This window comes from Thunnus albacares, chromosome 21, assembly GCF_914725855.1.
Source record: "Thunnus albacares chromosome 21, fThuAlb1.1, whole genome shotgun sequence".
NCBI lineage: Eukaryota > Metazoa > Chordata > Actinopteri > Scombriformes > Scombridae > Thunnus > Thunnus albacares.
In genome coordinates, this window is record NC_058126.1 from 7,141,101 (window position 1) to 7,212,795 (window position 71,695).

The following is a 71,695-nucleotide window of genomic DNA, read 5'->3' on the forward strand; positions in this document are numbered from 1 at the left end:
GTTTTGTTTGTCTGAGAGAGAGAGAGAGAGAGCTCCAAGCTGCAAACAGCTGTTTTTACGCACCTCCCTCTGCTGATTTTGACAGAATATCATTCATAAATTAAAAAAAATGTGTAGCGCTCTGCTAGTGCTACGTTCTTATGTGAGTGCTCTGATTAATAAATGTCTTTGATTTTGAAACCTTATGTTGTTCTTATTTAGTCTTTCTGAAGCTATTGCATTGTTAAAAACAAGGTTTTGGCTGAGCTGAAGGCTCAGCTCTAAGTCACAGTTATGAGGGGGTCAATCCCTTCTTAATGAACTAAAGGAGGAAATGTATTTATGTTTGTCTGTTTGTTTTTTCCTTGCCTGAGATGGGTCTTAAATTCTCCATTTGGAAATGAAATGTTATTCGATTCTGCTGCATATGTTTGTTTGTTTTTTCCTATTATTAGTGAGGTTGTAAAAACATGTGAAACCCTCTTGCAGCACTTAGCTGCACTAAAAGTTTAACTTAAAATCTAATTACAACTCTGACAAGAAAAAGAGATCCCTCCTTGACTGATGTGTGATTAGTTAGTAAAATCTGCAAGTGACCCAGACAAATACACATTTATTCTGCATCCACACTCATGTCAAGAGGTGGCTGCTGTGATACTGAACCCAACAGGAGCACAGGAAATTGAAGGATTATGCAAGTCAGTTTCTTCAGGTAGTTATCTGCATGTATTTGTTTTAGCGATATTATTGTTTACTATGAGGTGGCAGTAACCAAAAATTTAGGGAAACAGGCTTGTAACTGGGATGCTTTGCTGATTTAAATTCCTCTCCCTCTTCAATGACTATTATTTCACTAAGCGAAAACCAAACATCAAATTGCTGAACAAAAGCTGCTCAGTGCCCTGACGACCATTGTTGTGCTGAACAAATCCCACATGTGAATCTTTTAAACTGTGGGAATTATGAGTAGAATAATGCTTATAAAGGCAAAAGTGCCCAGAATTCTTTCCTTATATGAGCCTGTAAATGGATTTTAAAATATGGACTTACACTGACATCTGGTGGAGGATGCTCAGGCTTGCAGAGTTCAGTCAAATTATCCATCTATCACTGATGTCATCATTCATACACAAGACAAGTTATATTAGATGCCTTAACACCACAAATTCAACCCTTGTGTTGTGTTGATATTGGCTTAACTTCCTCATTTTGAGGGGGTTCCACAGATCCCACTGCTGTATGTGTAATTGCAAAATTAGCCCTTTTTTTTTTTTCCATGAAACGTTTCTTTTCATCTTCCTTTCTCTGTTCTTCTGACCTTATTAAAACCCAATATGCGGTAAAGTATTGCAGTAGCAACGCTTCCCTTTGCCATAAACTTGGCTTGCACATTTGATGAATGTGACTAAATATGGAAATGTCCATTAAGCACTGTTATCACACAAAATAAAGCAATAATCCATGTTTTATATGTTGTTTTGCATATGCATGAAAAATATATTCCTTTTTCAGCCAAAAACTCATTCACAGATTAAAAAAAAAAAAAAACCACAGTATGATATCCTACATATGATGTTACCAATAAAAATTCCAATAACAGAAATCTGAGAGGGGTAGTGCAGCTTAAAAAAGAAGTGGCAACACAAATCCCAGATATACTGTATGAAAATCCTTATTTTCTGCAACATCATCACTTCAAATCAAGTTTATAAGCAATTCTCAGACAATTATGAAAGGTCATGAAGTATCAAGGTGATAAAATAAAGTGTTGTTTTTTTCTCCAGGATCCCAAACAAAACATCAGGGTTATCAATAAAGGTCACACTGATTATTTATTGACATGGAATTCTAGTGGTTGCAGAAATTTCTCTGGCATTGGATTCAGAAATAACATTAATTCATGCGATTCACGCTCATCAGTGTAACATCTGTGTCTCTCTCTTTCCATTATTCACACAGTGTGCTCTCTTATTTAGTTCATGTTAGAGGTCACACTGTTCTGGGATTTGAACTCATGTAAAACTTTTAATAGCTAACTGCTGTCAGCCTCTGGGGCCGACCTTCACAGGCTGTGATTGAATCGGTGCTGGTGAAGGTTACACAACACTGTGATGAGAGGAGGGTGCGCTGGGATGGTAATTGGTGGGTTTCCGTTGAATAGGTTTGATTAAAGATGTAAAGATGTCATGCAGATGTGAAGCTGTGACTTCAAAAAGACCAACTGGACAGGTAATGGGTTGAAGTTTTATTATCCTCTCTTTCATGGCATGTTCTTGCACAAGGACATTAGCCATATCTGTCCGTATTAAAAAAGGACAGGAAATAAATCCTCACATCAGTATGCTGCGTGACCATACTTTGTGTCTTTTACCCTTAAAAAATATCTAATGTATACGCATAATGTAACAACTCTGAGCCTAATATCAACACTGAACTTTAGTGAAATATAACTGTATCCACATTAAAGGAGGAATGCCACCTGAAATACTCTAATAAAGATATATATGATCAATTTGTTTTCAACAAATTCCTTCATTTTGCGGTGAATACAGTTTCCTTCAATCCACCTTGTCTCTATTATACATTGGGAATCCCTTCCCAAAGTGCCTTCTCATATCCCCTGGATGAGGGTTGTAAAGTTGGGAATCGGACTCTTTATTAAAATATAAAGGTAACAGTCAGTGGAGCATTGTAAACACATTGAGAATATCTTCATGTTTTCCACTGATGTTAGTGAATAAGAAAAATATACCAAAAGACAGCAAAATAGCCTCACAATAGTCTATACAGTGTAGACAGCTGTCTGTTCTAGGCTACTAATTAAATGCAATTTTGCATCTTCAACATGCCACAACCTTCTTCACAGACTGAAGATAATGTAAACATCATATTTAATGTTTAGACTAGCAGTTTGCAGAGCTTGGAAATAAGCTACACAGTCTGCAAACATTACGGTATAACAGTGAAATAATTGCATTTTTCAGTCAAAAACACACCTACTGTACACTTACAGTACAACTCTTATCACTGTGTACATACATTCTACTGTCAATGTAGAGAAAATATCAATTGTTGCATTCAAGCAATAATTGATCACACTGTTCTCATCCTCGCTAAAGGTACTTCATTTTCACCTCTTCAGTCTTTTGTCCTTCATAACACCTTTTATGCCTCCTCCATCCTGTCTAACAACAAGGATTTCCTGGAACCCCATTAACATCTACTCTTGTTATTAGTTTTTTGTTTTCCTCAAGCTGCAAGACATCACCCATCTCTGACCGTCCTCTCAGCTCACTCAGAGTAGATAATTACAGTAATCACAAACGAATGCTTGACACAGCTGTCAGGCCTCGCCTTGCGGTGACTGATTTCGCCTGTGAAGCTCATTGAGGACAACGTCGCTGTTCGAGCCGTCGGATATCCCACTGTCCATAAACACAGAGCCTGTGGGGAGAAAAATAAAATGTGGTATAAATTATATACAAATTGTATGTATGTATTTTGACATCAACATGTCAGAAATTGCAGATTGCAACTTAAGAATGTACCGCTGCTATTGGTGCCGTCGCTGATGACGGAGGAGCTTCGAGAGGTGAGAGGGAGAGCTGAGGTGGTTGCTGTGGTGACGGACATATTCCTGTTGTTCTGGGTGGCCGTCCGACTCCATTCTGCAGAACAGTGTAAATGACCGAGCTTGTGTGAGTTTCTTAATGTGCTGAATACTGCTGTTTTTATTTGGTCTAATCTGTCAAATCAAATTTTAACAACTACATGGAGACCTTTAGGTGCCCACCTGAGTTTTCAGCCAGTCGCAGTTTCCCACAGCAGAGATAAGTCCTCCACTGCCTGCGGACGTTCTCCTTAACGGCACAGTGGAAAACAAAGATGAAGAAACCTATGGAGGACAAAATAAATAAGACATAAATAAACTTTAAGGACACAGTCATGCATTATGGTTCGGATAATATGGGTAAACTCATGTCAATTTTCTCAAAATAAATATTGTTTTCTAAAATGTTGGTGTACAAACTCACCTTGCAAAGAGTTGAATATGGAGAAAAGATAAACAAAGGGTAAGTAGAGGGGTCCCCAGGCGAACAGAGCGAACCCCCAGGTGAGGCCAAGCAGGAGGATGAGGCCAGCGATGCTGCGCAGGTCAGTCATCACTCCCCTGTTGGGAGACTGGTTTTGGGGGTTCTGCTTCTTGATCCGGGCCAGCTGGACCATAACGATGATGAAGACAAGCAGGCACAGCACAAAGATCAGGATGAAGTAGGCCACCACGCCCACATAGAAGGCTATGTCATTTCGCAGCCAACAGCTACAGGAAGACACAAACTCATTTAGAACAAGATGGAGACTGAGTTTCAGCACCATGGAGAGAGACACAAACAGACATTTCAGTTTTGCTGATTCAGCACCAAAGACAGAGCCCTCACAGTGAAGATGATTATTTCATCATCCAGTGGTCAAATGTCTTAATGACAGGAAAAAAAGGATAATTTCTTGTCTGTCAGTCCCATTATTCCAGCAAAATACTTTCCATGTTAAATAGTCAACATAGGAAGAGATGTATAAAATATGAATGTCATTTTGATATGGTTCTTGTAATTTAGGTTTCTTCTTAATGAAAAAAAGTTTTGAATTTACTTATTTTTTTCAGTTAAGTACAGTATGAAATTTTTGCTTGGCCCCAGTTGTATCACTGCTCTACCCTTTGAACTACATGAATATGATCTGTAAACAGAGCTGGTATATTTGCAGATATGCTCAAAACATGCAAAAAGAGTCATTTTAAAGAGGGCCATAAAGATTTAACTGTTACTTACAAGTCATCTGTAGTGCCATCTCTGTATTTTCCATACGATACCAGACCATAGTTATCTTTGTCCACTGATATTACAATGATCACCACAATAAGAGGAATACCTGCAAACACCAGGATATTTATCAGCAGGACAACTAAATAACAAAAGTAAATGTGAAGAAGGAATTGTTTCTTCAAACCAGTTTAAAAGTATATTGATTCATACATTTGTCTATCTATAACCTCATCACACATTAAAAGTAAAGTGTTGTTTATAAATGGTAAGATAATGTTCTTATGTTCTGATATTTGTAACCTTCTCAGTTAAACATTTAGTGGCATTTTGGAGGTCAGTGTTCAGATACCCACCCCAGCCCATCAGTGAGAACTTGAGCATGTATCTGCTGAGGTAGGGAGTGAACACCTGGACGATGCTCAGGTACATATGCAGGGCCTCAAGCCCTGCCCAGGTGAACGATGTCAGCATAAAGTAGTGCAAGAAAAAGGCAGTGCTAATACACAGCCCAGTGGCTGGGTAGAGTGCCAGCCAGCCGTCCAGCAAGAAGACCAGGTTAAGGAGGAAGAGGGACATGCAGAGCTGAACCAGGATCTTGGCAGGAATATCCCTGAGCAGTTTTCTGCATGGAAAGAGTTTGTTAAAAAACTACAAGGAATAGAAACTGGGGTAAATATTAATTTTTTGCACTGCATCTTGTGATTTGTATATCTGGAAGATTATTTTTCAGTTTATTTTAGTTTTGAAAATGCTAGAAAGCTATCATGGTTATAAAGTTTGTTGAATGAAGCTAGTTTTGGCTTAGTAAAGAGATCTTGAGTCTTACTGAAATGAGAGATATGTCAATATGGTGACAGCGAGAAAAATAGCCGAGACTCCACAGCCGATGTAGGTGATGAAAGTGAGAACCTGTGCCTGCTGACGGTTAGTCATTCCTTCTCTGGACATATCCTGTTTTATGACAGAGCACACAAATACACAAATATAATGAACATATATTATACAGCTGTGGGCTGCTGTAGGGATTCTCCTTTAAATTCCTCAAAAAATAAGCTGTGCGTTTCATTTGTTTATGTAAATCATCGTAGAACAGTCTGAAATTTTCATTTGAAAAGCAGTATATAGATAATAATGAGTTATAGTTGTGATCACAGCTTCACACCAACATAAACAGACACTGACCAGCAGTATTGCAAAAGAGGTGAGATGGTTGCAGCTGCAGGTTGTATCCTCCGGAGTAGCATTGACAAGAGAGCAGCCGGCAGAGCTCCAGCCTCCTCCACCACCTAAACAACAGAACCCCAACAAACAGGAATATTCATACATGTGGAAATCTGGCTCTTAACCAACTCAATCAGGCACACGTGTACTCACCATTCAGAGTGAAGTCCCAAAATACACAGGAGGCCATGAACTTTGCCTGTGATGCAAGAACAAATCAGAAGTCGTGGTAAAGGCAAGAAGCATCAAACAGGAAGTTTGATTGATTTTAAAGCATGTATTTGTATTTATTCACATGTGATTTTCAGGTAACTGTTTTTTTTTTAATCACTTTAAAAATGACAGATTTTCCCTTGTGTTTTACAGTTTTATTGTGACTTTTCAGCATTATGAATTCAGTAAGTGGAGGACATAAAGACTAGATAATCTAAATGTTGGCAATTTAATCATTTAATAGATTACTTGTGGCATTCAAGCAATGTGTTATTCTTTTCTGGACAAATGGGCTCATGAAAGTAAGAACAATTTTGTGTGCACACTCACATGTATGGGGTTGGTGTTTCGGATGGTAAACTGAATGTTTTCTTTCAGGTTGCTTATTGACATGTTGGCTATACTGGCGCCCAGAACCGGACTGACAAGAGTTTCATTTTTTAATGCTGCATCCTGCAAGAAGGAGATAGATGAAATCATTTTCAAGAAAGTTGCTATATTGTTTTCACGTTTTATTACAATGCAGTAATTGATCTAATATAAATCATATTTTTGTACATTATATAATGTCTATGGAACTATATCAGGGTATAAATGAAGCAAGAGTGTGGGGATAAATGAGGAAATAATGCATATCAGTATACACATGAACGTGAGTAAATAGTCTGTGTAAAAATCTGAAGGTGATGACTCATTACAAAATTACTACAAATGTGACATTGAGGAAGCACCTTGAAGAATGCAGATTTGGTGAAGAAGGTGAACTGGACCCTGTTGGCCTGCTGCTGCTCCTCAGGACTCAGGCCCTCTGTGATGGAGGAGGGTAAGAATACAGACCCCATAGCAGGCTCTGAGCTCCTGGACTGGGACCTGCTTAAGCCACGGAGCTGGACACACAAAATGTTAATAAATGGTTAATGAATTAAATGTTTCTTGTTTTTTGTCATCTCCTTATTTAAAGTTGGGCAATGCAGTTTTCTAACTTTCTGAGTGAATTTTAAAATATTTTAAAGTGCCCTCAACATTTAAAGACACTATGTTCATGATGTATCTGTTTTTGTATTGTTTTTTGGAAACTTCTATCTATGTAATGCATTTGCACCTGAACTAAACTAAGCTTGGGATACCTGAACATTATTGGTGTTGAAAATGTTGACAGAGATTGTTGGAAAGTTGGTCCCATCCACTCTTTGGACTGCCAGAACCACAGAATCTGAAGAAAGGATCACTCTGTCACCAGTGAGAGCCAGCTTAAGACCCAGGTTATCCACCACTCGAATGAGCCTGTTGGTAGGAAAGAAGACAAAGCGATTTGGAAAAATCTGAAACATGTGGAATTACATGGTTATATGTAGGTGGGGTTTGTGTGATTTGTACCTGTTTGCAGATGCTGAGAGGACCTCTGAGTCAACCTGCATCAGGTTGCTGACTATGTTAATGGTTTTCTTTCCCACTTTCTGAGATACTGCGGGGCCTTCCACAAGCTTCTCCAAATCCCACACCACTTGCACTACCTGTAACATCGGTTTGATTAGAGTTTACCTCCAAAATGACAGATCTGCCATTCAAAAGGAGTGGTAACTACAATAACACAGTATTCAACACACATTTCAGAGGAAACAAATTAATTCACTAGTGAAGTTTAAGTACTTGACAGATGTTCTAGTTTGGCAAAATTATACTTTTACAATCTTATTCATATTTCTATTATTTAAACTACAGACTTATCTATTGATAATTGATGGTTTAAGGGTTTTTTTTCTTACATTGGAGCTTGCTGAATGACTGAGTAGAATAGAGACATATCCAAATACTGTAATAGTTACTTGAAATCCAGAACTCTGTGAGTAATTCATGTCAGTTTGATTTGTTTCTAAATACTAACTAGTCTTACACTCATACCTTTAATAAGTATTCAAAATTGGAGATGGTTTTATATCATCTAATAGTTCATAATGCGATAGATCAGTAGCTTCACCTGTGAGGAGTTGAGCTGAGATGCATCCTGTGTTTCATTCAGCAGCACGTCCACTTGTTCTTCCTTTGCCAATTGACTGGTTGTTGTCTCCTTTGTGGTTCTGGAAGTAATTCCAGTGCCTTGACAAGGAGCACAGCAAATAGTCATATGTCTTACTTTTTGGTGTAGGATTGTGTTATTGGTTTAACAAATCAAAACTAAGGTCAACGCTGCATTGGTCTAACCTTGTAATAAAACATTCACTTGTATTATTAGCATAAATATCCAGGAGCTGCTGAACAGAAAAGTGTCCCATCCATGATGATAAAAACTAAAGAGTAACATACACAACATCTTCATAAACAACAAGAAGAAAATGTTATTAAAAGAATGGCTTTTACACTCTCCACTCTCCATCCCTACAAAGTCATTAACAGACAGGATTACATTTAAGTCCATAGAATGCTGTCAGAAGTCTTTTGAAGGACCTGTGTGTAAGATTTAGTGGCATCTAGTGGTGAAGTTGTAGATTGCAACAAAATGAATGTCCCTCCCCTCATCTACAGTGGCCGTAAAACTTGTGAAAAATGTGAAAGACCCTCTTTAGAGCCAATGTTTGGTTTGTCCGTTCCACTAGATGCTACTAAATTCTACACACTGGACCTTTAAACCTTAAAAATAATTACACTGAGTTGCTTTTCCAGCCATTTCATTTGGATCCACCAAATCTTCCTTGGCAACTTCAGTCAAATTAATAATAAAAATAGAGAATTTTTTTACATTACATACCAGCTATTGTGTTGGTTGTGCTGGTGAGGGTGGTGGTTTGGAGAGTTGTTGTAGTTGTTGTAGAAGGCAAGGAAACCATAGCAGTTGTGGTGTTATCCTGACCTGGAAGTGGACCATGTGCAGTAGTAACTGTGGTGGTCGTGGTTGAAGTTGAAGTTGTAGATGTTTGTTCAAGCAAGGTATTTGCTGCTGTAGTTAAATTGACTCCCGGTGCTTTTGCTGTTACGGTGAAATTAATTGTTAAACTGCTTGCAGTTGAGCTCAGATTGAAGCTGGTTCCTGCAGTTGTGTTGAGATTGGACATGGGACTGAAGCCTCTGGCAGCCGTAGTGGAGTTGGTGTCTTTTCTGTTGGTTGTCATACTGTTGTGAGGGACACTCACTGTGGTGTAATGTGTTGTCTGGTTGTTCAGTGGAGTTACTGTGGTTTTAGTAGTGTTGTTGACAGTAGAAGTTATATTGTCCACAGTTGAGGTTTTTGTAGATGTTGTTGCATTGTAAAGAGTTTCATTAACTTGTCTAGCTGTGGTAGACACAGTGATGTTTTTATAAGGAACAGTTGTGTTCTGTTGTGTTCCCCTAATGGGTACGGTGGTTACATGGTCTGAGGTGGTATTGTTTTGTGATATAGAAGTAGTGGTTATATTCTCTGCTGTTGTGTAATTGTTAGAGGCTGTGGTTTCATCGCTCATCATTGTGTAATTGGTGGATGTTGTTACTGTGCTATTCGTCGTGTTACTTGTAATCGTAACGTTGTGTAAATTCATGTTGTCGCCAGCTGTAGTTACATTGGACACTGTTGTGTAATTGGGAGATGTTGTGAAAGTGCTAATTGTTGTGGTACTTGTACTGTTGTGTAGTTTACCGATGGCTGCAGTTTTGTTTTCCACTGTTGTGTAATTGTTGGAGGCTGTGGTCATATTGTACTCTGTTGTGTAATTGTTGGAGGCTGTGGTCATATTGTACTCTGTTGTGTAATTGTTGGGGGCTGTGGTCATATTGTACTCTGTTGTGTAATTGTTGGAGGCTGTGGTCATATTGTACTCTGTTGTGTAATTGTTGGAGGCTGTGGTCATATTGTACTCTGTTGTGTAATTGTTGGAGGCTGTGGTCACATTATACTCTGTTGTGTAATTGTTGGGGGCTGTGGTCATATTGAACTCTGTTGTGTAATTGTTGGAGGCTGTGGTCATATTGTACTCTGTTGTGTAATTGTTGGAGGCTGTGGTCATATTGTACTCTGTTGTGTAATTGTTGGAAGCTGTGGTCACATTATACTCTTTTGTGTAATTGTTAGAGGCTGTGGTTACATTATACTCTGTTGTGTGATTGTTGGAGGCTGTGGTCATATTGTACTCTGTTGTGTAATTGTTGGGGGCTGTGGTTAGATTGTACTCTGTTGTGTAATTGTTGGAGGCTGTGGTCACATTATACTCTGTTGTGTAATTGTTGGGGGCTGTGGTTAGATTGTACTCTGTTGTGTTATTGTTGGAGGCTGTGGTCACATCGTACCCTGTTGTGTAATTGTTGGGGGCTGTGCTCATATTGTACTCTGTTGTGTAATTGTTGGAAGCTGTGGTCACATTGTACTCTGTTTTGTAATTGTTGGAGGCTGTGGTCACATTATACTCTGTTGTGTAATTGTTGGGGGCTGTAGTCACATTGTACCCTGTTGTGTAATTGTTGGAGGCTGTGGTCACATTGTACTCTGTTGTGTAATTGTTGGGGGCTGTGGTTAGATTGTACTCTGTTGTGTAATTGTTGGAGGCTGTGGTCACATTGTATCCTGTTGTGTAATTGTTGGAGGCTGTGGTCACATTGTACTCTGTTGTATAATTGTTGGAAGCTGTGGTCACATTGTACCCTGCTGTGTAATTGTTGGAGGCTGTGGTCACATTGTTCTCTGTTGTGTAATTGTTGGGGGCTGTGGTTAGATTGTACTCTGTTGTGTAATTGTTGGAGGCTGTGGTCACATTGTATCCTGTTGTGTAATTGTTGGAGGCTGTGGTCACATTGTACCCTGTTGTATAATTGTTGGAAGCTGTGGTCACATTGTACCCTGCTGTGTAATTGTTGGAGGCTGTGGTCACATTGTTCTCTGTTGTGTAATTGTTGGGGGCTGTGGTCACATTGTACTCTTGTGTGTAATTGTTGGAGGCTGTGGTCACATTGTACTCTGTTGTGTAATTGTTGGGGGCTGTGGTCATATTGTGCTCTGTTGTGTAATTGTTGGAGGCTGTGGCTGTGGTCATATTGTACTCTGTTGTGTAATTGTTGGAAGCTGTGGTCATATTGTACTCTGTTGTGTAATTGTTGGAAGCTGTGGTCATATTGTACTCTGTTGTGTAATTGTTGGAGGCTGTGGTCATATTGTACTCTGTTGTGTAATTGTTGGAGGCTGTGGTCATATTGTACTCTGTTGTGTAATTGTTGGAAGCTGTGGTAATATTGTACTCTGTTGTGTAATTGTTGGAAGCTGTGGTCATATTGTACTCTGTTGTGTAATTGTTAGGGGCTGTGGTCATATTGTACTCTGTTGTGTAATTGTTGGAAGCTGTGGTCACATTGTACTCTGTTTTGTAATTGTTGGAGGCTGTGGTCACATTATACCCTGTTGTGTAATTGTTGGGGGCTGTGGTCATATTGTACTCTGTTGTGTAATTGTTGGAGGCTGTGGTCATATTGTACTCTGTTGTGTAATTGTTGGAAGCTGTGGTCATATTGTACTCTGTTGTGTAATTGTTGGAGGCTGTGGTCATATTGTACTCTGTTGTGTAATTGTTGGAGGCTGTGGACACATTGTACTCTGTTGTGTAATTGTTGGAGACTGTGGACACATTGTACTCTGTTGTGTAATTGTTGGAGGTTGTGGTCACATTGTACTCTGTTGTGTAATTGTTGGAAGCTGTGGTCATATTGTACTCTGTTGTGTAATTGTTGGAGGCTGTGGTCATATTGTACTCTGTTGTGTAATTGTTGGAGGTTGTGGTCACATTGTACTCTGTTGTGTTATTGTTGGGGGCTGAGGTTAGATTGTACTCTGTTGTGTAATTGTTGGAGGCTGTGGTTACATTATACTCTGTTGTGTAATTGGGGGATGTTGTAAATGCACTAACCATTGGATTTCCAGTTGAATTTGTACTGTTGTGCAGTTTTCCATTGTTGATGGCTGTAGTTTCATTATACATTGTTGTGTGATTTGCGGAAGGTGTAAACGTATCAGTTGTTGTCATGTTGTACACAGTTTTGTTATTGGGAGCCGGAGTAAATGTGTTGGCTGTAGTTAGGTTGTACTCTGTTGTGTGATTGTAGGATGGTGTATATGCTTTGGCTGTACTTACATTGTACACCCTTGTGACATTGGGAGTGGGTGTAAATGAATCAGCTGTAGTCGAATTGTACACTGTTGTATCATTTGGAGAAGGTGTAAAAGTGTCAGCTGTAGTGGTGTGATTTGGAGAAGGTGTAAATATGCCGGCTGTAGTTACATTGTACTCTGTTGTGGCACTGGGAGAAGGTGTAAATGTGTCGGCTGTGGTTGCATTGTGCAGTGTTGTACCATTTGGAGAAGGTGTAAATGTGTCAGTTGTAGTTATATTGTACACTGTTGTATCATTGGGAGTAGGTGTAAAAGAATTAGCTGTAGTTGCATTGTACTCTGTTGTGTCATTGGGAGTAGGTGTAAAAGAATTAGCTGTAGTTACATTGTACACTGTTGTGTCATTTGGAGAGGGTGTAAGTGTGTTGGCTGTAGTTGCATTGTACTCTGTAGTGTGATTGGTAGTACGTGTAAATTTGTCAGCTGTAGTTATATTGTACAGTGTTGTGTCATTTGGAGAAAGTGTAAATGCATTGATTGCAGTTACATTGTACTTTGTTGTGGTATTGGGAGTAAGTGTTGTTGTGTCAGCTGTAGTTACATTGTACACCATTGTGTCATTGGGAGAGGGTGTAAATGAATCAGCTGTCGTTATAGTGTACTCTGTTGTGGCATTGGGAGTAAGTGTTGATATGTCGGCTGTAGTTACATTGTACACCACTGTATCATTGGGAGAGGGTGTAAATGAATCAGCTGTAGTTATAGTGTACTCTGTTGTAGCATTGAGAGTAAGTGTTGATGTGTCGGCTGTAGTTACATTGTACACCATTGTGTCATTGGGAGAGGGTGTAAATGAATCAGCTGTAGTTGCATTGTACAGTGTTGTGTCATTTGGAGAAGTTGCAAAAGTGTCAGCTGTGGTAACATTGTACTCTATAGTGTGATTGGGAGACAGTGTAGTTGTGTTTAGTGTTGACGTAATGCGAATAGTTGTAGCGTTTTGTAATGTTAGGTTGCTGGCTGAAGTTGTGGTGGTTGGTAGTTTAGAGTTCATGGAGGATAACGTGATAGACTCTGATGTGTTTTGTTGTGCTGTGGTTGTTTTTTGAAGTTTTGTGTTTTCAGTGGGTGTCAGCAATGTTGTGTCATCAGATGAAGTTGTCTTTTGTGGTGTTGTGTTATCAGAGACAGTCACAGTTGTGTTCTGAGAGCTGGTTTGGGGGACAGGTTGTGCTGTCGAGGACTGTGTACTACTAAACACTGTAAATGGAGTTGTCTTGTTAAGCTGAGTTGTTCCTTTTGATGCATTTTCCCGTTGAGTTGCAGGAGTATTTTCAGATGTTGCGTTAGTTCGTTGGGTGGTATTAGTCACAGTTGGTGGTGTGGCTTTAGTAGCTGTAGTGATGTCGCTTTTGGTCTGAGTGGAAGGATGCATTGTGCTTGGCCTGGTTGTGAGAGGCTTCAGAGGGCAGCTGTCACTCAGAAGCACAGCAAGAGTTTCACTGGCCTCACTATGAAAGAACAGAAAAATATTATAAAAGTCATATTAAGTTATGATGAATTAACTCCCACTAGGAAACTTGTCTCCATTTGACCCATGTATTCATGATTTTTGGGAGGAAAAAACACAAAAAAATAACTGACAAAACATTTTTATAGGTTATGGGTATTTCTCAAACATTGTTTGGCTGATACGATGATACCTTACTGGATATAATTTATAGATAATGAATGAACAAACTATGTTTCTCAAGTCAGTTTAGTCAGTTTAGGATAATTAATTTATTAGAAAACAATAAAAATGATCTTTTCTACTGTCTATGTACAGTCAGTCAATGTTTCTGTGCTTCATAAGTGGAGTAGGTGTAGCTTGTAGTTGTATTCATCTTGTTTGTTGTGAGCCCAGTATGCAGTTTCCATTCTGCAGACTGTCTCACAAAGAGAAATCCACCTTCAAATATCCTTCTTAGAGCCTTAGGTGACATCCATCTGTTGTTCCATGCATTCCAGCTGGTCCTTTTTTGTAATTCACATCCTCCCTTAGCCTGCTTTATCTATAAATTTAGTTCAGTATGTGAGTTCCTAAATTTTCCAGAATGATCATAAATATCTTCAGAGGCACCCTTTGTTTTTCACGTGCCCTTCTTCAATAAAAGAACTGCAGACTGTTCTCTAAATACAGCTTTGGACAAACAACGTGCATGGTTCAGAACCCAAGAAAAATATTACAATATCAGTTTTCTAAAGCCATCATTATAGAAATATTTCCTTACCATTTAAGCAGAGTACGGTCAGGTTGGCAGATATCAGAAGTCAGCAGGTCACTGGCAACCCAGGTCAGGTTGGACGCCAACAAAGTATGAACAGACAAACCAGGAGGACCACATACCACTGAGGACAGACATATGATACATGATACAGGTTTCATAACAGGAAGAAATATGCAGTAATATTGGTAAAAAAAAAAAAAACTCAAACATGCAGACTGACCCATGCGAGTAAGTGGCCCTTCATTTTCGAAGTCATTCGTTCTGTCAATGAGTTGTTGCAGAAGTTTACTAAGGGAGCAACCATTGACAGGTCCAGACATCTCCAGTATCACCATACAGCTGTGCAACCTACAACCAGCAGCAGAGGGGTTAAAAAATCTTACATCGATATTCATTATCAAATACATTACATTACTGTTTGTAGTGCATTCCAAGATTAATGATTTTCTTCAATAGTGTGCCGAATATCTGTCATCTGAGCCCTTGTACTTCCTTAATGTCTTCCCTAATCCCTGTTGCATCTGACAATCATCAGTTATAAAATAATGATACATAAAACATCACCACCAAAAAGTGGGCCCTGGAACTTTACTTTAAATCAGTAGTGTTTTCATTTTCAGTTCAGTTTTCTACAGAATTCCTTTAAATGCAAAGAACAGTGGATAATGTTCTACCGGTCTTGTGTCCCATGGCATTCCAGATGAGCAACCTGCATAAAGAAAATGATTTATGAAACATGATTGACAGTTCTACTTCTGAGCAGAGGATAAAATAAAATGGTGTCATTATCATGGTGCAGCATGATTTACCTTGTAGCGCTTTGAAATCTCTGAATATTCTTGGCACTCTGACCTAGAAACAAAGAATTGTCCAATTATTACCACCAAAACGCTCTTATATTCAGTATTGAGGTATCATTCGATGTTTAGATCATTTAGAGTGAACAAGTCTACTAATGAGTACAGTTTGGCTAATTTAGTTAGCTTTGTACTGCTCATTGGCTCAATTTGTAAATGGTAAAGAGCCAATTACAGCACAGTACAATAATACTGGCAAAAATACTGAATTTCAACATGGTCTACATGTATGGTGTAAGTGATTCAAAGTAGATAGAGACTTACCCTCCCCCTGCGGCGCATACATGACTTACAAGATTTGACAACTGTCAAATAAAGACACAAAGTCAATATACATACATACATCAGGGAATAAAGTTCAACCATACTGGGCTGTACATACCATTTCATTTAGGGAGTCAACATTAACAGTATCACTGATAATATTGATTCTTATGGCAAAAAACTGGCCTGAAGAGAAAACAAATAACAATAAGAAAGAGAAAACAAGGTATCTCATACTTGTACATATCACTTTAAATTGTAATAACATCCCATATAGTCAAAGCACACACTCACTTATCACATTTAACATTTAGCAGTGTATGGGGGTGAAAGGAACACAAACATATGCAAAAATATGTTTCTCTTGACATTACAGAGCAGACATATGCAGACAGACAAGCAGACAATTTCGTACTTGCAGAATTGCAGAAAGCAGTGCAGTTACAGAACCGAGGTGCTTCCCCTGAGGCAACGACAAACACGATTACAGCAGCAGATGCAATACTGAATTCTGGTGATTTTATTGGTTTCTGTGTTTTTGGTACTCACTGCCACAGGGTTCTGTCTGAGGTTGTGTAGCTGGAATGTAGTCGGGCTCTATGAGGGAGCTAGTGAATAAACTTTGGTAAGATACAGATTCACACATGCTCATGTACATCGAGTGTATAGAGAAAAACAAAAGGGCTGCTCACCATGTAAGATCGGAGTATTGCTTTTCCTGACAGATATCATCTAGTGAAGATGAGGACATGCACCTCATAAAGCCGCCACTAGAGGACTCCATATCCCCACACAGATCTAGACCTGATGTGGACAAAATTAAATGGTTATTATTACTTTTAAATTCAGGTTCAGATTTATGTTTAGGTTTAGGGTAAGTCTAAGGTTAGGATAGAGGTTAGATGTGATGGTTAAAGTTAAGGTTAGAGGTTAAGGAATGCTTGCAGGTACTGAGGTACAATACAACTGTGTTTGTTCGTGAATTTTTGAATGTTCATGTCTACAATATTTGTATGTGTTTTGATCTGTCAGTGTTTTGCATGTGTTTTAAGCGTGGGTGCATTTTGCATGTTTGCAAAATACTACGTGTGTTTATGCTCATACAGTACACTGTAACTGTGTGTGTTTACTGTAAGTCTGCACTATTACACGTGACTTTGAGAGTGGGTTTGAAGCCACAATTTGTAATTCAAATGTAATTAAAAGTATAGATATGAAACATGGTTTCACCTCAAATTGAGTAGCAGGTCTTGAAATACACGTTTGTAAGTTTGTAATGTTTTCTGATGCAGTTCTTTTACATGTCAAGCCGCTTATATGCTCAACTAACTGGGTATTAGTGATGGAGTGTGCATGTTGTTTGGGTGAAGATAACTATATATAGGCAGGTAGATACAATGACTGATTGATAGCTGCTCACCGACTCTCTCCACCTCTCCCATGATTGTTGCTTTTATTTCTTTATCTCCAGCTCGCTGCAGTGCAGAGATTCCAGCCTGCTGCAGTTCACACGCTGAGACGGCATTTGTGAGCTTCAACAGCACGTAGCAGTTTGTTTTGCTGGAAACAGAAACAAAATATTCACACCACTGTGAGGAGGTACAATCTGAAGTATGTATGTAGCAGTTACACAAAATTGCTACTAATGTGCTGTTACCTGATTGTGCTTTTTACACCACAGTTCACCTTTATTACCTGCAAAGAGAGATGGGGAAAGTTGTAGTCATTTGCCTGCCTTACAGGAGAAACTTTACTCTAAATAAGTGAAGAGTTATTTCCGGGACAGACTCACCTGAGCTTCTGTGTTACCCTGACAGAGATCTAAAAAGCCTGTTTCCGTTGCCTCACCTGTGTCACTGCTGCAACCAAACGCTTTTGACACCTGAGTGAAAGATGGAGAAACAGAGGCAGAGAGATACCGTTACTGTGTGGGAGGTGATGAGAGCTAAAGACATACATACAGTTTGAGCATGAAAAGAATGACACATTTTATTCGCTCTGTACGCCAGAAATAAATACAGTGACTGAGGTTAAAGTGCAGACTTTCAGCTTGAATTTGTAGATGTTTGGGAAGTGTCACCCTTGTTATACATAGGGCACCAAAATATAATGGACTATTATGGGTTGAATCGTGTCTTTTTTTTAAATTATTCAGACAGCTTTTGTTTGTTAAAATAATAAATAAATAAATCACATTGAAAATTGGTGCTGTCTGTCTTGTTTTCAGCCCTTTATTCTAAGTGTCCCTAAGTCAGGACCATGGGGTTTTGCTTTTGTTTTTTGTTGTTTTTCTTTTTTTTTTCTTGTTAGTAAATCCTTTACAAATTAGGAAGCAGCTCAACCCCATCAGATTTGTGCTGATGCAGTAGTGTGCTGAATCAAAGCTGAAAGTTTAAACTTACGCCTTCATGAGGGGCCAAACAGGAACAGTGAACAATTCAAACATCACGTAAGGCATTGCTCAGTAATCATCTGTGTCACCTATATTGTTACCTGTCTTTGCTTTACACATTGTAGTACCAGTAGTGGTTCAATCAAATCAATCCAGCCAAAAGAACAAACAAAAAATCAAATTCCAACATAATTTCCAACAAATAGTCACAAAAAGTAAATAATAACAGTTCAACTTAGCTTGTAAGGAAATACCTCAAGTCTTGCTCTGCAGTTCATGATGCGATAGTGTGTTTAATTTATGTATCCAAAACGCTTCACATTAGATCCAGATAGTCAATTTGCTTCTTGCAATTCACTTTCTAACTACCTTGAAAGTGCAGACTATAAATTGTGTGGCTGTGTTCCAGAAAAACAGGAGCTGCAGGAGAAGTTGGATCCTGTCTCCTAATGGTGCCTTTGTGTTCTGAAATCTGAATTTTCAGTTGTCACTTTGTCCTCCCCACATACTGTACATCAAGCCTCATGGGCATTACAGCATGTAAACAACCCCACCGGTGGCACAAGTAGCACATTAAAGATCTGTCCTGAATGGGAATTAGGGTTGTGTTATTGCAATGAGTGCATGACAAGGAGAACTCGGGTTATCATGGACTTTGGTGCGACTTCTCAAATCTGAAGATTTTTGCCTCTTGTATGCAAAAAGAGGAGGGTCTCTAAACAAATTTCAAACTCTTTCATCAGAACTCAAAATATGTTTTAATACTATAGATTTAATTTGCAATCAACAAATGTTTAAAGTCTGTGATCCTCAGACATCAACTGATCAATGGTGAGATCACTGGTGAGTAACTGCCAGGTTGCACTGCAGCCATCTTCACTTTTTATTTGTTTTGAAGGCCTTTTTGCGCTCAGTTTGTGAAACATTTGTCTTTTGACTGACTTGGTGGGTCAGGAACATTCCACTCTTTTGCCAAGAGGTGCAGCACAAAATCCTCAATTGAATATCAGTGTCTCTGCCTGAATTAGTATAGTTTTTAGCAAGGGAGCTCCACCCACTGGTGACTGAAAATCACTGTCAGTTCTGTTGATACTGTATGATATACAGTACATTACTTCCTGATTAAAAGCGAAAGAAGACAGTCAGAGAAGCCAAAGACAATCTGACAACTCTTAACCTTGACAAAAAACATGCTTATGTAGGCGTAGATTTGTGTTGAACTGAAGCAAAAAGCTGAACTGAGGACAGAGGCAGCACTTGATGTAATCAGAAAAATCACTTACTGATGTGCATTTGAACTAAGATGTGATTGTGTAACTTGATGATGAATTTTTGAAATGAATCTTTGATTGAGACAAATGATTTGAATCAGCAAAGGAATTTATAATTTTGTCCTCCAGTTTGACCCTAAAAATACCCTAGTCCTACTGCATTATATTGTTTTAAAGTACATATAAAAGGGCTATAATTCCTATATACATATATATATATGTATATATAAACACCCTAAATACCTAAAAGGCTGAAAGTCAGCACTTCACCTCAAAGCAGTTGTTTAATTTCAAAACTGTTGTGCTGGAGTTGTAAGTGAAAAACAATGAAAGGATGTTAGTGTCCTACTTTTTATGGAGTTAACTTAATATACTGTGCATATGCACCTCTGGTAGAAAAGGAAAAATCAGCATTACTACCATTTTTGATGCTAACGCACACTAAGTTGAACTGGTTGGAACCAGGAAAGAAGGAGAGATTGTTAAAGGTCAAAAGTTTATATCAACACGTCATCCAGGTTTCTTAATTACACCGTGTTAAATAGCGATGGATGGTTGACAATCCAAGTCAAAATTAAATTTCAGGTGCATCACGGGGTTGGAATGTGCAGCAATTTTTGGCAGGAATTTGTTGCTGCTCTAACAAACTAATCCTCTGCCAGCAAGACTTGTTTATGACAAGGTGACATTTAAAGCCATTAGATGAACGACACGGTGTCGAGGTCGAGGCTTAAAGGTTTATGAGAAACCTAAGAAATTTTCACTCTCACCAAGTTTTGGACATCTCTCTCAGTCTTAGTGCCTCTTTCAGCCTCCACACTTATAGTGATCCAAAAGTAAGCATCTGCAGAAGAGAATATGTCGTAAGAAGGTGGTAAGCGTACAAGTATGCATCAAATCAAACAAGCAGATGGGACAAAAGGTGAATATAGCTTACTCTCATTGGAACAGAGTTTGCTGATGTCACAGTTTACTGGTGAGGATCCTAAAAGAAAATTTAAGTTTAGTAACACACTACTTATACTGACTCTTTAATTATACACCCACACAAATATGTACCAAATGTGTATGTGTCAGATGTGTCAGACTAACCTGTTGTGAGTGATCTTCTGGGTGTGGTTTGCTTGTCAAGCAGAGTTTTGATTAAAGAAGTTTTGGTGCTAGTTGAGATCTGATTGGGCGGACTGGTGGTAGAGGGCGGAGTAGATCTCGCAGTTGGAGACATGGCGTCTGTAGTAGCTGTTTGATGACTGGCTACAGGTGAAACTGGAGCTGGATCGCTGTTAGTTTTCTCTCCAGTGGCAGGGCCTTGGGCTGTTGTTGAATCTGTGCTGGAAGCTGTGGTCGGGTTGAGCGTGCTCAGTGGTGTGGTGGGCGAGGTGACATTTGTTGAGGGTTTGACTGACGGAGGCTCTGACTGACTGCTGTAGACTGTGGTGCCACCAGGAGATGTTGATACTAAAAGTGAAGTACACACAGTGGCTTTAATTGTATTTGGGTATAATACCTCAAGTAAATATCCAAGACATAATTAACAGCACAATTCTGGTTTGACTACTAATATTTGTATTGGTGTCATAAATGTGGGATCTGGGGACATGGCGACCTTACTAAAAAGAAATTTGAGGCTAAAAACAAAATGATAATACAGGTTTTGAAACCCCCAAGTTCACAAAATGTATTTGGCAGAGAAAACAAACATGAACAGTGAAATTATAAACCAAACTATCTGTTCACAGCCATCACAGTTTACAGGAAGTTTTATATTACCTGGTTAAACTATTGGCTGTAGGATGTCGCTATGTTCCCAGATCATAGCAGTTATTTCAGTGATTATAATTTTATCATAACTGACAGAAATTATGGACAAAACTACAAAAACAAGACCCAAACTGAAATTAACCTTAAATTTCTGTTTCTTTTTGATCATTTACTGACATGACATTCTTTGTTCTAATAATTCAGTGTCTGATACGCCTCTCCAAAGAAAAATGCTCTCATTCACAGGAGTATCAGTGCCAAAAGGAGCACAAAATGGCTTCTGATAGCCATGACTGAAAAGATAAACAAATAAGCACTAGGAACAAAAACTCATTAGCAGAACCAACCAAAAGTAAAAAGGTACCAGTATCAGTTTGTTCTTCTCTGAACATCTGCACAAAATGTATCCAAAACAACTTTAGATCGTGTTACATCTGCACCTCAGTAACATGCTGGCAGCCTCTCTCTCCCCCTCCCTTTCCCCCTCTGCCTCTGTGTGTGTGTGCTTGATTGCGGGAGTGGAGTCAGGTCACCAGCTGCCGGTTGTCATCATCATCCTGCTCTGCTTCATATACCTGATTCCTACCTCTAGATCATAGACTCTATTCACACAGTCAGTCACGTTTCCAGCCTAACGCATTACAGTTCTGTCAGTATACAGCATTTGCCTAAGTCTTGTCTCTCCGTGCCTGTAGAAGACCTCAGCCTGACTCCGGCCCTGTCTCCAGTCATCCTGCCTCGCCTGCCTTTGTCAGCAGCTCAGCACACTCCCTGCTCCCTGGATACCACTCTGCTCTGGCTCTCCTTGGCATTTCCCCTGCTTTGCTTGGCTCCAGCTTCCGCCTGGCTCCCCTCAGCATTCCCTCTGCCCTGCTTGGTCTAGCCCACACCTAAGCGTGTGCTCCAGTCTCCCAGCTACCAACCCACTAATAAACTATCTTTCTAACTTACTCACTGCCTCTGGGTTCATTAGCCAAGCCTTAACAGATTGGGAAAATGGCACTATTCCATGAAAACAGGCTATTTTAAATGTATATAAGTATAACTTGTGCAGTAATATAAATTAGTGTACAGTTGTTTGGGTTAGTTGTCATTATACCAGTTGTACCATCACTTGTACTAAAGTGGCATTATGTAATGGCCCCCTAAATAAGAAGTCACTATCAGCATCACTTACCTGTGAACTCTGTCTGGTTTCTAGTGTCAGAAACAGGTGTTGCTATGACAGGACGTGAGGTAGTACTGGGTGAAGGTGAACCTGAAAAAGGTTAAAGTAGGTAGAAAGAGTATTAAGTGATAATCAGGAGGAAGCATTGCTGTTCAGAAAATTAGAAATATTGTTTTATTAGATATTATTCTCTAAAAAGAGAGATGCTTACCAGTTGAAGGTGGGAGTAACCGTCCAGATGAAGTTGTAGTTGCTGAAAAAATAAATGTGGTCATTAAGATTTTATCCCTGCACTTCAAGCATGTGGTGTACCTCTGTTCTCTTTTTTCACTCTTGTTGTCTCCATTTATCTGTTTCACTGACTTTTATTACAGTTGTGTAAACTTTCAGAAGGTAATTTTTCCCCAGCAATTAACCTACTCATTTTTTAGTAGCCTTATGGAAGTTTTACAGCTTAATCTTCCTCTTTCTAACTATTAACTGTACTGACAATTTTAGTCATGACTCTCTTAAAAAGCAGATTTAGATGTGGAGAAGCCAACTTGGTTAAATAAAGGTCAAATAAAACACCAAATAAACATTTATAGTATGGGTTTTTAGTTTGTTTGTTTGTTATCTGTTCCTCTAACCCAAGTATATACACTCTGACTAATATACACAACATGCATGTAAATGTGTAAGTCACCTGACGACACCACTTTTTTGATTCCGTTACCAGGAGCCGAACGTTTCAACCGCCTGTGGTCTACAAGACACATAAAAACATGCAACATTCAACATCCACCATGCTCTAACTACATGCACAACTACAATAGTGTAGTGTAAACAAATACTAGAGATGACAACAACACAAAAATCCCATTTGAAATGCAATGTTGACATTCCTTTAAACCCCAAAAGGAATTAAAAATGTTTCTAGGTTCCTCTGGCACTACAAGAGAGGGTCGGGTGAGAAATTCATGTCCCAACAGTCAGATACATTTGTGAAAGAACAGGCTGCAGTAGAGACTGCTGTAATGCAGGATGAATGCTGGAGGACTTCTATGTTAAAGGTGCAGTGTGTAGAATTTAGTGGCATCTAGTGGAACAGACTCGGCAGTAATGGAATATAATATTCATAGGTACATTTTACTTAGTGTATAATCACCTGAAAATAAGAATCATGTTCTTGTTACCTTAGAATGAGCCCTTTATATCTACAAAGGGAGCAGGTCCTCTTCCACAGAGGCTGCCATGTTGCAACGCCATGTTTCTACAGTAGCCCAGAACGGACAAACCAAACACTGGCTCTAGAGAGGGCTTTTGTGTTTTTCACGAGTTTTGCAGACACTGTAGGTTCGTTTACCTTCTTGGAAGGGAAGAGAGAGGGGGAGGGGTATTCAGCTGGTTGCAGTTTGCAACCTCACTGTTAGATGCCACTAAATCCCACATACTGGTCCTTTAACAACTACTGCAAACATGCCATGCTATATGCACAAGACTAAGAGCTTGATCAAAGTTAAAACAAATATCTACAATTAGGATCAAGCTGTTTTTAACACGTCTGTCTCACCACACATGAGGTTGGGGTCTCTCTGTCTGGCATTTGGGCTGGTCAGGCCCCAAAACTGAGCATTCCAGCCAATCACAGTGCCATCCTCGCAGAGACCATGGTTACTGAGGTCCGGCCATATGCGGAACAGGTACACCTCCACTTCTCCGAGCACGACTCCTGGGGGTCTGTCTCTAGGACGACAGCCCAGCCACAGGGAGCCAGATGGAGGGATGGCCTGAGCGATGACTGTCCTCTCTGCGACCATTTTCCCATCGACCTGAAACATCACACACAGCTCCTATCACTATTATTGCAGAAACAGAAAGTGTTGAGCAACAAAGTAAATAAAGGCTCTAAAGTTTGAACCAGTTCACTCTTGCATTTGCCCACACTGGCACCAAATCTGCTCTACCTCATTCCAGTTTATTACAACTTGTGTCTTATTTTTGTAGTTTTGGTCTTCATCCCTACCAGTAAGACTGCACTCACCAAGTTATTTGCTGAAATCTGGGTAATATGGCCACATTGCTCAAATGTAATCCAAAGAGGCAAGAAACAAGCATTCACATGATCAGATGGGTTTTAAACAAACCCCACATGAGCCAAACTTACTTCGAAGAGAAAACAAAGCCAAATGGTAAAATTATTAACCAAAATTTGGTTGTAAACATCATACTTTTTAAACCGACTTCATGATTCACCTGTGACCTGCCTTACTTGCCATTTTACATTCAAAAAAAGTGGTTAATAATCTGACTAAACAGTGACTGTACAGTGGGGCAGAACCGCTGTACCACAACAGTACAGTATCTATTTTTATGTATTGTTTTTGTGTAGCCTGCAATAGCACACCACAGGTATTACCTCCAGGCTAAATGAGTTGCCCAGTACATCTCTCCTCAGGCACACCCTATGCCAGTGTGTTGGGGACAGCCGGAGAGGGAATCGATGTCGGACCCTTAGCAGCCATCCGTACAGAGCCCCATCATCTCCCTCCAGACCCAGCTCAGGCCGGGGTGCGTGGACCGAGCTGTAAGAGAAGGCCACCCAGGCTCCTGGGACGACCACACGGATGTCCACACACACAGTCATCTGAAAAAGCAGTGGCATGGCGGCCCTGTCCTGCAGGGTCCAGTGGTCCTTACAGCCATTTAATACTGCCTTTGTGTCTCCCAGGAAATAGCCAAACGCTGAAGTTAAAGAAGTGAAGAGAGATATGGTTGAGTTAAATCTCATTGTTTGGAAACTCCTTTTAGCGCTATGCAAAGTACAAAGGGGAAAAGAGGAAGTGCTTACAGTAAATCCACAAAGGCTAAGCTTCAGTACAACTATTAATGCTAGTTAGTTAGCATAAAAGATTCAACACAGCTACAGTATCATCATCAATTCCTTTTTTTAACTTTCATAAATTTGACCACTTTGACAAAAACTGATCATTTGTTACACTTTTGTTTCTGACATAGAATTTTGGATCACAGCTTTTCCAAAAAACCCTTATTAAATTATGGATTATTAGTCCCAGAGTAAAATAAAGTATATTGTAGGTTATTAGTTTGTAGCTATGCTAGCAGCCTGGCTCTAGGGATGGCAATGTTGGTCCGACTGCCATGAAATTTGACACAGATATTCATGTTCCAGAGAATCTTAATGACTGTGGTGATCCCCTGACTCTTCCTCTAGTGCCACCAGCAGTCCTTTACTTTGAACTCGTAAAGGACTGCCTCAGCGATGTAATTTATATCTCTAAATTTAGCTAATGTTTGCATGCTAAACTAAGACAGTGACCATGGTACATGGAATATGACCTATTCCGCATGTTAACAAACTTATTTGCATGCTGACAAAAAATTTCCATTTCCCTGAAGTAAAATCATAATTTAAAACTCTATAAACTCTGTGTGCCTCTGTGTACGAGATGTGCTACAAAAAATAAATTTGCTTTCCCTCGCCTTGACTTGCCTTGCCTTACTTTGATTTTTTTCTCTTGATATGTGAGTCACTAATTACCTCTGGGTGGAGTGGTTGCCAGCAGTGAAAGCCAGATGGCTAGAAGGAAATGATGCGCCCATCTCCACTGGCCTCCAGAGCAAAGGCCATACATCCTCCTGGAAACACAAGAAATGACACATCATCCTCCTTTCAGTTTAATTTGGGATTATTTGCCTTTACATTGTTATTTGTGTTGGCTACTTCTCTATCATTCACTGATGGCTTAACCAAAATATTCAAATTTCATTCATATTATTTTTAGAGAGAACAAAAAGGTTTTTTTGCCAGCTTCCTCTTCCCATATTCCTGTAATCCTCTCCCCTTCTGTGCAGTCTGTGTTTCTAGATTTGCATATGATCATAGCATCTGATTGCTCCAGTCATACGATTACACCAAAATTCTGCTATACTAAAACTTCTGTAAACTAAAACGAGCTGATATTATCTGCGGCTTTGTCTGCACTGACGGACTGACTGCAGGGCAAGGGCCGTCACATCAGACTAGATTACACCTCACCACATCCACACCCTCCTAACTTCCAGGTTTTTGTTGCGTCTTGTTGTGTTTTTATGTTATTGATACACCCCAGTTTAGTCAAACTTAGACAACCACCAATAACATACAGTACTTTGTTACATAATGGCTCAAAAAGGAAAATTCAAAGCATCCATAGTAAGAAAATCCTGATGTAACACTTTGTTATGTTTATGTTACCCTTATTCTTAAAGAAGCATAATTAGATTTCACTCACTTGACAGCAGTGCAGCAAGCTGAAAACACAACACTAATAAAGTTGTTATGGCCAGTGAGTTAGGAAAGAGTTGCCTATTTACACAGAACAACATTAGCATTTATTTAGAGTTGTGTTTATGGCCAACTGGTGAATCTAAGCTCAATATTCACTCTCCTTTAAGTTTTGGTTTAACTCCTGAATAAAATATCTCAAATTTCCATATTTATTTTTGCCATATCATCATATGGTTGTTAGGGGTTTGCTTTCAATGAGCTCATAAGAGTACAACAATAAAGGCAAGGACTGGCTTTTAAGCTGCTAAATGCTCTACCAAATTCATCACCTAGTTGCTAACTTTGTTTGTCTGCTGTTTGGTGGTTGGTATAGTAGCATACAGGGGTTTATCAGAGCTTTATTGAGCAAATCGAATTATCACCAAATTTGCATCAGGCGCTAATTCTCTGTGGGTTTGTCCCTACGAGTGACCCCTTTCACATTAAACATAGTCATTTGATCCATCGTTAATGTAAAATGTTGATCAGTGCAGCTTTAATATCAGCATTAATCAGCTTTAATATCAGCGAAATAGGGTTTTCCCCTAATGGCATCAGTCATAAACCAGATTTAGGTATTTAAGCTTTTTGATAAAATGCATAACAGTGTAATTGTAAACCGCTCCCACTGAATCTACTCATTATGGTCTCAAATTAGCAGGTTTTATGCAGAAATGTTCCAGCAGTCTTTTTGAGGGAAAAGTCGTTTTGGTTTTACTGTCTCATGACATAATTAGCCGCATTTGGTCTCATCATCTTTGAAGGGGGGAAAGAGTCTACTGATTATGCTCAGTACATAAAAACAATGGAGCCTCACAGTAGTTCAGGCAGGCATGGAAGTCACTTTAAAGTCCCAAACACCCTCCAATAATGTTCTTCCATGACCTGCTTCTCTCAGCACGCAGTCCATATAAACACTCAACAGTCTGCACGCAACAACGCTGAGTTCTGCTGCACCGCTTCCTGCTTCAGAATTTAACTTCCTCCACTTCAACAGCTTACTACTGTATTAGCATTCAGTTGTTTGTGATTTTGAATGTTGTTTTTTTTTTATTTTTCTGGTTTCCTTGCCGCTGTCGCCAAGTGCTTACTCATGGGGGAATTTTAGGTCTCTGTAAAATAAAGAATACAGGGGGTCAACACCCGTGAAAAGCGGCCTGAGATAACTTCCCACAACAAAATGAAAAAAATATAATGTACTCTACTTTCTGCTAATAATCCCACAATGCAATGCCCCGCATTTTATAGAGGTGAAAATTACAGTTGTGCGACTCCACACCTGTCATTGATAAATGTCAGAAATCTCAATTTGCTGATAACTACTTAGTAAACTATCCAGTCTCTGTTTTATAGTATAGAGAGTATCAAATGAGTGGCTGGGCATCCTTTGTTTTTAATAACGTATGAATTACTGATGGTTTAATTTTGGTTGTCATAGTGATTTTGTATTGTCTTTTTTTCCAAGATGACATGTTATAATTCACCATGACTTTTACTGTTAAATCTTTGATGACGTCAGTCAACACATCACTGTCGGCCTCGGCCCGGAGACAACAGATAAAAATGAGCTTTTAGCTGCATCTGCTGCCATAAATGTACCGTGATTTGTCCCTGTTAAATAATCAATGAAATAAGAAATGAAATAATGGTTTCTTTGGTTCCCAGTCTGTGGAGCAAACTGCTTGATTCCCAGAGATTTGTCACAACTGTGTCCACGTTCAAATGTTCTCATGATTAGTTGTGTTTTTTCTGTCTATATCTGTATTTGAGTTGTGTGTCTGTGAGGTGAATGTAGGATTCATTTTAGTAAGTGGATGTTTCTTTATTATTATTCTCTTGCTGTTTGCATCTTCTTGTACTTTATTTATTATATTCTCCTAGAGATGTTATTTGTTGCTATATACATTTCATCCTATTGACAATTTTGCAAATCACTGGGTTATATTATTATTACTTATTATTATAGGATTTTTGTTACATAAAGAGAAACATTTTCCAAGTCACTTATCTCTCTTCTTTAAGTCATCCTGGGTAAAACCAGTCAGCTAAACCACTTCTTGTGTGTTCTCACAACATTAACTTATCTACTGCCGGCACTTCAGCTACAACAATAGTTAGCTCGAGCGGTGATTTATGAAAAGGAATCATTTTCGCTTTTGTGGAGTCCTATTTTTAGACTCCACCACCTCAGATTAATTACAAAATACAGTCTCATTATGTGTCGGTGTGTACCTTCATACACGTACACATTATTGTGTCTTGATTGTACTGTAATACAGGGAGTGTCTGCAATTACTCGGAACGTGATTATAAAAAAAAATGTTGATCCACAGGGTTTACTGGCACAAGTATGTAGCATGAGCATAATGAGTGAAACTGTATACACAGTAACAGCACAGATAAAAATCTAATCATAACTCTTTATAAGTTCATCTATGTTTAATAGTGTTAATCCATATCATTCTTCACACCACAACAGTGTCATTTATTTTTGTTCCTAGACTTTTCTGAAATAGAAGATGGATTAAAGCCTAATAACAGAGTTGGAGATTAAATCTTAAAATAGGGATAAACTGTTTTCTTTGTTCCATTAGATACAAATAGAATATCCTACGGTAATTTCTGTCAAAACTTTAAACTGCAATGTACAGTTTAACAAAACTGTTCATACATACATGATACTGTATTTGCATTTACCTCATTGAATGTGACTGTCCTGTGTCATGTCAGTGAAGGAAACAGTACCTGTTTAAGCCTCGAGGCTACACAGAAGCAGTGCTGCTATTGTTATTCCTACGTTCCCACAGACGACAAAAGGGCACCCAGACATTTTTAGTTACGCTCATCACTCTCCCACTCCTTTATTGTCAGGGCCTTGACTTTGACTTTGGTTACAAGTGTTAAAACCTGTTTGCGTGTGTCATCCACAACCTTTCATACAATTCATGTTACAGACAAAATGTGAGCATCATAATCAAGTCATTTATGTAAATCGTGTGACCAAAATGAGCATATTATTTCAATTAGAAATGTGTTTAACAACTGTAGAAAGTAATAACAATTTGATAGGAATCTTGAAATGACTTACCTGATGCTTTTCAAAAGCATCTGCAGAGTCTGCCTGTGCTTTTTGTGTTTGAGTATATGTAGCGTGTGTCCTATGGAGGAGGACTTGCCCTCTTCACTCTGGTCACACAGTGCATGTGTCTCTCCATCATTCCAGGATTCTCACTCATCCGTCTTTCATAATTCCTAAATCGCCACAACTGAAATATCTTTCAAAACTTCTTACGGTATCCTCTCGTCGTCGTTTCTCTTCTCCTTCTTGTCTCTTCTCTGCTCCTCTCTCTGTTCTCAGTTGCTCTCCCTTGCTCCTCTAATATCCTCCTGTCTCTTACACAAGAGCATCGTCTCAGGTGCCAGAGTGTGTGTGTGAGTGTGTGTGTGTGTGTGTGTGTGTGTGTGTGTGTGTGTTGAGGTGCAATCAGGAAATCAGAATTCCTGAAATGTGAGGTCGGCCAGCAGGAGACACAACACCAAATAATGACACACCCCCACAGAGGAGGAGGCGGGAAGAGACAGAGTGAGAGATAATAAACAAACCTGGACACATAATCTATCTATCTATGTATCTATCTCTGTATCTATGTTTATATGTATCTATGTATCTATCTGTCTATCTGTCTATCTGTCCATCTATGACTGTTTTTTCTATCTCAGTAAGCCTCGAGGGCAGCAGCTGGTATTACAGGATGCAGGGCCAGACAGTTCCTGGACAGAGTATTAGCCTTTATCTGGTGAGTGTGTGTCTAGGTGTGTGCACGAGTGTGTGCGTCCACACTAAAGAATGTGGGATGAGCAGCAAATTGCAAAAACAGGCAAAAAATTACACGGTAGGCTCATGTATGAAATGTTGGATTCGGGTTGACAAACCGGTCAGACATCTTCTCTCACTCCCTGTCTTTCACTCTCTTACTCACACACACACACATACACACACACACACACACTGATGGCAGGGCTGTGAATTTGAGGAATGGCATCTGACGTCAGACATAAAATGAATCCAAACAAGACAAGAGCAGCCTCAGGGGTGACACAGCTCTTCAAGTCTCAGTGTGTCTACACTTGTCGGTACCGTGTATGTGCGTGGATGTGCGTGAGGCATCTTAGTGGTTAACCAGTGACCACAAGGGGGCAATAAAGACTAGAGCGATTTTTACCACTAAGGATCAAGTGTCCCCCCTTGTTCATTTTTACTTATGGGTAACAAGACAGGACCAGATCAGTGGAGCAAAGCAGAACTGCAGCATGTTACTGCTCTTCTTCAGTGACACAGCACTTTTGGATGAGTTACTTGCCAATGTGTGTGTGTGTGTGTGTGAGAGAGAGAGAGACAGAAAGAGAGAGAGTACAGTTCAAACTCAAGCTCAAGCCCCTCTTTCTCTTCTCTTGTCTTTTTTTTTCAGCTACATCAAACCACTGAATAATTCTTTCTCACTCACCTGTGCCTGTGTGTGTGTGTATGAGAGAGAGGGAGAGAGAGGTTGAAAACCATGAATGTGTGCTTGTCACATGGTCCGGCGGGAGACAACAAATTATTCGAACTGAAAATTCACCACATCTCGGTAAAAATAGGGTGCGAAGACGGCGCTCGCTTCTCAAAGGAGGAATTCGGAGCATCTGACAAACACCTGCATGTCCTGCCAAAATCTCCCAGAGAGAGAGCCTACCACCTACACCCTCAATATTTTAAGTTACCTTGTAGCAGAGGGTCATGATACCAAAAAGTACATGTTGAACAAAGTCTAAAGGCTGAGAGAGAAAAGTCAGGGAAAAAATACATCTGCAATTGTTTTAGGTCTCAGTAACATATTGTGGAGAAAATTGAAGTTAACAAGGTCAGGAACTGGTAACTGATTGCAGTATTGAACCTAATAGAGAAACTGATGTTCGATGTATATAATGTGGTACTATATGTTGCTTTTACTATTTGTATTTGCAACATTTTCAACATTTTTTGTCACCCTAGCAGTGTAGCTCTATGGACAGTCTGGGGCTTTCATGACATTTGGTACAGATATCCATGGTGCACAGAGGATGAATCTTAATAACTTTGTTGATCCTCTTGATAAGCCGCCTGAGGCAAATTTGTGATTTGTGATACTGGGCTACACAAACACAACATGACTTGACTCTGATGTTATCTTAAGTTGCCACCATGTGGTTTACATTTGTGGTTTTAAATGCCTTGACGACTAATGGAAGTATTGGCAGGAAATTTGGTACAAACATTCAACAGGATGCAAACTTTGGTTACCCCCAAGTGGCAACTACCACGGCCACTAGATGCTGGCTCAAGCGTCAGTTTCTTTCTAGAAATACTATAATTATGGTCTTAATTGCTCTCTAATAAATGTGCTGGTGGTCATTTTGGAAATTATTGCTCTGTTAATAAGATTTGAAGACGTATAGAAGCTTTGATGTCTTCCGTGTAGGCGTTGATTGATAGTTGGCTCACCTGCTGCTCTCCCTTGCTCCAGGACTCGCAATGAGTTGGACTATTGTTGCGATATTTCGGTAAGTTTACTGTTACTTGATTATGATCTCTGCCCTGTTAGCAAAAAGCTAGCATTAACTTCGGTCCAAGGTAGCAAGGCGCATTTCCAGAGCGTGAAAGGCAACATCCCGCACTCCTTATTTAGCTCCAAATGGGAAAGGTGGAGCCATAAGCAGCAACTGTGGGATTCAAACTGGGTCCAATGCAAAGCAATGGGTGATGTCACACCTCGCTACTTCCATCTTTCTATACAGTTTATACAGTATATACAGTCATCTTGCACCATCATCAGATCAAAATTTTAATTTGTCCAGTATTTTGGTTTATACCTGCAAAACTAATGACATTCCCTGCGGTCTCTGCTGTACTTTATGTTTAATGCTAATTAAGGAATGTTAGCACGCTATTAACTAAGATGGTAACCATGGTAAACATTATATTTTCTAACCATCAGCATGTTAAAATCGTTATTGTGAGCATGTGAGCATGCTAATACCTTTAGCTCAAAGCACCACTGTGGTAGATTCTTGTTTCAGAGTACAATAATTTAACACTCAATTGAGTACACCTAAAAGACCACAGAGGAGACAGTAGTTCTTTTTTTAAAGGTCCCATAAAACAGGAATCATTACATCCTTCAAGTAATACATTTCCTTTTGAAACAGGCTTCTTGGGACATTAGACATTCAGAGTAGAAACACACCCAACGTGACAAACTGGCTGGGAATGCAGGCATTGCAAAGGGCAAAGTCTAAATGAATGAACTACCTGCAGTCCATTAATATCAACATAATATGACATAAAGCTACATTGAACTATTTTACCTGTGAACCTAAACGGCAGCAACAGCTGAAGCTGTAATAAATCGCATTTGGATTGAAAGCACAGTTGATCTGCCCACAGGTGACAAAGTGTGAAAGGTGTTTATGGTTCTTGACAGGCACATTGTGTGCTGTGTGCTTCTACAATGAGGGATTGATCTTACAATAAGTGGGCACCAATGGGCTATCAGTTATGAAAAGAAAAACTGTTTTATAGGACAGAGGCTGGCAGAAAGGCTGGATTGATCACCTCCAGTTGAACTTTTTAGTTACACCCACTGGTGTTGTATGAGAACACCACTGAAGAATTGAAGTAGCTGTTTCCTGTTTTCCAGGAAGTTCAAGTTTTATAAATTTCCCACAATCTACCATGTCTACGTGCAGCAGAGCAGTATACTCGGCTCATATTTAGGAAGATCTGTATTCAGCGCTGTAATAGTGTGAGTACAATTTCTCGTTAGTTGTACCTCCAGCTCGGTCGTGTGTTCAAAAGAAAAACCAATTGGCTGTTTTCGTGGTGGGAAGTGAGAGAACGTATCCTTACTGATCTCACTGATGGTTTCGGCGTGCGAACAGAGGCTGAACAATACTTTCATTCAGGCGAGTGTCAGAGAGGAGCGTGGATTAACAATAGCGAGCCCTCCCACACACAGACCTTCAACCATAGAGATGAATTGAAGAAGAAAAGAGGAAAGGCAGCAAGCGCTTTCCCTTCAGGAGAGAGAATCACAGAAGGTTGAAAGAGAACAATACTTTCAATCAAACTGATTTATGGATCAGAAAGACAGAGGAAACACCAGTTTAGGTGCTGACATCATTTCCCAAAGAAACTGCTCTCAAAGCCATTATAATAGTGATGCTTTTAGCACTGATTGAAAATTCATCTTCCAGTGAGCAGAATTATGTTGTTTTTTGAGTGTGCTGCTTATTATTATATTATGTCACATCAAGTAGTTTCAGTTTTCATTGATGAAGCAGTTGCTTCCTGTCAGTAGATGCAATTATTTTAAATCATCTTTTACTGGGAGGGCTTTATTATAAGTATTTTGTCAGGGTGAGTGTCTGAATATTCACATTCTTGGACAGATTTTACTTTGTTTTACTAAATAATTTACTTTGTAATCTACTGTATTATGCTTGTTTTAGCCACTACTAATTTTAGTTGTTGTAATTGTGGTTTTAGAGCTTTGTCTACCTTGAATTTATCTTACACTATATCCATATCTGGCAAATACACTGTAAAAATGCAGTTTAGGTATGAAAGTTATGTATTTGACTAGTTTTCATGTTATTCTGTAAAGTTCTCTGTCCACATGATTACATGCTGCTTCTTCTATATAGCAAAAACTCACAATTCAGTTCTAATTTCACATATTTCTGTTGTAGGACAGCTGATGTTGGCTCATCGATGCTATCTGTTAATCAGCTGACCATGTTTTCATTGCATTATTGTACACAACTGTCTGGCTTGGGTCGAGTTCAGCCAGAATGACTCAAACCTGATAAAACTAGTGTCAAAATTTCATACGGTGCTCAGCCACCTTTCTGGTCCAAGAAGGGAGAAGGGAGAAAAACCACGTGCAGCATCGTCAGTGTCGGGAAACACAACTGAGAAAACAGAGCTTAAAGATTCATCCTGTGTTTGGTAGCATTATGGTTAAAGCAGTGAGTACAAATAGCCCAGAACTCCCTGTCAAGAGTTTTCATGGGGAGTACATCTTCTGTAGGAAGCTGTTGACACCATGTGCTATGTAAAACTATTTCTGGAAAGAGAATATTTTCAGTGCTGTGAAGAAAAAAAAAGAAATCCATTCGTTTCCACTGAATTGAAGTGGAAAAGAAGTCTTGGAGACATGACCTCAGCAGATACAGCAAACAGGTTTGAAATTTATGTGAACTTCTAATCTTTACAGCGAGAATTCAAGCTCAAAACCAACTGTAAGAAATAAATAAAATAGTCTTGTGATGTTTTCTTCCACTTTGCACTCAAAACATACAGATGACCCTAATATCACAGTTTGAATCAAACTAGCTGCACTCGTACTTTTAGTGTCAATAAGCTTCCACCTTGTAGACGGAGTATTCTGGAAAGGTTGACCTCGAACATCATGTTTCCCTTCAGATCTTCCAACACATTAAAAATCCATTTGACACCTGTGAGCTTTGTGTGTTTGAATGGTTAAAATGCATTTTTTGTGCAATTTTGACAGTTTTGACTTGATGATATTTGAGTTACAGACACAAGTAGAGCTGCATTAGTCAATTACTCAATTAGTTGTTCCACAGAAAATGTACTGCCAACTATTTTAATATTAAAATAATCTGTTTTAGTCATTTTTTAAGCAAAAATGCTAAACAATTGCTAGCTTTGACTTCTCCAATGTGAGGATGTAATGCTTTTCTTTACCGTGCAGGATAGTACACCAATTATCTTTCGATTATTATGGATGTTTTTCACTATTTTCAGACATTTTACAGATGAAACAATCAATCAAATAATAGAGAAAATAATCATTTCCCCCATTACTATATAAAAAATGTATTATCTGCATTAAAGCCAAAACCACTTAAGACCATGTTTTCTTAATTTGACTTTATTTGTCCAGCATTAAAGTAGAAATACTTGAGTCATACAGATGATTGCCTCATGTCATTGTAGCTGTAGTTGTGCAACTTGATATGGCAAACAGATAGCAGTAGCCAAACAATGTGATCAGATCTAAAGCAAATTTTGGAGATGTGAAAAGTGTGGCGCTCCTCTCTAATAACGTCACAGTCAGGCCTGACCTCAGCTGATCCTCCACTCCTAGTTGGCTGTTTGGTAAAGAGCTCATTCACATGCCACACAGCACTAGCAACAAGCAGGTAACCATGGATACACTACACTGGATATCCATCTTTCTTTCTCCTTGTCTTTACTAGCTTCCCACTCTCTGTTTACTTGTTTAAATGTTTTCTCTTGACCTTCCCCCTCTATTTTTCTTGCTATTCTTCTCTCTGTTACACTCTCTCTTTTTTTTCCCCTCTCTTCGCAAGTATCAGCATCCTTGTCTGCAGCATGCACAGTGGCTGCTCAGACTACAATGAGCCAATTCCTAGCCGGTGGTCACCATGGTAACCAAAGGGCCGAACAAACAACATCACCCCATACTCAGACAGTAGTGATCTGGTCAACCACCCGAGTGCTGTCATTCATCTCCACGCACTCCACCTCCTGCCTCTGCCCCTCTCCTCCGGGCCGGTGGCCCCGGCTCTTCGAGGGGGGCAGGAAGGTGAGGAGGGTGGGCAGGAACGCCAGCGTGTGCAGGGCCGAGCAGCCGGCCGTGAGGGTGAGGCAGCGAAAGAGTGTGCGTGTGAGGTTGGAGCGTACAGAGCCCACAGGCACCAGAGCGGCGCTGTAGCAGATGAGCGTCTGTAGAGAGGGCACCCCGTGTCTCTCCAGCGCCACTCTCACCCAGCGAGTCCTGCTTTCGCCCCGGCCTGACGCGAAGCCGCAGAGGAGGGGGCCGCTGCAGTCCGCCGAGTGTCCCAGGGCCGAGATAAGACATAAAACAGACATGCAGTCCAGCTCCACGCCCCATAAAGTCATGAAACCCAGCACCCCGAACTGGACAGACAGCAGGGTGAGGCCCAGCCACACAGAGACCAGCGGCTCCACGACGGCCAGAGAGGACAGACCCAACAGGAAGAGCACCGCCAGCAGTGAGTGTCTGAGCGGGGAGCTGACCGCTGCGGCGTAGCGGTCCAGGTAGACAAAAGAGGGGTTGAAGATTAAGAAGCGGACTCGTGAAGTCAGCGACAGGCGTCGCAGCGTGTCCAGCAGCACTGACATCTCCTCGCGCTTGTTCTCTGTCGTCTTGGCGACCAGGAAGATGCGGGACGCCGCCACGTCGGGCTCCTCACCCTGGCCACGTTCTGCAAATATGATGTCATCCGCGAAGTGGGCAAACTGCGGCTCGCGGAGGAAGGAGTGGCGGAGCGTGCGGGTGAAGTTTTCCCGCGGCTGGCTGGTGGACTGGTTGTGTTCTGATAGGTAGTTCAGGTAGGCTTCCAGCCAGCTGATTCGCTGGAAGCCTTTAGCGTATTCCAGCAGGTCCCGCTGTACTGAGGCATTCCAGTAGGGGGCACTTTCATAGATGTAGAATCCAATGACAGGAGAGTATGAGCTGAAGTAACGCTGCTGGGCACGGGTGTATAATACTGTCGCTGTATCCATGGCAACCAGTGCACTGGGGTCAGAACCCTGGGTCACCTGTCAACAAAAGAATGATATTTGTTAAAGATTAAACTGTGCGTTTGTGTGTGTGTATGTCTGTAATGTAAAGACAACTGAATGATATAGAGGCTGTGCACTTGCATCTCTTTTACAAATAATACCAGCCCACACATCACTTAGTGACCAAGTAAACTTGCCCTTGTACAGCTATGAATAAGAACAACTGCATTACTGAAAGGAAAACAAACAAGTATCTTAAAAACTATTGGAAAATATCAGAATCAACAACAATCTGTATGATGTACCAGATGTTCAGTGGTTTTCTCAGTGGAAATGTGGACAGAAATTGAGTTTCATGACACAAATATGTGGCTAAAATAAAAAAAATTTGAAGTGAAAGACAGCAGTGAAAGAAAATAGGGACAATATATAATATATACTTATTCACCCTTGTTAACTGCAGGAGCTATTATACATATAATTATCTGTCAATCAGTGAGTCTGCATCTATATTACATACAGTCTAATGGTTATTTCACACATTATATTTCCAAATGCTACAATTAATGCAGTTTTTGTGTCAAATATAAGTGTCTTAGATAGTTTATATTCATGGACATGCAGCTTTAATCTGATGAATTTCTGCAGATTCATACATGTTTCATTCAGATAAATTGTAGGATTTATTTGTTAATGTTACACATATTAAGATATGGTCACAATAGCCTTTTGTCCGACCAAATAGCCTCAAAAAAGGATATGATGTTACAATTCCAAAGTGGATAATAATTAAATATTGAGTATAGCACTAATAAACAATCCGCAATGAAGCAATGCTGCAGTTTGTCATCTGGAAGCATAATACTGTACTAAACAAGGTGGAGGCAGTGGCATTAGAATAATAATAAATGCCAGAATAATTACTTTTTTTAAAAAAAAAACACTACATAAATCACTGTTTCTATTGACTGATCATGCAAACACACACGTCATTCAATTAAACAGTCACATGAGTTTGGACTGCAGAACATGAGAGAGATGAAGCGGATATTCCCAGAGGCTTCAGAAAGTATCGCTTCATGTAGCTTCTCTTCTGTTTAGCCGTCGGCAGTGTGTGTAATTGCAGTGATTGCATAACGACTTTTAACATTTCAACAGTGTTTTACTTTTTTTTTTTTGTTTTTGTTCTTCATGTGAATGCGTGATGACAGATGCTGACCACGTGACATTGCATGCATACCCTCTAGTCATCATTGTTGTGGTGTGTGTGCGTGTGTGTGTGTGTGTGTGTGTAAATGTCTGTATATAAATATGGATGACATGTCTCCACTTCCTTGCAGCTATGCAAAAGTGAAGCCTTAATATCTCCTTCCTTGGAGCTGCTCCCATCTTGCTTGTGTAACACACCCTCTCAGCTGTCCCGCCACCTGACGGAAGTTTGAGAGCGGCTGTCACAGCTGTCAATCATGACATCACACCCCCTTTTTATATTGTCTAATAAATCATTAAAAATTTTTAGAAAAATGAGCATTTGAACAAACAAAAGCGTGATAAGAACTACCTAAAATGACAGAAAGTACTTTGATTTTTTAGTTTGGCTCATGTCCCATCCGCTAACATGGAGGGGGCGGGATTTATGACCTATATTGCAGCCAGCCACCAGGGGGCGATCGAGATGTTTTGGCTTCACTTTTGAGAAGCTGTCATGACGTCCATATTTATATTTAGTCAATGGTGTGTGTGTGCCTCACCTGCAGGAATCCCATCAATCCAAAGGAGATGTAAACCAGATACAGCAGAACCACAAAGGGTTTGACATAGGTGTTAGTGATCCAGTCTCCATAGCAACGTCTCACACACCCCAGCAGCAGGTGAGAGTCCTGAGGATGAGGGTCCGTGGTAGGCGTCGGATGCGGAAGAGGGTGTGGATGTGAGTGCGTGGAGTTAGCCACATGTGCGTGTGCATGCGCTGCAGGGTTGTTTGCTGTATGTGGGTGTGTGTGCGTATGCGTGTGAGTTAGGCTAGGGTTCGGCGTGTGAGCATGACTGTGACCAACCGCGTGCGACGTGTTGGTTGTTTGTGTCTCGTCCTGGTAACGTGTGTACATGAGACACCTGTACCAGGCCGGTTTAGAGTCTAGCCGGTCCGGTTTGGGAACTCGCCGGCAAAAGCAGCCGTGTCTGTATCCAGTCTCTAAGTATCCGGTGAACACCAGACAGGAACTGTAGAAGGACAGCATGTAAACATAGCTGATGGTGACCGCCAAAGCGGCGGTGCGACAGAAGAGTCGGACAGCCTCCATGTTTGTGAGCGGCGAGGCGGCCAGGCCCAGGGTCATCAGGTGGAGCATGGTGGAACCGGAGAATCTCAGCATGACGTCCTCGAAAACGCTCGCCACTCGCTCCTTCACGTGCTGGTCCTCCCGTGTTCGCCTCCATGACGACAGCATCTCAAACGAGCCGAAGAGCCCGTGACCTGGTAGACAGAAATAGAAAAGGAAGGTTTATTTTACAGTAGATTGTGAATGAAACCTTGAAGATCTAGACTGATGGTAAGAGATTTGTGCTATCAGACAAACTCAGGAATAACTTTTTTTTATGTCTAAGGCTGAATGGCTGTTCAGTGTGCTCGTGGGTGCATGTAAATAGAAACCACATGGTGCAGATAATTTTATTTTAGCAGTGACTTAAGCAAAATTATAAATGCTTAAATCACAAAATTAAGTTTTGTTAGAGTGGCTGCTCTAGCTAAATTAGGCTAATCTCATTGCTCAACGTATCCAAACGGCACACAGAGACTCCAGTAGTCATCCATTGGCTTATGCAAGTGGCAAAAACAGAGTTCCTCTAAAACAAAATTCCTTTAAAGTCACTGTACCATAAAACTTTCAAGTTTTCAGCCCCCCCCTCTGTTTCCTTTTTCTTAGGATTCTTTGATTGTACCCTGGAGGCTTCACTTTATTCGTTTTGAGGAATCAGCATGTTGCACAAAGAAATGTAATAATTCAGCCTGCCTGCTGTTGAACAGTCCGTCTCTGCATAATGTTCCATCTCAGTCCTGAGTGAACATGAAATATGTGAGATGACAGATTTAAGACACTATGGACATACGGTTTTCTTTTAACTATAACAATTCTAGTTGAGAAACTGGATTGCACTGCATCCAGAGAGAGTACAACTTATAGAGATCTCAAGACAGAAAATAACTAATTAAAACTTATTTTTAAAAAAACTGAGAATGGAACAAATTAGTAAGAATAATCCAGCAATAAAGCATCTGAACTAAATAGATGTATAGCTTCAAAGCAGGTATAACATGTAAAAAATAAGGTTACAATACATTTTTTGTTGATGTGCATGTATCCAATAATACACATCTATGTCCATTTGAGGTGACTGAGTGCACCACCTTCATGTGCATGTCCAGTCTCATACAGTATGCATGCACCTACATGTTTATGTACATGCAGCAGATGGTTTTTAATGGTTTTCTCTTCCGTGGTTGCCATGGCACCAGTGAGTCACCAGTGACACAAGAATTTCCTCCTCACCCCACCAGCACCCCACCGCCCTCTCTCTCCAGTGACCTCAGCATGGCGAAACACTTAACACCTCAGCAAAGGCATAACGCACCGACACTCCAGGCGTGGGTGCTACTGAGAAAGTCTGTTGATCTGTAGCGTGTGCGTGTGTGTGTGTGTGTGTATGTGTGTGTGTGTGTGTGCATATTTGACAGAGAGAGAATTAGAGAGTGAATGACAGGGAAAGAGGTGGAGAGGTTAATGCTGCAGAGAGAGAAGATGAGAGTAGAAAGAGAGGCAGGACACAGCACTTGCCCAAGGATTTAGACATTAACCGGAGCCTGGATGTGCACTCACAGACACACAAACACACACACATTCGGGCACTAAGATATGAGGAAATATACATGAGGTATGGATGTGTCCTTAGCCAGGATCATCACAGTCCCTCGATTTTACTGTTGTGTCATAAAGTGGATTTCACACACTGAAAATGATCAGTTTAATCATACTGTGCTCGGATTCACGCACACATCCAGACATGTAAACACTAGTTCTAGTTTAGGGCGATTTGTTGATTAATCAATTAATCTTTTACTGTATAAAATGTCAGGAAAAAGTGAAAAATGCCGTCACAATTTTCTAAAACCAAAGTGTTGTTTTATTCTCCCAAAAGTCCAAAACCCAAAATATTCCATTTATTTTCATATATGACGAACAAAAGCATCAAATAGTCACATTTCACAGTGAAATTTTGGCCAGTTAATTTCATTACAGTCGACTGAGTGATGAATTGTTTCAGCTCCGGGCTAGTTATTAATAAAATAAAAATAAAAACAAAAAATAAAGAAACTTGACCTCAAAAAATGGCTAAAATGAGCAAAAATATTATTGAAATGAGTCGACCAGACTGAGCTTCTGTACTTGATACTCAATGCTACTGACACATTTTGATCAATTCTTAAAAAGCATCACAGTTAAACACCCAGCTTTAAAAACTCTATTATTATATTAATATTAACTATATTTAAATTTCGTCCCATAACCCAGAAAACAAACTAAAATATTTTCAGTATTAATTTACTCCTTTTGTAAAAAAAAAAAAACACCCCCCATCAGGCGATAATTTCCACCATCAATACATCGCTTGTCTTTTGTGAAGCCCGATGTTACACAGCTTCTTAGCTCTGATAGAAATATGCTTCCCCCTCCAACACACACACACACACACACCCATGCTATCTCCCTCCGTACTGTGTAGCCACATAATTTTTTCTCTCCTCACACGTCCTCCCACCTTTTTTTTTTTTTTTTTTTTTTTAATCTGCCCACTTATATCCTGACAAAACCTCCTGCCTTCCTTCCTTCTAACTACAGTTTAACTTCATTTTCTGCTAAGAGAATCCTTATCTCAACCCCCATTTGGAGTGATATTTCTTAGAACCCCCTCTCTGTCTCTATTCCCCCATCTCTTCTATTCTCTCAGCTGTTATTTTAAGCCTAACAGCAGCCTTTCCTCCTCCACATTAAAGAGTATGGTATAGGCTATATATGCGTGCATGACTGGTTACGTACAGTACACCCCGCAGTATCCAGCGCGCACGCAGACAAGATAAACTACCTGTACGCCTTCACATATACGCTGTGCATTTTCATTTTGTTCCTAGTTTGTTCATTTTTCATTTGCTGTATCTTACTGTACATTTTATCTCTGTGGTCTTCATCTTAGTACTGAATTAAACACACACAAATGCTCTGACACTGATTTTATCATCCCTATTCTACATGCAAGCTGCTGCATAATGAGGCAATCGCATTAAACTGCTGAAACTGTCACTGTAGCTTCAACAGCAGAGATGGTTTGTTAAGTTGCTGATAGATTTTTCACTCATCAACATATAACTATATAAACAAAAAGACGTGTAAGAAGACTTGACTGAAATTCCTCAAGAAACAAAGTTTTTTCCCAACTGGGACTGAGCCCTCATGGACTTCAGTCATATATTTTGTTGTGTTCATCAAGTCACGTCTGCGATGTTGCTACAAATTCTTCTTCTAAACAAAGTCTGGTGAGGTCTGCCCCAGGTACGGACTCTCTGGAAATCTGCTGAAAATGCACTGGTGCTGTGATGAATAGTGGATTTTGACAGGAGCTTGTACTGCAGACTTCTCAGAAAAGAGCCCATAAAGTCTGCAATGATGGAGAAATCCAGGACTCAGCCATAGATTACAACCCTTTACGGTATAAGTCGTTTGAAAAGTGGATGTACAGATGGTTTAAGTATTGAAGTTGTCAACAAATATCTTATTGTTGTTTTTTGGGGGTGTTTTTTGTTATTTTAAGACATGTAAAGGCTGGGGTATGCTTGAAACTAACTAGTTCATACAACATATCATACAATCACGTCTAAAGGCAACGCAACGCAATAATTATGAAAATGGGTGAATACTGGTTCACGCTTTGGGACAGTTTTTCCTAGGAGGCATTCATGGTGTTGCACTCATTTGTACATGCAAAAAGCATGAAGTTCAGACCCTGAATATTTTCTCACCTCCACATCTGGCCAGTTGCTTTGTGATTGTCGGTTTTAGAGAGTTACAAAAAATGTCTGACGCAGGCCCCCCCCAATCATTTCAAAGCAAGCTGACCCCTTGAGAGTATCCTTTAATTTAAATGGTCAAGAACTCAGTCTGGATACTTATCATTCTAAAATCATATGAAATCCCCGGGAACCAGCTCTGATTTGTTCCAGACTCCATTTCAAGAATCCTAACACTACGCCCAACTTACTTTATCAGAGGCTTTAGTTTTAATTCTTGCCCCCAGCCAGAAAATGTGTTGTTTAAGCCTTCATCCTACCCCTCAGTAAGCTAAGTTCACGCCCCAGCACTTGTCAGTCGTTTTGGTGATCCGTCTACTTTGAAATGGCATTCAGCCTGAGGCTGGCAACTGCAAAACCCATCACAAGTAGTGAAAAAGCAGACGGTGAACACGGGCATTCTGCAATATAAAAGCAATGGCAGTGTTCACCGTGGCTCCCTCCTGCAGTGCATTAGCTTCACTCGTCTTTGATTTCTCTGCTTTTACCCATCACTGTTGTTTCCAAGGCTGCACTGTGCTTGACAAAACTACAGTATAACTTACTCAAAAAGTGTACTTCCAAAAATGTTCCGAACTTTTCTGAAAACACCAGTTCCAGACAAATATAAGGACGAAGGCATGAGCATAAACAGACTGATAAAATAAACCTACCAAGCATGACGAAAGGGATGCCCAGGTATGTGGAGTTGTAGGTGGCTCCGGTCAGGTTGAGGATCCCAGCAGCAGTGAGACCCGACAGTGTGATTGACAGCAAAGCCAGCAGTCCCAACCATGGCTTAGACCTCACACAGTCCCTCATAGAGCAGCAGAGGACAGCCAGAACACCACACACCCCCAAGCTGGCCAACAGTGGGCGGCGTGCCAGAACTGACGAGAACTGGAAGTCCGTCCTCAAAGAAGAGGACGCGGAGGGGTACAGCCCCAGCTTAGGGTGCAACGCTGCAAAGTGTTGTAACTCAGCACAAAAGGCCTTTTCCCATTGGCTGGCCACCCGGTCCATCAGGCTACCACGGGCTTGGAGGTAGTAGGTGAGCTGCAACGCCCTGGCAGAACGTACACCTTCTCCCCTGGCTCCCGTCCCCGGACCACGCACCGCCCCGCTGGGACCCCAGCCCTGCACGCCGCCCAGCTGGTGGCCGATGTACGCCTGCCGCCCATCTGCCAGTTGCGTGATCGGGTACCGCAGGACTGGGACGGAGCGGTTGGAGGTGCGAGCCGACTGGATCTCCTCCATGGCACGGATGATGTCATCAATGATGCAGACGTTCTTGTCATCGGGGAGACAGAGGTAGGAGAAGGAGTAGTTGAAGCTGTTAAAGCCTGTCGCCGGGACTGTCACCTGCATCTGGTATATCCGCCTGTGGAGCTACGTGCAGACAAAACACACACACACACACACACACAAAGAGAGAAGTGTATTAAGTCAGCTTCCCAGTGGCCCAGTTTTCCAGAAGAAACTGTGGCAAGAGCAATAAAAGTTCCATCAAAGTTCCTCGCTGTGCCGCACAGCAAAACAGAGTGTGTGAGGCTCATTGGGCTACTTTGTGTGCCTCCACTTTATAGCTGTTTGTTTGTGTGAATAAGACAGAGAAGCGTGTGGGGGAGTGTGCGCGTGTGTGTGTGTGTGTGTGTATGTCTTACTCGACAAAAGTGGTCTCAGAATCCTCCTCCGTTTCTATGGCAAGAGGACAACAGTGCCAGCATCTACAGAGCCGGTTACTTAGCAACAGGCCTGATGCCAGTCTCTGCCACAACGTACATGGGCAGAGCTGTCTCCCATCTCAGAGTGGTGCATTGACTTAAGAGAGGGAGGGTGTGTGTGTGTGTGTGCGCGTGTGTGTGTGTGTGTAAGTGTCTCTTGAAAATGGATTTGAAAGTCTCTTCATTGCACTGGCTGGTTGTGAGATTGATCAATGCATTTGTAAAATTATTTTTTGTCACTATTTGTCGCTATTCTGATAATCAATCAATCGTTTTGAGTCATTTTTTAAGAAAAAATATCCAAATTGTCTGATTCGAGCTTCTCAAATGTGAATATTTTCTGGTTTCTATGATAGTGAACTGAATATCTTTAGCTTGTGGACTGCTGGACGGGACAAAACAAAACATTTAAGGACGTCACCTCGGTGATCAACATTTTGCGCTATTTTCTGACATAATCAACAGATTAATCAATTATGAAAGTAATTGTTAGTTGGAGGCTAGTCTGCCCTAGACCACAGCACCTCAGATCATTGATTTGACTTAATGGCCCAATAATCAGTAACTATTTCACCATATAAATTACATATTGACTTTATATTAAATATATAAACCTTCTGGTGTTTGTCAGCTTATTATAGCTGAAAATAAAGACCACTTCTGTTTCATTTCTGTATATTATTGATGTAAACAAACCTGTTTTCGTCTCAGTTTTAAAAGCTCTGAATCTGTGCGTCATAGCTTTTAATTTAACATTTATCGTCTTGCATTTCTGAGCCCCTGTTGTTGTTTGGCAGCGGTTTCCTGTTCTTGTGGATAACTGGCTCCAATGTGACATTGCCAGCTACTGCAAAGGGGTCTCATCGGGCCAAGAACATCAGCTCTTTGAAACACCTGAGGCCAACCTCAGATGGTATTTTCACTTCAAAAATAATCAAATATAATCAAAGACCATCTGTAGAGTTTACTACTTTGCACTGATATTCACCAATTTATCTGGCAGAGTTACTGATTTCTTCACCAACAGAAACATAAATAGTCTAGGATGCAATGCAGTCAATGGATGTGACTCACAGATTTTACTCTTTTTGCAAGTTGAAACGTGTTTAATTCTCGTTCTGGCTATGACTAATATGACTTCCTCCATTGACACACAGCCAACTGCATGCTACATGTTCACATCCGTTTTCAGGGGGGTTGATGAAAGACATTGTGGGAAATGTAGGACCTCAAAAACTAAAGTAGAGGTAAACAAAACAAGCTGGGAGCAAGTGGAGACACAAGAAAAAAGGAAAATTATAGATGATATTTAGCAGTGTAACATTATGTAACAGTGCCTTTCACAGCAGTATATTTTATGCATGCACTAACCTGTTTCTCTCTCACAGCCCTTTAGCAGTAAATGATGCGCAGCCCTAAACTAGCCTGTCTCTAACTGTGGCAGTCCTCTACGGACCAGTACTGTGTTCTGGGTATAAGCAAAATGGGTCACAATAACCGTCTTTGACATAGTAATACACACGCAGAAACATATGTGGACAGGGCATATACAAACATGTGCATGCACAGCAGGCACGATGGGGATCTTAGGCTTATTGGCCAGCGTGCTATGATTACAACCATAACTTCATGAAATCATTTGGCTAATTGCTCCAGGGGTGTCTAATACTTATAAATCCATTTAGGAATAACCAACTTAGAGACAAAGGCCTCCAAGCTCCAGATGACTCCACTTTGTAATTAAGATGCTCTGCTTCATAACTACAGGGGTCGTGAGGGTTATTTGAAATGGGACTATGTTGTTCCACTAAATGACTATCAATCATTGAGAAAAGGGGAGGAAGACAGGCTGCGTATGTGCACTGGCCTCCAGTTATTGACCTCTGTGTGTGTGTGTGTGTGTGTGTTTCTGAAACTAGGAAATTGATTTGTTTTTAAAGGTGGATTCTGAAGATGCATTGCAAAGGTAAAGGGCACTGAAGCTGCAGTGTACGAGAGTCTTTTAGTCTGTGTTATCCCATAGGACAGAGGTACGCAAATAGCGGCCCGTGAGCCAAATCTGGCCCTTCAACACAGATATTTGGCGCCACAACGAAAGCTGTAGTTCTCTCTTATATAGTTTAAATCAAAGCTTTTACATTACTCTTCATAAATCTACAGTAGGTAACTATATAAACACAAGGCTCATGTAAATCCCAATAACTATGACCTAGACACACCTTATAGGCTCACAAAATGTATATCACACGTACATGACATAATTTGGCCTTCAGTCATTCATAAATGAAGGAGGCGACTGTTTTTAAGTTTACAGGAGAGTCTTCTACAATGTTCCAAGTCAATAATTATCTGTCCTGGTGTCTCTCATATAGGTTATGTAGGTATTTTTTTAACTCACTCATTTACTTTAATTTACTTTTTTAATAACTGTAAACATCTGTTGATGTCACTTGGAGCACTTTTCGTGTATTTCATTGTATTTATTACTTTATTTGCTCTAAGAGGCTCATTAACTTTATAGAAATTGTTTGGAAATGTGTCCGTATGTAGTGTGTGCGCGTGCCGAGCGTGCATACCTTCAGTATGGTGTCCAGATGAACCGGGTCCAGCACGCTCCCTTTTCGGGTGGTGACGATTACGCGCCCGTAGCGACCCGGCGTCTGCAGGTCAGAGTAGAGCGCGTGCTTGGAGCGGTTCACTGGGAACAGGCTGTCCACCAAGTTGCCCTCTATCTTGGCCAGGCTGTGCTTGGGCGCGAGCAGGCTCTCCACGTCCTCCTCCACGCGGTACCGACTGAAGCTGGCCCCGAGCAGGATGGAGAGGAGCACAGGCGCCGAGGCGAAGAACACCGGGTGGCTCGCCACGAACCGGCCCAGCGCGTGGAAGGAGGTCCTCAGGCCCGCGTGCAACACCTGGCGCAGCATCCTAGCGCGCGGCCGCGGCTCGAGCCTCTCCCACCGACCGGAAAGCCCCGGAGCACTGCCGAGCATCAGGGGCTGCCGGACGCATCGGTGGGCGCCGTCGTTCTCAGACTTGGGGAGGAGAGGTGACGCCGGGTGATGGGAGGTTTTGTCCCCCGGAGCAGGAGGTCACCAGCCGGGGGAGAATCCAACCCTCCTCCGGTCACAGGGGCGCCCCTTTCCCTGGGGTTCTCTCATCCACTGGAATAGCGCAAAGGACAGAAAGCTGATAAATGAGGCAGCATTTCTCCGCTCTGCAGTTAGAAAGCATATTGATAGCCTACTTTACATTTAATAGCCACAACCCTGCTGCGTTCAGTGCCTTCTGCAAGCTGCATGGCTCTGTGCGCAACAGAAAAATCGCAGAACCAAAGTGGTGTCATCATTAGACTTGTTAAGCATCCCCCTAAAACTGACTAATGATGCCAGTAGTTCTGTTTGTGCACTCGGACAGGTTGCAGAGAAGACACACAGTAGTTGCACTAAACTGAAACTGTATGTACATACCTAAAGAGGGGAACGGGGGGAGACCGACTCGGTGATCACGGTGATCATCTAAAAGCGCATTCACACCAAGATCCAGCCGGTTGTCCGTGCGTCCAGCTCCGCCCTACATCACCAAGTCACCACACAACCTGAGCGGTGGTCGTTGGGTGGGTGGGTGGGTGGGTTGGAAAGTGGGAGTCGCAGGATAGTTGACGCTGTGTGCACGCACCGGGGATGCCGGTAGAGATGTTTGTCAAATCAGCCTAATCTGGGTTTCCTCTGCGGCAGAAGGCTTTCTGTCGTCCGTCCTCTCCTCTCCTCATCGCCCCGGTGTTTTGGCGGATCCCCTCATCATCTGCCACCGGGCCGCTCTCTCAGCGACTGACTGCTCTCCTGTTGGGAGGCACGTCACTAATTACAGTCTTTCAGTACAGGGACCGTTTCTCTCTCTCTCTCTCTCTCTCTCTCTCTCTCTCTCTCTCTTTCTCCTTTTCTCTGCCTTTTTTTTCTCTTTTGCACCGCCCTCACGACCCGCACTGAGCCCCCTTTTCTGCCCCGCCTCTCCCGGTTCCGCGCCGCTACAATGCAGAGAAACAAACACAGTCATTCCACAGCGAGTGAGTGGCAGCTTGTGTGTGACAGAGAGAGAGAGAGATAATGATATTCTTAGAAATGTAATATACTAAAATTGTATAGAGACATTAATGGTGAGTTTTTAAGTTACTCTGTAATATTCCTTTAACAGTAGCCTATAATAATGATTATATGGCACTTTTTTCCTTTCTATGATATATGGTTGATTTAAAGAATAAGGCTGGCAATTTTCTGTATTTGTCTTAATGTCAACAAATCTCATGGGCAGAGCCAAAACAACAATGAATTGATCTACTTACAAGTATTGTGTGTGTGTGTGTGTGTGTGTGTGTGTGTGTGTGTGTGTGTGTGTGTGTGTGTGTGTGTGTGTGTGTGTGCATTCAAAGCCAGATATATCTCATTCATCTGTGCTGTAAACCTCTGTTGTTGTCCAAAAACTATTAAATTCCCATCAATGAACCACACTGCTGCACTGAGGGACATGTTCCTTCACCAAGAACATTACGGTCACAGTATTTTTTTTATTTGAAACGGCTCCAAAGACTAATTACAGTGATCACATTTTCAGTCTCCGGAGAGTAGTTCTGTGTAAACACGTGAGCACATGCAGAAGGCGGTTCCGTTTACAGCTTTGCTAGCTTGTTGTGCTACATATCACAACCTGTTGACTTTATTGTACATTGTAAATAACTAGTATAAACTCGAGAGGTTGCGATATGTAGCACAACAAGCTAGTAAAGCTCTAGTGATGTCTGCGTTACACAGAACTACTCTCCGAAGACTGAAAACGTGATCACTGTTATTAGTCTTTGGAGCCGTTTCAAATAAAAAATACTGTGACCGTAATCTTCTTGGTGAAGGAACATGTCCCCCAGTGCAACAGTGTGGCTCACTGACGTGTCTTTAATAGTTTTTGGACAAGAACGGAGGTCTACGGCACAGAGGAATAAGATCCTATCAAGCTTTGGATACACACACATTTCTTGTAAGTAGATCAATTCATTGTTTCATCAATTCATTCATCAATTCATTCATAGTTCTGCACATGAGATTTGTTGACAATAAGAAAAAAATATATAAAATCACCATCCTTAGCTTTAAAAACCTGAAAAGTGATTTTAGAATTATTATAAATATTTTACATAATATCCAGTAGGAGTGGATACATGAAAATCTGTTGTCAGGATTATCATGACCAACTGTTTCCCTCTTGCCATATAAAAATCCACGTCTTATTCTGTGACGTCATGTGACCGATGCAACTTTTTGATTTTGCTCACATTAATTATATACATACAGTGTATATGAGTATCCTTGCAGATGCATGAAGCAGCTCTTGGGTTTTACTGTTGTGTAGCACGTTGCCACAGAAACCAGACAAATTACTTTCTTTTTTACAAGCTCTGGTTCCCATGGTGATGGTGATGCCACCCATCCCCCAAAACACACATAAACACACACACGTACACAGTGGTGCACCCACACTACACACACTCCCTCTCTCTCTCTCTCTCTCTCTCTCTCTCTCTCTCTCTCTTTCACACACACACACACACACAAAACACACACCTGCTGTCTCCCAATCTGCTTATGGTGTGGAGGTGTCTGATGCAGTGGCATTAAAAGCAAAAGAGACACACACACTGAACAGGGAGTGGAAGAGATGTGGAGATAATATTGAGTGCAGACAGATGAACATCACACTCTTCCTTTCTGTCTGTCTTTTTATCCAGATCCATGAAATCAAATAGCCAAAAAGCCTTTGTTCTGTTTGCATGAGACCACTAATGGCTCTCCTCTCCCCTGATATCATAAATCAAGGCTGTTTGGATCAAAAACAGGAACAAAATTACTTTTTTTTTTCTCCCTTCAAATGACAATATGTTTGGATTTATGGAAAAGAAAAACTTTTGTATTTTCAGACACGCTATGGCTCTAGGGGACGGCAAAATCAGTCTGCTGCTGACCCGTCCATCAGTCCAACACTTTGGTCCGGACTGATATATCTCAAAAACTTTGGTGAATCACTAATTTTTTTTATGTAGCACCATCGATGGGTCAAAGTTAACATTTTGTAATATTGTCAAATATCTCAACATTGTTAGATTGCCACAAACATTCACTGTTTCCGCAGCATAAATCCTAATGACTTCAGTGATCACCTGACTTTTCCTCCAGTGCCACCATGAAGTTGACGTTTGTGGTTTTAAGTGAAATGTCTTAAATTTTTCTTCTAGCACCGTCATCTGGTCAAATTATTTATTTGTCCAAACAAATTATCAATTTGTGCATTTGATAATTTTGTATTTTGTGTTTAGCATGCTAAAAAGCTAAACTACGAATGTGATCATGGTAATTAGCATCAGCGTGTTAGCATTATGATTGAGCATTTTAGCATACTGGTGTTAGCATTTAGTTCTAAGCACTAAGTATAGCCTCACAGAGCTGCTAGCTTGGCTGTAGACTCTTGGTCATTATGATTTTAATAAGTTAGGCTTTTGTATTTTCAAACATCTATTATTTATTTTTCACCCATCCATATATTATCAGCTAAATAACTAAAATCATTTTATTGCAGTGATATTGGAATTATCATGCAGCAATAAGCGTAATTGTTATAAATATGACAAAATCTGATTTTGTTTCAGTCAGTGCACACATACATCTTTATTATCCATTGGTAATTAGCTAGTATATTACATTAATTTAATAAAGATAATCTAATTATCCTGTTAAACAGCAAGACATCCTCATGTCTCTGTTTCCCTCCAAGGTCTGCAGAGAAGGTTTGGTTTTCTGGTACATGTCAGTTCAATAGATACAGTAAGCGTTAACTAAAAATAAACAGGCAAAATATAAAGAGTATTATTCATAGCTGAAACTGTTGTATATTTGACAGAGCAATCAGGAAGACTGAAGAATGTAAGACAAGAAATTCAATGAATCAACAAATCCATTCAATTCAAGGACCTCAAAACATGGAAAGGAAGCAAGTAAAGCTAATACTTGCTTGCTCTCTAATACAGTAAATACGGCTCTAATAATAACCGTTTGAAAGGTCTGGAGTAACAACCCCAACCCACGAGGTGTGAACATACACAAGCAGCTGTAGGTGAATCAATGTGGTGAGATAAACGACATGCAGATGATCAACATTTCCTAGAAAAAAAAAAAAACATAAAAACTGAAAAAAACAACAACATCCGCATGCATGTGCTTATGGTCGTGTGTATGCATGTTCTAATTCATTATTCAATTATACCTCAATTAGCCTTTAATCCCCATTACCAGTCCAGTGAGGGAAGAGCGTTGAAGAAATGAATGAGTAAGTGTCTCCCCGGGGAGGAAGGAAGAGCAGAATACAAAATGAAAGACTGCAAAGATATAGGGGGCTTGGGGCAGTTTCTGATAACAAAAGTACTAATTAGTGTCGCTAAATGATTTATAGAAATAAGAATAGTGTGTGTGTGTGTGTGTGTGTGTGTGCATGTATGTGTATGTGGAAGACAGAAGAAGGTGCAGAAAATGAATGAGAAATGGAGTCCTTTGAAAGCTTGCCCATTTTTGCCGAGCTATTTTCTGCACCTACACAGTCGAAAGAGGGCGAGACGAGGGAAAATACTCCAGGGGTTAAAAACTGCGGCCAACAAATAGACACACACACTTTAACATTCACACACACACACACACATATAAGAATGGACAGACGAGAGGAATAGTATAGGCGATGTGCAGTAGAGCACTTTTTATGACTTAACAGGCTGTCAGTCTGTGAATCCATATTTCCATTCACATTTCATTCGCTTTCCTGTTTGTCCATCTGCGTGACATCTTCCCTCCATTATTAAAGACAGCTATATGGACGCAGTGATGGTCGAGGGCAGATATTTGTGAATAAGGCTCCTCCGAACCTGCCCACCCTCCTTTTCCACTCCGCCCCTCCCATCCCCCAATCCATCTGTTTTGGTGGAGGCCATCCATTAATAAAGAGTCTGTCCTTTCATTTCTATTTCCCTTCCTTCTGTATTATTTATTTACCCATCTATCCCCAGTTATGGTGAGCAGCCATGGTTGCCCGATTGGGATGCAGCACATGAAAACTGAGAAAAATCCTAAGGAACCTCGTCCAGGATGAGAAATTAAAACTTAATTTCATGCGAACTTCTTCGGGTTCTACTCCAGATGTTGGGGGAAAAAAATAATCCACAGATGTTTATAATTGAATATGTCTGATTTAAACCTTTTAAATTGCCTCAGTAACATTCAGAAGAGATGCTGATTGGCAGCTCCAGTAATTTAAATGACGTAAATTTGCTGAGGGCAGGTGTTACACGGACTGAGACGGTTCAAATGCAGCAAACCTGCCTGATTAGAGGAAGTTTTACACTCCAGCCCCGAAGAGTCATAATGTGCTGGTTGGAGTTAGTCAGAAAAAAGATGGTAAAAGGGTTTTTTTGTTGTTTTTTTTAAAGATGCCAATAACAGTAATTAACTACTCACATTAAAACTGTCTCCTCCTTAAATATCTCTACAAAAGTTTGAGTAAATGCTACAATAGAGCTCATTTAAGAAGCCAATCATTTCTCAGACAGAAGCATTTAACCCAAATATTGTCTCTCAAAAAAGGTCTAAATATAATTGATTTATGTGCTTTTTTTACATGCTACAATATCAATGGTTCCTTTTTTCCAGTCTTAGTTTAGTAGGTGTATACGACTTTTATAAACAGGCTTCTTTCCATTATGGTTCTTGATGTTTAAGGATAAAGTTCAAGTAGAAAATGCAATTTTAAATTATAAATAATATAAATGAATGCATTAGCAGTCTAATTGTAGGATGGAGTACAGGTTTTCCACTTTTTGTCTTGTTTTTTGTGTTGGTTGAGATTATAGCCAAACATCCATTAATTGATTGCTTTTTTTGGCCACTTGTGGGCAGAACTGCAGAACAAACTGTAACACAACATTGACATATTATCACCTTATAAAGTAGATGTGGTAAACATGTTAGCAAAGAGTTGCTATCACGTTGTCAACTCGTTGTTAGCTAAGAGTTGAGATGAACGTAAGTCCAATATTAACGCTTCTTTTAGCTCTGTTTTGGTCTCCACCAACTGTTGAAGGAAATATCTGGTTCTTTAGCTGCTAAATGTTAAATAGTTCTGTGTGAAGTTGGTTTTTAGAGCATGTTTGTTGAAACCAGCTGCCTGCTGCAGCTGAAAACAACGTTGATTACAGTGTTGAAATTTAACCAAAACAATAATGTAGTGGGTCGTAAGATCAAAACGAGCTGAATAATGCGTAAAATGTGCAGATTTGCATAAGAATTCTCTCTGAGCGACTCCTTCCACATAGTAATTTCCACCCTTGTCAATATAAAATATTTTTTAGAGCAGTTTTAAGAAAGCAACAGAAACATCTTTGGTTACTGCTTAAGAAAATATTTAATTATGATAGTGTCTGAACTGGTTTTTTTTTCAGGATGTACTAAAGACTCACTAAACTTGAAAAGTTTACTTAGTGTTTAGTTCAGTGTTACAGTAGAAGACATACCAAAAAGGGTTTAGTATGACTTGGAATTTGGACCAGAATGGTTGGACTTAAAGGAGGTTCACAGTTTTCCAAATCTACCTTAAACAACAGTCAGGTGCCCATTTAAACGGTGAAAGAGGTTTTCCTCTCTGTAATCATTCCACCTTTACATACTGACTATTAAAAGATCCCCTTCAAATATGCTTTCAATGTAAGTAATGGGAGCCAAAATCCACCATGTGTCCACACAGTCATTTTGTGCAAAAATGCTGATGATATGAAGCTTATATGAGTCTTCAGCAGTCTGAGTTAGTCATATCAAGTGGATATCTGCCACATTTACAGTCTTTTTAGCATCAAATTCCCTCTTTGTGTTTCCTCAGACAGTGTTTCCCTGTTGAACTGCGGTGGAAGTATAGTAACAAAAAGAGCGACTTTGCCACTAAAAAGACTGTAACGTTGAAAGATATCTACTTGATTTGACTCATTAGATGGCTTCATATCAGCTTCAGATAAACTTTCAATACATTTTTGCACAGAAGGAGGACTGTGGATTTTGTCCCTATCACTTACATTGTAAGTGCATTATGAAGGGATCTTCTAATGGCCAGTATGAACAGGTGGAACGATTATGGCAAGAAAAAGCTATTTCAATCTTCATTTGGGCTCCAGACTATTGTTTTAAGACCTACTTGAAAAATTACAAACCCGTCCTTTAAAGGAGACTGAACATCTACCAAAACAATTATACCTATTTGTGCCTATTCTATGCACGTTTTTGCAAGTTGCTTTTCAGAATGTCAAGGCATCAGACTCTCCTTACTCATATTTAGTCTGAGTGTCCACAGCTCCACCCTTCCCACCCTTTGTATCGCCATCTACTTCTATCTATTCATTTATCCATCTTTATTTCCTTCTGCTATTTATGCCCATCTATCTTCTGCATCTTCACGGTGGTCAGCAGCGTTCATAATTTCTAAATGTCATTTGGACATTAGCTCATGAGGCCAGGAAGGATGCTGTAAGTGGGGGGGGGGTGGGGGGGGTGGGGCGGTGACGTAAGAGGTGGGTCATTGGGAGGGGCAGGGGAGGAGGAATACAGTAAAGTCATCTTCATGGCCTCTTAGAGACTCAAAGATTTGATTAGTTACACGCCAGAGACAGAGAAGACAAATGCAGACAGATGCAGATAAAAAGCGTATCACACACACTGTCTTTCACATACACAATCGCAGGAGAAGGAGTCAGAGAAAAAGATAAAACCCAAAGCTTGATAAAAAAAAACTGGGAGAGGCCAAATGACTTCAGCAGTGCCTGAGGAAAACCAGATTTGCTAAAAGGTCAGAGTGTGATATCTGAGAAGAGCCATTTTCACCTCTCAGAAAGCTAAATTTAATCTTTGTGATTACCGGGCCCATCTGTAATCTGTACACCACCACAGAAAAGGCCCCCCAGGCATGTTTTTCCTGCCCTCTATTGGACAGAAACAGAACTACATGACTTTCTAAACCCCAAGCGAGACTGTAAGTGTTTGTGTATGCTGGGGATTTTCTTTGACAGCAATTCGTAAAGCCACAATGATTCAGTATGTTTCCGCTGAGGATCCTTCACCTTTGCTGTCACCTCCACTTAGGGAAAATTTGCAGGACACCACAGACAAGTCTGGGCATCAGACTGCGTTTTAGCCTTTGACAACAGAAATAAATACAGTGTTGTGAGCTGATGTTGCTGCATCCAAATACACTGTCTGGCCTTTTGGCGCTTGGTTTGGTGGATCTGTGGGGGTTACATAATGTGAGGGGTGGGCAAGTCAAGGCAATTATATATTATAGTAGTGATATATGCTGTACTGTACACAATATTGTGATATAGTACATTTTCATAGATTTGAATGTCTGTTTTTGGCTACTCCAGTGAAATAAATACTCAGGTTAATACACCACATTAATGCTGCAAGCCTATAAATTCAATATAACCATAAAATAGTCCTGCTCACTGATTTGCAGCATTGTTCATAATGGTCAAATACAAGCACAGATACTTAAGGATGGTTATGGTGTATCAAAGTATCTACAACTCTCTCATCATTTTATACAGTATGAGAACAATTGGCTACAATCAGGTTATATTATTTTTTTACATCCCATCCATGAGTGCAGGGTGAGTCGACAAAACGCTGACGCTTTATGTTAGAATTCATGTTGACGTTGATATGGAGATAAAGATTAGATTTATAAATATTTATAATTAAATCTGAGCAGTCAGCAGACCTTCATCAGGGCAAACGTTTGACAAACGGGAGTCCCAGAGCTCATAATGACATCAAACAGAGAACACCTGTGCTTTGTCATGCAGTTCACAACCACAGTTCCCAAGATCCTAAAGTCCAAAATACATAAGAAACTCTGCAAATTCAATATCGCAGAAGCTGAAGATAAATCAACACCAGAGGCCGAGCAGGACATCGTAGTCTGAAGTGATAAAATGATGTGGAAATATTGCACAAACATCAGGAAAGCAGTCGTAAAGTGTGGGTTCTTAAACTCTCAAATACCTCAGTAAACTCAACCTGTAGTATGAGGTTCATATTAAAATCCAGCCTAATGCGTGTATCTTTTTAATTTCTCTTGCTAATAAAAAAGCAGAGAGAAGAAGCTGTATGAGAACTTAAAGCTGCACTAGTCCATATTTTTATATTATCAATGGATTAAATATTGTTATTTGAAAATATTCGCTCATGGCAACAAACCAACACCAAACCAACACGGTCACCTTTTTGGCATCTTTGAGCTCATTGTTATGGTTTATAGCCCGAAATTTACTGTTTTGATTCACTCTCACAGCTCTCATCAACAATTTCCATTCGTAGCTGTTTTTAGCAGTTAAACCCACCATGTGCTTCCTGCTCAGCACCAAACTGCCAACTGCAGACGTAGTTTGCAGGTAAGGAACCAGATACTTTTGTCAGGAGTTAAACAGAGCTGAAAGGAGAGTGAATTTGTCAGGTTTCCACAAAGACTAATCTTGCTCCTGTTGCTCCTCCTTGCGCCTATTTACTCCTGAAGCATGCAGGAGTAAATAGGCAACTGTTTGCTGACAAGTTCACTGTAACAATTTTATAAAGTGATAATTTGTCAATGTTATGTTTACAGTTTGTTCTAAAACCCCCAAGCAGCCGGAAAAAAAATCAGTTAATACAGCTTTAAAGTGATAAGTGGTATATGGTATAAATATGATTATTCAGATCTTTTAAGTAATCATAAATGAAAAATATTTTAAAAAATACATTTTGACATACAATTTTTTGACTTCATGGACTCTTTAAAGCAGGGTAAGATACAAATCTAAGTTCAAAGAAGAACACCTAAATTATCCCAGTTCCCCGGCGCCACAAATCGCTTCCGACTCTTTGTTAAGCGATTTTCGGGGTCAATATTTGCCCCTCTGTGTGACTTGATTTATCAGTTGTGTGCAGATTGGTGTGGCCATGTTAAACAGAGACTAGATCCGGGAGACAAATCAGGGGTTTAATCGCCTTAGTTGTCATTTTTACACAGGCCACTAAAGCAAAATTATCACAATTCAATGATGTAATGGCACAAAGTCAGGCGGTAGCTCATTATTAACTGCTGTAACAACGCGGAGCATCGAGATAGCTGCAGGAACTGATTCTCATACGGCTGCCTGCAGGGTCTCCAAACATCAGATGTATACATACTGGAAGTAAAGCTTGAATCTACTCAAATTCATGTCAAATGTGTTATTTAAATATCCTTAAATGATGTAAAAAAAAAATTATTTTTATTGTACTTGAAAGTGTGCTATTTCTGACATATTGATTTTCTACTTGGAACACAGTAAACCAAGTCTACAAAAAATACTTAATTACACTTAATTACAACTCAAAATTGCATTGTCAAGTGCACTCACAGTAAGTGCAATTAAGCATATGTTATGATGTACTGATTATATAGTTAATACATTATGCACAATGTTGGCACATCACACTTAAAGTACATTAATCATGAGTGCATATGGAAATATAATTATACTATAATTAAGTACAATTAAGTGTAATGTTTTACAACAAACAAGAAGCAGGAAGTAAACAACAATTGTTTCATCTTTGTCTTATCAGTGGTCGAACCTGCTATTGATAATGAATGTCTGAGTGAAAGAATGGTTGCCAGGGGGCCTGCTGTATGATGCTGCTTACACATCTTGTAAAAGATCTTAACTCATTATCATCCATCTCTCTCTCTCTCACACACACACACACACACACACACATACACTATGATAGACTCAGGCACTGGACTGTTTGTCTAATTGGTGTGTATTGATGAGACTGCCACTGGTGTTGCCACAGATACAAGTCATTAATGTTACCCCCCGCCTGGTAATGTAAGACAAGCTAAAAGACACACACACACACACGCATACAGTGTCAGGTTCAAGAGCCTCCTGTTGGAACACAGAATAAGTTGCCATGGGAACTGCTGACATCAATGAATGAGATATGATATGTGTGTGTGTGTGTAATAGCAGGTCCAAAGAAAAAATTGATAAATGGACATGCTTTCAGATGCAATCCCAATCTCTTTATATCTCTCTTTGTCCTTTGTCCTCCATCCATCAGCACCCTCCATCCACTGTCTGCCACCTCTCTCTCTCTCTCTCTCTCTCTCTCTCTCTCTCACACACACACACACACACACACACACACATCTTCCAACTCACCTTATCAATTACAGCAAAGTTACACGGGGGGGGGGGGGGGGGGGACAGCCTCATAGTTTTATTAGAATCGGACAGAGAGAAGCACAGCCAAAACAACAGTGACACAGTGAAACACCATCACAGCATGTAAAAATGATAAATCATCTCATTAAGTTAAAAATGTATATCAAGCGAAAACATTTGCAAATAATAAAATAAAATCAGTTTAATCATTTGCACCTTGAAGGTTTTATACTCTGTATATTTATTATTCAGCTTTTAAAAATTAACTTTGGAGATGAGGAAGGGTTGATATCTTGTAAATAAAACATGAAATATAACTTGGAACCTGTAAATAATAATCCAAAGATGGTTTTAAAATGATGCTATAATGCTAGTTTTGACATTTATGTGCTTTGGTGGATCTTCAGATTGCAGATTGCTTTTATACAGTATGTGTCAAAACTATCAGGGTATTTCAAAAAGCACAATAAAAAAAAGTTAAATGTGTAAAAAGGGTTATGAAATTTCATTTAAAACCTATAAAACACAACCTGAATATCGGATTTAGGTTCATGATTCAGATATGTCTTTCACCACGATAACTGTACAACAATAAACAACATGTCGGTGGATGTTCCCTAAAGCTGTTCACACCTTCACTTGTTAATCCTGCCTTGTATAATACTCCCTTTTATCCCGCAGCGATCTCAAATACTACCACGGACTGATGCGTGAGTGCATCTGGGCAGCGCGGCCGAGTAACACAGACAGAAAGACAAATGGACAGAGTGCATCTTGTAGTTTGAGTGCTTGTAATTCCGTGAGCTTATTTGCCTCGGGCTGAACCGAGGCAGAATGAATATAAATGTCTGACACGAAAACCAGATTGAAACAAAGTGGGACAGGAACTAAGACAGGACCCAGACTTATGGAAGGAGAGCCTCCACACACACACAAACACACACACACAGTACGAAACATACACATCTTAACAAGCAGTAGAGGAGCCAAGTTGATATAATTTTACTTGTTGAACTGCAGTACAAAATACGACACTGACTTTCACAATTATCTCAAGAAATATGAGGATTCGAGACTTATTATCAGATAAAATTTGAAGGTAAATATCTAACTTTATTGTTTGTATTCTATTTTGCATTTTTTTTTGGTCATATTTATGCACAAATATGAATTCATCTTTGGTTTACGGTGTTGGAAATTCATCAACAAAGATGCTAATGAATATATGCGGATCTTATCCTGTGATATTTTGTGCTTCCCACAGTTACCGTAACATCTGGAATATATGTTCCTCTTAAAAAAAAAAAAGAAAAAAAAGTTCTGGTCTTTGCAGCTTTACTGTGATATAAAAACTCTTTATTCCCATAAGAAAGGCTTTAGCTTTCTCTAGTGACACTTATAGTACATACTGGTGTGTTGTTGTAAAAAGGGTCAGTTTTTACAAAAACAGCTTGTAACAAATACTTTTTTTCCCAATATTTCCATCATCCATAACCTCTGGTCCTTCACAAATGGCTTCAGTCATAATTTACGCATTAGCTGCAATATCTGCAGTAAATGTACCAGTAAAAAAAAGTCACTAATTTGTTGAAACAATATACAATAACCCATTAAAAATGGGTTCAGTCTCTAAATGTTTCCACTCTTACTCTAACATGTCTATATGTTAGGGTTTATATTTCTGTGAGCACAACTCGTTTGCTTCGTTTGCTCCCGTATCATGTAAACTGTGTCGGCTAAGTCGAGCGCTATCAGCCTTTTTTTCGACAGACGCCCTGCCGACAGCTCCGGCCTGGTTCAGAGTCAAGCTGAGGTCAAAGGTCACCACACCCGGCAGGAGTGTGCGCCTCTGTTCATGACCGACGACTCGGAACAGCTGAACGTTTTGCGGAACTCTTCGAAGTTACTCATCGCTCCGATGACTCTGCGGGAGGAAACAGTGATGGTCAAGGTCAGGTTGTAAGGGTTGTGTGTGTGTGTGTGTGTGTGTGTGTGTGTGTGAGTGTGTGTATCACCTGTATTTTGGTGGACTGTGGGCTCCACTCTGTATCTGGTCCCTGGCTGCCTCTGGTCTGTATGAGTTACATCTCACCTGCAGATCAGCACATTACAAGCCCATTAAACAGATGCTTTTACAGTGAGTGTCATAAAAATTTGTGTACATGTGTGTTTTTACCCTTCGCCGCCTTACCAAGCAATACAACACTCATATTACTGGAGGGTAGTGGTGCTCAGCATTAGCAGAATGGTAAATATATAAATGCAGTATGTATATATAAGTATGTACTGTCTAGTAAAAAAGACTTTCATAAATGTGTAACCAAAACTGTGCTGCAGTACCAAGAAGCAGATCTGCTTAAACTACCCTGCAGCATTTTCTTCATTAACAGTTCAAGACCCAAATGGAGTACAATTAGTTAGGTAATAGATTGCAGCAGTGATAATGGCTACATTATGGTTTATTTCGCCACTGGCTCCCACAGAACATTTCCAATTTTTGTACTAAATCCTAAAATAAGTTCAGCTACATTTAACTCAAAAGACAATTAAGGACAAATCTAATGTCATACTGCGTTAGATTTTTACTGTAGTTTACAGGTGAGATGCAAACTTTTGCATCATAAAACAAAACATGAAACTCCTAATAAGCATTATAATTAATAACACCTCAGTCTAGACATTTGTACCTGTTCTTACTTAAACCTATAAGCACGTCGAGCCTTAAAAGCTCTAATTATCTAAAGAAAAACATCAGCAGCGCAGCAGAAACAGCTGCCGCCTTTGTCCTTACATGTGCGTAGCTGAGGAAGAACAGTTGATTGTTGTTCAGTCCGACTCCAGGCAGCAGAGGCTCCTCCACGCCTCCTCTGGTCTCATCTATCCACCGCCTGTACGCCTGCACAGAAACAGACTTCTTAACACAACATCCTGAAAGTTTTGAAAGTAAACTTTTCTCACTGAGTACATTTTGAGATGTGAGACGCAGGTGTAACTAATAATAAACAGTGCCGGGGGCGCTGGTATTGTTCACGCTGGCTCACTGCAGTGGTTTTCAGGCACACCTAAATGCAATATAACCGTCATTGATGTTATTAGTCACATCTGTATTTTTCTGCCACGAGAAAGGCCTTTTTTTTGCCAAAAGATGTAGTAGACACAGAGTGAGAGAGACATTGTACCCTAAAAGCTTCTCTTATTCCTCCGTTGTCTGCTATGTTCTCTGCCAGCGTCCTCTTACCCCGCACCTACAGGAGAGAAAAAAACCACACTTCACATATATCCTCATCTCTTCTTCTTTCATAAAGGTTCATATGATGCCAGGTAATTCTAAATCAGGCAACCCTGGTTCTAAAACATGTACTCCTTACTGTTGAAACACATTTAGAATACATTCAAGCAGAATATACAATATTACTATAGACTATTTTTGACTTGATCATTATCTGACAGTTATGTGTTTTAATGCTGTGTATCAATCTGTAGATTCAAACTCTAGGTCTTACGTTCAACCTCGCCTCCTCCCAGTGGTAGCCATTATACTGATCAATCATACACTGAGTCTTCTCATTGAAGGCTGTTACGGACGAGTTGCTCCACCACTGGTCAAGGTTGCCGTTCTTGTCGTACTTTCGACCTGTGCAGAAAAAAAAAAAACAGAACGCACACGCACACATGAAAAAAAAGAAATCTCTCACCTCATCATCATGGCCGTTTTCTGAGGTCAGTATTTACCGTTATTGTCGAAGCCGTGCGTCAACTCGTGTCCGACTATCACCCCGATGGCGCCGTAACTCAAAGACCTGGAAACGAGGGGATGAGGTTTGGTCATGTGACTGATAGAAAAGGCAGCTTCTTTCAAATCTAAGCTCTATTTTTTTTAGGAATGTCATTTAAATTTATTGTATTAATAAAAGCACAGTATGGTGCCAGTAAGGGATTTGCTTGAACCTCCATTTAAAAGAAACAATTTTTAGAAATTACTTCAACAATGGTGAATAATTTTATAATTTGTTTGGTGAAATGTTTGTACTTTACAAATCAATCAAACTGAAGACATATCTGTCATTATGTATTAAAAAACTGAGGATTATTTCTACAGTTGTGAAGGTTTTACAACGTAAACTATAGGACTTTATTGTAAAATTGATGAAATGAAGCCAGCGAAACTTATTATTCAAAAAACGTATCACTAATGACCTCTTGTAATTTCATGATCTGTGGAGCGTGAGGTATTAAATCACGCCGTTTTTCCACAGGCCTTACCACTAGACTCCTCTCTGTGCTTTTCTATCCAGAGGTTCATGTCAGAAAAATCCTGTAATTATTTCAGAGCTTCACAGTTCTGCTGAGCAAAGCGTGAGGTGGCATTTTCATGGTCTGTTAGTAGAGCATGTCACATTTCTTTAATCTCACCTCGGATACTCCTTCCCCCAAAAGAAAGGTTTCTGAAGCTCACCGGCAGGGAATCCTGAATGAGAAGAATGAAATAGTTTTTTTTTTTTGTTGTTTTGTTTGCGTGTCTACAGCTCTGTCCAGACAGAATTCATTTACTGCAGAAGGTTTTTCTATTTCCTGTGTGAGGCAAAGATATTTGTGATTAAAAAGTGTGTTTTCTTTGGGAAGTAGAAACAGATCACATTTGACCTATTTTAAAAAAAAAAACTCCTCCATCCTCCGCTAGCAGTTTTAGCTCGTGTTTCATGCAAATTTCCAATTACTTTTGAAACTGAAATGCCTACTCAGCGATTTTAAGGGGAGCAATAATCCCAAAAAAATGTATCCCAGGCAGATCCTTAATTGAAATCACTGAAGTGCAGTGGAGCTTCATCCTCTCTGGACATAACTCTATAAGTCATTAATACCCGGATGATAAAAAAAAAAAAATCAACTCATGTAATGAATCCGTCTCAGAGATCAATCTTACTGATTTGATTGGTGGAGGAACTGTAGAAGGCGTTCACGGTCGTGGGGTTTGTGAACCACCTGGAACACAAACACACGTACACACACATTGTTGGCATGACAACGACGAATCACAGGAAGTAAAACGCGGTACAGATCTGTCCGACCACTCACTCGGTGCGTGGGACGCTCTTTCGGAGCCAGCCGATATCAGATTGGGCGATAAACTTCAACGTCTGCATCACATTCCCGTAGTAGTCTGTCTCACTGAACTCTAGCTGTAACACACACACACACACGCAAATACACACACACACGCTCTTATTTAAAAGTACTTCTCAGAGTAAGCCTAAACCGTAAACAGAGTGACTGACAGCAAATAAAGTGATAAAGTGTCCGACAGTGCATGAAGAGACTATGACGGTAATTAAAGTGACTATCATAGTAAGCAGAGGAGCAGAGCAGAGCATCGGGCCTAGCACTCAACTCTCAACTCCCCCCCCCCCCTCGCCCCCGCCAGCGCCCCCGCCCTGCCCGCCCCCGTTGGGAAGAGTTAAAGAGCCTAATGGCTGTGTGACAGCAACCTGCCACTGAACCTACTGCTCTGCTTCATTATGCTGGTATGCGGTGGCTGACTGTCAGTTTTGATGGTGAGCTTCTTTCGATGCTTTGGGCCTATAAATTACTTACAGATTCAAGATACATATGTTTCATTTGTCACATGCTCATACAGTATGTGCAGTTAAATGCAGGGTGGTTCACAGAGGACAATGTGTTAGACAGTCACATTAATAAATAAACCAGCAGAGATGTTTTTTTGCTCGTTTATTCTCTTTTTTTGTTTGTTTTTTGTCATTTTTCCCCCATTAACCTCTGTTTTACCCAAGTGATGCTATAGAACTAGCCTACAGCGGTTCGCTGTTGCACTAACCTGCTTTAAATCTTCATTGAGGTAGGTGTCATTCAGAATAAACTCAGGGTAGCCGACCTTAGCCAGCACTGCGTGAGCCTGGAGAGACGACAGAGTGAGTGTTAAAGAGAGTTTAAACAGACTTTTACATAATCATAAATATATTTATCAGCCATCCAAGATAGAATATAATATAAGCAATAAGGAGCGAGGGCCGTGAGAGTCACAGCTACAGTACTCTGACAAAAAAAAAAAAAATGCTCCCAAGTCCTTAAAATGGGACTGAAATGTTACATAAGAAATAAAGAGACACTGGGGACAATAAAGAGTTAGCATCTAAATGTGATTGTCGTTATTGGAAGGCTGCCCAATGAGGAATAGTTTGGTTCAAGGAGAAAACTACTCCGTGAGAGATGATGATGATGAGGAACATTTTAAAGATCAATGGTTCTCCGGTTACAAAAACAGTGAAGTGAAGGACAGCGTGGCATTGCTGTACTGAAGACAGAAAAAAAGGTACAAATGTGTGAGCCTACATGATAAAATGGGATCAATCAGAATCCCAAAGATATCAAAAGCATATTTTACTCACGAATATTCTGGTTTAAAGCTGCAATAATCAATAGTTTTCTTTTAAGAATAAATTTATTAGGTGATTTATCATCTAATTCAACATCTCTACTGAGCTTTGTAGCCTCTTTAAGTTCATTGTTTTGGTTTCAGCCTGCCTAACACCTAATGGAAGACAAATACAGTTAGCAGCTAGCTGGTGCAGAAAGTCGAACATCTAGTCAAGCAGCTAAAGAAAGATATTTTCCCTCAGGTGGTGAAAACCAAAACAGTGCTGCCCCCAAGTGGCCAAAAGAAAAAAACATGAATGCAGCTTTAAGTTTAAAGCAAAATGTGTTGATTGTAGAGATGAGAGTAAAGAAGAGGGAAGAAAGTAGTTTAGGAGATTGTAGAGCAGAGTTATTGTCCAGAGTGAGGCGGGACAGAGGAACTGATGAGTGATGACGAAGCAGTCAGCCGTTCTTGCCTTTTCTATGGCTCTCTTCTTCGTTGGTTCATCCATCCAGTCGTTCTCTTTCTTCAGCATGTCGATGAACGCCCAGCGAACGCCCTGAATCAGCTCCTCCATCTGAGTCACAAACGAACGAATGACACAGAAGCCGTCAGAGAGTTAAATGTGTGATGTGACTTCAGGAGGAAATATTAAAAAATACAACTAAATATATACCAAAATCATAAATTAAACACTTTTAATTTTATTTCAGATTTACTGCTTGATGTCATTTCCAGAACACACACACATAAAAACACACGCACCATATGTTTCTTGTCCTCCTGGAAGTGTGTGTTGACAAAAAGGCGCCCGGTGGCATAAACCAGCGAGTTCTCGACATAATTAACACACTTATCCCAGCGCGGGGTCAGAGAGGTGGTTCCCGTGGTTACCTGGTGGGGGTGTGAGAGACGGAGATGCAAGGTGACATTGTGTCTTCCTCCACAGAGCGCCAGGTTCTAAACCGTATGGTCAAGATGCCTTTAAGGGTCACTTGTGGTTTTATACTGATATTTGATATATTTTGAATTATAACAAATTGTTTGAAATCATTATTTGTATCTAAGGTATACTGTATAATTTATTTGAAGCTCATCTGATGGTTTTAAAAATAGGACGCCATAGTATTCAAAATAACCTTATTTTTCCTGCTTTCTAATTACTGTAATGAGAGTTTTGGGACATATAAACAGGATTCGAGAGTGTGTCACTGTTGTATTTTGAGAACTTTTAACCTTTAACCTCATTTACAATGTTGATTAGGGCTCAGATAAAAAAAAGTATGTATCTATGTATGTAAGAGGCTCAAGCTGTGTCTACTAATACTAATTCAAAATATGTTCAAACAGGAACAGTGAGAATATATACGCATACTAAGTCTGTTAGATTTTTGAGTGTGTGGATGAAGGACCTTGAAATACACAAAGGTAATTATGACTACAAAACTGACAAAAGCTCCAGAGCAGTCCCAGAAAATTAAAAGCTTAAATATTATATCTCTGGAAGAAAAAAAAAACATTTTGGTTTCTCTTTGTGACATTAAATTGGCAGCATCACTCTTGTATTATTTTCTAGTTGTATAAAACAGTACAAGCAGGGCTGTAGCCAAGATTGTCAAACAACTGAGGTCATACATCCAAGAATCCTCCTTCACTTTCCCCCACCTACAGAATAAAAAACTCATTTTTTAAATTAATATTTGGATTTTAATACTCTATTATTTATTCAAATATATATACGTTTTATAGCAGCATGGAGGCCTGAATAGTAGATGCCAGGAATGAAAAGGAATCTGGTGGGAAAGTACTAAATTCTTCATTGATTTATTTATCTGTTGGCCCTAAAAGTAATCAAATTTAATTACACTGAGTCTAAAATATCATCAGCCTATAAAATATCCACTAAACTCCCTCACATTGTTAAACCACAAATTCTTAAAAGCAGCACAGAGGACATGGCCTCTGCGTCCTCAGCGGTAGTAAATTAGTGTACATACAGTACCGCATACTGTAGAGTGAATTATGGATTTAGGAAACAGCTCATTGAAGAATTTAAGAAATGACAGAAAGAAAGTTATAGTGGAACAAAATGTCATCTTTACATGAAATAGGAGAATTCTCTCAACCCCATAAAGGAGTTTTTAATCCTTCAGTTCATCCAAAAACATTTAAAAAATCACCAATTATGGACATAGATTTCGCAAGATGCTTTCTGTACCGACCCGAGCGTAGTCGAGGTATCTGTAGAGGAAACGGCGGCTCAGAGTGGTGATCCTGGAGAAAACTGTCCTCCATTGTACGTAGTTAGCAACAGTCCTGGATAAAGATAAAGAGAGAGAGAGAGAGGAGGGACATTAATTAAATGCCTACATGTAATCTCATTATACACTATAATATACTTATAATGAGAGACAGAAGCCCTCAAGCCCCAGTGTGCGCTCATCTGTCTGTGTGTGTTCTCTGTCTGGCCGTGCATGTGTGTGCGCACGTGTGTGTGCATGTGTGTGTGCATGTGTGTGTGTGTGTGTATGTGTGTACCTGGGCTCTGTGGCATTAATGAGTTTGAAAAGTTCCTTGAAGTACTGCGGAGCTCGGACGATGATGGGCTCGGAGGAGGAGATGGACCGAGCCGGGTCGCCTTTAGACTCCACCACAGTCTTCACAAAACCCAACCAGTCAAACTACAGACAGATGGAGGGAGAGACATGTGAAGGTTTAACATATAAAACATTTTCAGAAGTCAGTGACCTCTCTATAATCTCTTCTTAAATCAAACCCCTATCGCCTTCTGTTTTTATTTCTTTTAAACTCTCTCTTATTATATCTTACACTCAATTAGATTTATCTGTTTTCTAATATCTAATGATTTTATGATTTTATTTTGCTGCCCTTGGGAGGAACTTTTGAAAACTGCTCAATAAATAAAGATTATAATCATTAGTTTGCAATTTCTTTCAACAGAATCCACATGTTTTTTTTTGAAGGGATTTAAATCTCCAACTATTTTTATACATTTTGGGCTCTCGTCATCTTTAAGTTTTATTGTTCTGCTGCCAAAAAAATACAAGAATGACACAAGTCGCCTCCTTTATCATCTCGTTCTCAGGGTAGAGAAGCATCTGAAATCATATTCAAAGCATGTGACAGCATCACAACAATCAAATCAATCATAAATATTCTTTGTAATTAAATGCCCAAATCAGCTGAGTATATAATTTGCTTTCATTTCTGTACTGTCAGAGTGTGAATGTCACTTCCGCAGATTGTTTTTAGGAGCTAATGTCTCAATTTTGTGGTATTTTTTTGCTTTAAACGTGTACACACCCATAACTGGACTGACACATGTTAAGACTTCTGAAAAGAAAGGGCAAGAACAAGGTAAGTGTCTATACATTTTTTTTGTATTATGATTTTTCTTTACAGTTCCTGTTTGAAGTACCTGTGGTATGTGGCGCTGCAGGCGGGAGAGTGTGTATTTGTTGTACATGTTTTCACTGGTGCGGTTTTCATAGGGAATCAGGATCTGCAGGCACGATGAGAAAGCAATGTTTCCATTTCAACTGTTGGTGAAGTTGACTAATTAATTTCATATTTCATGGTTGATAATAATCCCTTGTTGTAATTAGCTCCAGAAACACGGAGGCCTGTGAAGCCGTTTCCATACATTGAGTGGGATTATATTTATCTGACATGACATCTTTACATGAGCCAGTTTGGTCTCGAAGGCAAGAGCCTTTTCCATCTGGGTCAGTGCTGCTTTCTCTGGAGCGCCCAGCATGACGGCTGTATCCACCATCAAACTCAGCAAGGCTGCACGATACTGGAGAGAGAGAGAGAGAGAGAGAGAAAGAGAGAGAGAGAAGAGAAAATGATATCAAATATTGGAACAAAACCACCAAATCACAGAGTAAATTAGAATTCTGTTTGACCCTAAACAGAGAGTACATGGCGGCAGAGTACCTGACCACCGTGACTGATAGAAAACTAAGGAAAACGTTGACATTGTAGAGACTGAGTGGACACACAGCCTGGCCACAGAAACAGGTCGTCACAGGCGGAACAGGCGACCCGGAGAGGCCGGGGTGTGTTCATTTTGTCATAAAAGAGAGGTTGAGACAGAATCTCACTTCCTATTATACTGTGAGAAATATAAGGATTTAAGAGAGGTTTTTTAAAAAAAATATATATATATATATGCTGAGTTTATTCATCTCCTTGATCCTGAGAAACTGTTGTATCAATGTGGAGAGAAAAGTCGCAGCAAAATATGTTAAATGTTGTCATACACTAAGAGAAACAAGCTCTGTAGTAAATGTTTCTGAGTGATTACATCTGTTAAAAAAAAGCCTGATTGTGTTTAATATGATTGTTGATAATTATACATTTATTACTCATCATTTTTAGCTTATTTGAGAGAGACAGAGAGAGAGAGAGAGAGAGAGAGAGAGAGGCAGAAAAAGACCAATGTCACTTACTCTTTCATTGCTTTAAGCTACTGTCGACTATCACTACCAAACATCAGCAGGCATTATACAAGGACTTAGATCCACACACAGACACTCTTGTACAGTTATATCAGTATGAGTTATTTATGTATTATATGTATGATTTTATTTAAATATAATTTGTATAGGGACAGATACACAGCAAATAATATTTATTTATTTTCTTTACATTTATAGCCTAAGCTTTGTTCAAATGCTTGTGTCAAAATGAAGATACACAAAGGTAAATCTGATATAAAAATACGTGTAAAACTAAAGCATAAAATAAGTTTACAGATACAGTTACTATATGTTAATGTGTTTATATGTTAATATATGTTTTAGCCATGCTAGCAGCATGGATCTAGGGATCATAATCAAGTCAGTCTGTCTACCACTTTGGTCCAGACTAAAATATTTCAACAACTATTGAATGGATTGCTATGATAGTTTGTACAGATTCATGGTCCCCAAAGGACGACTCCTACTGATTTTGGTGATCCTCTCCAGCAGGTTGTCACTTGGTTTTAAGTGAAATATCTTGACTACTATTGGAAGGTGTTCCATGAAGGTATAGACATTTATACTCCTTTTAGGATGAACCGCAATACATTTCCCTTTAATCTTTATCAGGTAAAATTTTCAGTTTGTCCAATGCTTTATTGACCAAATACATAAAAAAAAACATCAGCCGTACTTTGTGTTCAATGCTAATTAACAAATGTTAGCATGCTAACACACTAAATTAAGATGGTGTACATTTTCCAAAGAACTAAATGTAAGCCCTTTTATATTTGGGCTCTAGATACTGTATTCTCTTTAGGGTGAAGGGAGCAACATTGTGTTGAAAAAGACTTGAAAGAATACACTGGAAGCTGAAAGGGTTCAAAGTGAATTGGTTTACTGTGCATTAAAGTGAAATACAGAGCAAACCAAGGCTTTGACCCGGGACAAATAACCTAATGAAAAATCATAAAACATTAAATTATATACCTCTCATAACCTCTCCTAATGTGGAGCTTATTTTCTGAACGCCACCTTGCTTGACCTTGACACTAATAATCCAGACATGACTCATCTCGGAAAAAAATGGTGTCTCAAACTTCTCTAACATGTATCAATTGGCATTTTCCACATTTCTCGCAATACACATGTCCTAGCGACCTTCACTTATTGCACACAGAAAATCAAAATTGTGACATTACTGATCATCCCCTCCCAAATTCCTTTGGGAACTGTCTCTTGCTGACATAAATGTTATTTTTGCACAGTTACTAACATAACTGATTGTTAGGCATATCTGTCTCCCCCACAACTGCTATTCATATTGCATCAACGGTGAGACAATAGTTTCTCCAGCTGAGAAAAAATAGTCACTGCAAACTCACTGCACTTTTTTCACGCAGGTCTAATGAGGCAGCTATTAGCGGAGCGATCGATGTCTGCTGCCTCCTATTAAATTAATGTTTGCATCATGATTGTTGAGTATTTGTGCTTTCTCAGTCTGGAGG

The 71,695-nt window shown here is 40.0% G+C and overlaps 3 protein-coding genes across 3 annotated transcripts in view; all 3 read right to left on the reverse strand.

Moving 5' to 3' along the window:
• Positions 1 to 2,224: 2,224 nt before the first annotated feature.
• Positions 2,225 to 25,918, reverse strand: adgrg2a (adhesion G protein-coupled receptor G2a). Its single transcript, XM_044340449.1, has 35 exons — positions 25,825 to 25,918; positions 24,682 to 25,007; positions 23,836 to 24,094; positions 22,969 to 23,028; positions 22,293 to 22,373; positions 20,966 to 20,982; positions 20,447 to 20,861; positions 20,292 to 20,339; positions 20,125 to 20,198; positions 17,540 to 17,573; positions 17,112 to 17,357; positions 16,384 to 16,495; positions 16,241 to 16,299; positions 16,107 to 16,154; positions 15,810 to 15,877; positions 15,692 to 15,732; positions 15,380 to 15,422; positions 15,245 to 15,279; positions 14,791 to 14,918; positions 14,572 to 14,691; positions 8,983 to 12,150; positions 8,215 to 8,333; positions 7,614 to 7,750; positions 7,364 to 7,520; positions 6,968 to 7,123; positions 6,567 to 6,689; positions 6,177 to 6,222; positions 5,985 to 6,088; positions 5,629 to 5,753; positions 5,156 to 5,424; positions 4,809 to 4,908; positions 4,014 to 4,300; positions 3,773 to 3,874; positions 3,528 to 3,647; positions 2,225 to 3,423 (listed from the first exon to the last, which is right to left on the reverse strand). Exons 1-35 carry the CDS (start codon positions 25,916 to 25,918, stop codon positions 3,323 to 3,325), a joined length of 7,422 nt encoding a protein of 2,473 aa, XP_044196384.1. The 3' UTR covers positions 2,225 to 3,322.
• A 9,643-nt stretch (positions 25,919 to 35,561) lies between these two features.
• ptchd1 (patched domain containing 1) lies at positions 35,562 to 48,949 on the reverse strand. Its single transcript, XM_044338836.1, has 5 exons — positions 48,481 to 48,949; positions 47,590 to 48,174; positions 43,964 to 44,678; positions 38,941 to 39,665; positions 35,562 to 37,225 (listed from the first exon to the last, which is right to left on the reverse strand). Exons 2-5 carry the CDS (start codon positions 48,001 to 48,003, stop codon positions 36,125 to 36,127), a joined length of 2,955 nt encoding a protein of 984 aa, XP_044194771.1. The 5' UTR covers positions 48,004 to 48,174; positions 48,481 to 48,949; the 3' UTR covers positions 35,562 to 36,124.
• Positions 48,950 to 59,355: 10,406 nt separating this feature from the next.
• phex (phosphate regulating endopeptidase homolog, X-linked) overlaps positions 59,356 to 71,695 on the reverse strand; it is a 19,523-nt gene continuing 7,183 nt past the window's right edge. The window contains exons 7-22 of the mRNA XM_044339424.1: positions 69,404 to 69,520; positions 69,140 to 69,223; positions 68,239 to 68,381; positions 67,923 to 68,016; positions 66,466 to 66,594; positions 66,176 to 66,277; positions 65,161 to 65,238; positions 64,404 to 64,507; positions 64,252 to 64,310; positions 63,741 to 63,795; positions 63,060 to 63,127; positions 62,831 to 62,961; positions 62,507 to 62,572; positions 62,119 to 62,223; positions 61,343 to 61,419; positions 59,356 to 61,251 (exon numbers count right to left, since the gene is read on the reverse strand). Coding sequence (XP_044195359.1) covers positions 61,149 to 61,251; positions 61,343 to 61,419; positions 62,119 to 62,223; positions 62,507 to 62,572; positions 62,831 to 62,961; positions 63,060 to 63,127; positions 63,741 to 63,795; positions 64,252 to 64,310; positions 64,404 to 64,507; positions 65,161 to 65,238; positions 66,176 to 66,277; positions 66,466 to 66,594; positions 67,923 to 68,016; positions 68,239 to 68,381; positions 69,140 to 69,223; positions 69,404 to 69,520 — 1,515 coding nt within the window. The 3' untranslated portion in view covers positions 59,356 to 61,148. The remainder of the gene's footprint in view (positions 61,252 to 61,342; positions 61,420 to 62,118; positions 62,224 to 62,506; positions 62,573 to 62,830; positions 62,962 to 63,059; positions 63,128 to 63,740; positions 63,796 to 64,251; positions 64,311 to 64,403; positions 64,508 to 65,160; positions 65,239 to 66,175; positions 66,278 to 66,465; positions 66,595 to 67,922; positions 68,017 to 68,238; positions 68,382 to 69,139; positions 69,224 to 69,403; positions 69,521 to 71,695) is intronic.

What these genes read in the sequence shown, in the direction of transcription:
- adgrg2a (XM_044340449.1), bottom strand. Translation starts at nt 25,918, where the DNA reads ATGTATGGCCTTTGCTCTGGAGGCCAGTGGAGATGGGCGCATCATTTC. An exon ending in TTGACTCCCTAAATGAAATG is followed by an intron (nt 15,733 to 15,809) that starts GTATGTACAGCC and finishes TTTATTTGACAG; the next exon opens with TTGTCAAATCTTGTAAGTCA. An exon ending in GCGACTGGCTGAAAACTCAG is followed by an intron (nt 3,648 to 3,772) that starts GTGGGCACCTAA and finishes ACTGTTCTGCAG; the next exon opens with AATGGAGTCGGACGGCCACC.
- ptchd1 (XM_044338836.1), bottom strand. Translation starts at nt 48,003, where the DNA reads ATGCTCGGCAGTGCTCCGGGGCTTTCCGGTCGGTGGGAGAGGCTCGAG. An exon ending in CATCCCTTTCGTCATGCTTG is followed by an intron (nt 39,666 to 43,963) that starts GTAGGTTTATTT and finishes TCTGTCTACCAG; the next exon opens with GTCACGGGCTCTTCGGCTCG. An exon ending in GATTGATGGGATTCCTGCAG is followed by an intron (nt 37,226 to 38,940) that starts GTGAGGCACACA and finishes TTTTGTTGACAG; the next exon opens with GTGACCCAGGGTTCTGACCC.